We start from the raw sequence: 72,089 nt of genomic DNA, 5'->3' as shown, positions 1-72,089 counted from the left end.
TAATAGAAAGACATTTGGCTGCACCCACGGAGTTTTTGTAGAAGTTCCAATGTTTCTTAATTTCATTATATTATAAATGAACATTCACTGTACTTTGTGGGGGAAAAAAAGAGTATAGTAGCCGGTTGATATTTCAGTCCAACCTGGGAACTTTCCTCAAGACCAATAATTGCATTGTGAATAATATTGGTCCTGAGGAAAGTCCCCAGGTGGGACTGAAACGTAAACCGGCTACTATACTCTTTTTTTCCCCACACAGTACAGTGAATGTTCATTTCTAATATAATGAAATAAAGAAACGTTGGAACTTCTACAAAAAGTCCGTGGGTGCAGCCAAATGTCTTTCTATTTTCATATACATATATCTCAATTATGTGATTGTTGTCTGGTAAAAAGTTAAAAACACGACCTATGAAATTGTCTGCGTACCGCTAAGGAGCTATATTCCTTACAGTAGGTTAATACTGCACGCTGAATCAGACAGAGCAACAGCTGAGAAGAGAAGGAGGAGAACCATATAATTTAATCCCTGTTTCTCAAATGTGTATAATAAATCCTGTTTGTGCCGGTGCATTAGTTAATATCTTGACTACAATGTGCCAGTTACAATTGCGTGATTGTTTGTCTAGTACCTGGGCAGGCAACCTCTGGCACTCAACACCTGGACTACATCTCCCCTGATACATTGCCAGCATTATGCCTGAAAGTGCATTATGGGAGATGTAGTCCACATCTGGAGTGCCGAAGGTTTCGAAATTGATTTCAAAGTCAATTTCAAATTTAATGTCAAATTAGCTGAATTGGTAAAATTCTTGTAGTCAGGTATGCTTCCAGTGGCTATGGCTTTAAATTCTAAATACACTTTTAATTCTCACTTTAGTGCGTACCCCTGACATGGTTAGAATGTCTATCAATCCGAGGGAAATCTGTGGTTTATTCACTAGTGAGAATTCAATAAAGTGAGAATTGTCAGGAATTTAAAGTGAAATTAAAATAGCTGAATTGTTTTTTAAAAAAAGTCTCCAAGTCACCTTTCCTACTAGTACAGCTACTTTGGATAGTACGTATGTGATCACATATTATATATGTAAAGCAACCCATTTCCGATCCATGTCCATTATAATATGGAATTGGTCTCTCGTTAAATGCTATAACAAACTCCATACCTCTGAGAAGGCCTTTCACTAGATGTTGGAACACCGGATCCTTAGAACACTGCTGACAAAATATTTTCCAAAAGTGTTCTACAGGACAGACGTCAGCGCCGTGTGCCTTCAGTGACGTTCTTTCTCCCCAATGTTGGCAAGCTGTTTCTGGATATTTCACTTTGTTCAATGAGGGACTTTTATTTTGAAACATGTATTCCTCTATCCTAAATAATGTAGTACGTCATTACGTCACACACCCTGTAGCATTAACTAATGGATATAGCGTATGCCATTAAAATCCACCAAAACCATTATTCATTTCCCAAACTTTACATTTGGTGATAAACATTCAGGCTGCTAGTGGTCTCCTGGTGTCTCTGAACTCGTCACACTGTTAGTTATCTTCACATTGTTAGTTAGAAAGGTCTGATTCAGCACTCCACGAGATATAATTCTTCTCCTCTGGATTGTAACAATGGTGAGCATCACATAGGACGAAGCTTGGCTTTGGCCATAGACATGTGCTCAGCCGTTTGTCTCTGGAAACCCATGTCATGTAGTTACTAATGAACCATGTTTATGATATTTCATTTTAAAGCAGTTTTGGAAATTGTTACAACCAAGAAAGGGTGAGTTTTGCTATTGTATGAGCTTCTTAGTCTTGTTTTGTCAAAGCTGCATTGTTGTTGCTCTACACTTTTACACATTGAATGTTTGTTTTTGTAAAAACAGAATATTCAGGTACATAATTGATATGTATGCAAACAGGTTGTTGACCCAAGAAGAAATCAGATTGCCATTATGGAGTCAAGAAGGAATTTTTGCCCATTTTGTGGGATGATAGGAAATGACTAAAACATTTTTTTTGTGCCTTCTTTTTGATCAACGGCATAAAGTACAGACACTCCTCACTTAATGACCGGGTTTCATTCCTACGACCCAGTCCCCGAACGAATTGGTCATTAAGTGAGTAGTTAAGGGATTCCCTGCTCTGCTGCATTCTTCTATGTTCGGGGAAATGTCCCTGAACATAGACGAACACAACAGAGCAGTGAATCCCTCTAATCTATGTTCGGGAAAATTAAGAAAATTATTTAGATTAAGGGATTCCCCGCTCTGGTGCGCATGTCTGTGTTCAGGGACATTTCCCCGAACATAGATTAGAGGGATTCCCTGCTCTGTCGCGTTTGTCTATGTTCAGGGAAATATCCCTGAACATAGAAGAACGCAGCAGAGCAGGAAATCCCGCTAATTCCAACGACGGCTCGCACTTACCAACCTGCGAGAGAGCTGGTCGTAAGTGCGAGCCGTCGTAAAACAGGTAGGTCTCAAAACGAGGAACACCTGTAATGTACCTAGACCAGGGTTTCCCAACCCAGTCCTCAAGGCACACCTACCAGTCCAGGATTTAAGGATTACCCAGTTTTGTCTAAGGTGTTTTTAGAAAAAAAAGAAAAAACACCTTAGACACAACTGGGTAACCCCTAAATCCTGGACTGGTAGGTGTGCCTTGAGGACTGGGTTGGGAAACACTGACCTAGACAACTATAACTATGTAACTTCACCAGAGCAGTTCTTACAGGGTAGGTATTCGCCAAATTTATTGGGAAGGTAAATTCTTATAATTATGCTGAAAACCAAGTTTTGCAAAGAATCTGCCAATATTTGTTTACAGAGCTTTCATGATTGTGTGCTTGATTTACACACATAGCCAGCAATGAGTATTGTTTAAATAGATACATCCACGATTTAAACATGTTATCCACATACTTTGTACCATTTCCTATACGAGTGAATTAACCATGAGTATTATCTCTCAGTTCAGATTAAAAAAACAAAACAAAAAAACAGTGCTTCCAAACAAATGGAAATTTACTGGAGGTTGAGTATTATCTGGTACTGCCCTTAAAGTATTTTACTTTGTGCTTCAGAAATACTGACTGTGTATTTTTATTGCCTTGCAAGGTTTACCGCTGCATTAGGGGATTTAATTGAAATTATACTTTGACATCTGGTAAAACTTTTCTCATAGTAAATGTTACATGTGTTTTTCATAGTTTTGAAATATTTTATTAAATAGTACTGGCTTCTTTTCAGTAATTGAAATGATATATGTCTTTATTTCTTTATTTTTCTTTTCTTTTCTTTTTTTATGGCAAGTTAAAGGTAGAATGGCAGTGAACACAGGACCAGACCAAGTCAGATCCGGGGTCACATAGTATGGCAGCATTGAAACCCTGTCTCCCTATTAGTGACTGTAAAATAATATTAATTCTGTAAAATATAATTAATACATATAAAGAAAACTAAAAACAAAAATACTTAAAGGACGATTCCACAGTTAATATTTGAAGAGAAGAAATATTACTATATAGTAGATATACCCCCAATACCCATTGCATTTTCAAGCATTTCGTTATTTGGGTATATCTTATAGGGACAACTGATTTAATGCATCTCTATGAGATGTTGATTGGCCAGCAGGGAGTTTGGCTCTGCACTCACCCTGCATCCTTGGCTGAGATCATCGGTATTGACAATCTCAGCCAATCCAATGCTTTCCTGTTGGAAAGCATTGGATTGGCTGAGAAAATCAATTCTGATGTCAGACAAGGATGCGGATCGGGAGCAGGACCAACACCAGCAGACCGGCACGTTCTTAAAGGTAAGATTTATACCTTTTAAAGGGGGACAAGGGGGAGCTAACAGGGTTTTTTACACTATGGGGTCAGGAATACACGTTTGTGTTCTTGACCGTATAATGTGCCTTTTAAATAGATTGCAAAAGCTAGAGTTCTGCAGCCTTTGCAAGCCCTTCCCTTTTTCCCTGAAAGAGATTTCCAGGCTTTGCACAGGAAAATAACCAATCTGACGTGTCTTTTTAAGAACATCTGAACATATCCCCACATGCACACGCACTCCTGCTTGTGTGCATGCTCCCCTGCTTGTGCGCGCATGAACCCGTTGCACAGAGTTCAGGCAGAACGCTTATCTTATCTAATGTCTGAGAAAGAGGTATGCTGGGGGAGGTTGGGGGCTCAATTCTTTGCACACCTGCCACTTCCATCAGCTATGGGGAGCTAATGTAGGTAGGAAGAAACCTTTAATGGTGTTTGATTGTTTCATTATTTAATTATAAAAGTGCTGATGTCTCATAGAAATTGGCACTTTAATATCGAAACCAACACTTTTATAAAGGACCTGTTTAATGGGATACTCCTCGCCCATAAAGCACTTCAGCATATAGCAGTGCAGCCAGACATATATGAAAAAAGGCCATTTTCAGAATGTCTGATATCAGCCATTTGCTTTGCATGGGGCATCATGTTCTGGATGTCCTAAGACAGGCCTGCTCGTTGTCCTGTCTTTTAGGACTGTCATTGGGTAACAGCATCTGTAGGTGGAGTTGAACCAATTTAAAGCAGTTGTTGTTTCCTACATACATTTATCTATAGGTTTGCCGTTTTGAACAGGGCACAGTGCCATTGGATCAGTAGTCCTTTTAAAAAAAAAGTATTTCTTTAGATATGTCTTGACATGGTTTTTGCCAGTAACCGGTATTCCTCTTTTTAAATATTTGCCATCTTCTTCGATATTTATTAGCTGATACCCTCACCTCACAGAATAACTCTCTACTTTCATGAACTTCATACCTTCCTCATTTTATACAGCACCCATTTAAAAACACACACTATCCCACCTAAAGAAACATGCCACATTTACCTTTTTCAAAGTAGGGACTACTATGTGTCACGTGTATTTTTAAGACCTTTCATTGACCAAAGAAAGGAGGAGCTTAAAGGAGCACTATAGGGTCAGGAACACAAAAAGAGTTAAAAATAAGTTAATTAGAAACATAGAAGTTTTCTATGAGCTATTTAAATGATAGACCAACAGAAATTCAGAGAGATTGCAAGCAATAATTAAATTGAGAAGGATGATAGGAAGGGAAGAAACATAGAAGGGAATGGAGACAGAGAGATACACGGCTACAGATTCCCAATGCACCATGTACAAATCTAGGAATGATGTTCCCCCCTTTTGAAAAAAACTCCAATATTTGACAAAGTGTTTACAGGTAGCCCTGCAAAATATAATGCTCCCCTGATAGAATATCCATTGCTTCAGATCCCATGGGGGGTAATCAAATTCCGTCTTCAGACATATCCAGTTGAAGCATAGACCTGTATGTCTTTGAGATAATGTTACTCATAGATACATTGTGAAGTTCTGTCAGAGCCTCAGATATAACTGTGAGGAATGTTCCAGTAGATACATTTATAACACCACCTAGTATGACTTCACTGCTAAGGACCAGTGTATCTGAGGTGAAGGGGAGAAGATCATTGCACACAGGGCTGTCGTGAGGACTTTTAGGGACTCTTACAAAGCCATCAGCTCTCCTTTTCTCCCCTAGAAACACAGCTTCAAACTGTCAGACAATCACACACAACTACATACATTCAGACAAAAACAGATGCACAATGTCAGACACACATGCATGCACGCACGCACGCACACACACACGCACGCACACACACACTGTCAAACACATATACACCCAGATAACTGCACACTGTCAGACAAACACACATGGACAGTACAAGACATAGACACTCATCCAGAGATATCCCCAACACTTTTCTCCTTTCAATTCATAATCAGCCAGAGCCGCTTGTCCCATTACCTTTACCCTTTAAACATCATAATTTTACCCCTTTACCACAATGAGAAAAGAAACATACATATCCCCTCCAACCGAGCCCACTGATCCCACTAACGAATAATACTGATCTAGGCGGCGGCCTCCCGAGGAGCGCATGGCCGACAGCAGAGGGAGATGACTATTTACCCCTGAAGGAGGCGATAACCAACGCAGGACTGAAGAACATACGTGAATGGATCGGAACCGACACCCCCACACTCATGCACAGGTTCCGCTACGTGCAGCTACGACATTTTTACTACAATCTGCCAAACAGACTGGCGGTACAGAGAGACATCACGTGGTTCGAAAACCTGTGTGTGAATGAACCAGAAGCAGATGGGAGAGTATCCATATTATACCAACGGATTATAATAGGAGACCGGGTTCGGAACATAGCCTTCAAGAGGCGATGGGAGGACCTCACCGACAGAACATACACAGATGCCCAATGGGAGCAGATACTCATACTTCAGCACAAGAGCTCGATCAGTTCACGATACCAAGAAGTCAACTTCAAACTGATCTCACACTGGTACCACACACCCTCGCTACTACATAGAATATTCCCGGGGACACCAGACACCTGCTGGAGATGCGGAACCCAGTCAGGAACGGTGAGACACATATGGTGGGACTGTGCCATAATAAAACCATTCTGGGATGAGATCCAACAAGAACTGGTCAAGATCCTAGGGGATATGCCAGACCTCAGCATAGAAGCCGCACTGATTCACTACACAGAAAAACCACTCGCACACTACAAGAAATCTATCCTGAGACACCTCCTGAATGCAGCCAAGTCCCTGATTCCGACAATGTGGAAAAGCACCAAACCACCCACAATCGCGCAATGGCTACAAAGAGTAGAAGAAATCCACACAGCAGAAGCAAAATACGCCGATTTACTGGGAAGAAGCAACAAACATACGGAAATGTGGGGGTCCTGGTACATGTACCTAGCACATACATCGACACAGGGAGAAAGGAGACAAGACACATAGGGAATCGAGACACGCACGACATCCCAAAACTCAAGCAAAACACCCCCTTCCGACCCTCCTACACCCCTACCTTGTCTCAGAGCCCCTGCGGATGAGACCAGAGCCCGGGGGATCTATCTAGGACCCCCTGAGATGCAGAATCACACTAGTAACAAATTAAATAGGCACTGTCAGGGGGCAGATTTAACAAGAACCAGGGGTAGGAGGAACCACGCTGGAAGGCGATAACACTCAGCACCTACCTCAGCGACACTACAACATTACAACATTTATGCATATAGACGATGGAGGAGACTGAGAGGGGAACTCATAGAACGAACTAACAGACGCACTGACCCTAGAGATCAAACCCTACACTGGAACACACAAAAGTACAGGGTCGCCCTCCCGCAGCCCCAAACACATACCAATCGGCATCTTGAGAAGGGGCCACTGAATGTACAGATAGGAAGAGGGTCACTAACGGACACGATACGCTTACCGACCTCCCCCTCCCCCTCCCCATTCTAGACCTATTACTGACGAATGACATTACAGACTGAGAGACACTTACAACCTGAAAGACTAAGTGAACGATACGACCTGCGATCACAAATAATATCATAACGCAGAGTGAGCGATCCCAAACCGCTTGAACATAGCTAACGCACCTGACAGACTGTAATTAATTACTCTACAATATGCTTTATGAATACCGTAATTTGAAACCTATTGTGCTCAGAGACCTGCGAGTCTCAACTACTATTACTTCTTTAGAGATCTGCGCATCTCAAACTCTCAAACGAAACTCTGAAAGATTGAAACCTGCGTGTTTCGCACTGCTCATAACCTAACTGCGAACTGTTTACCCTGCAACCATTTTAATAAAACGATATTTAACATTTTTACCCCTTTATTTATCATTTTTTTTCCTTTTCTATTTCCTCAACTGCAAATTGTTACTGATTGCACATATAAAAAGCACTGTGATAAAAATTATCTTTGCAATCAGCATACCTTTTCTAACAATCCAAAAATAAACTTTGCAATCTCCATTACTTCTTCATTACTTCCTAATCTACTGTATGCAACTCTGTGCACCATTCATACATCTATAGTGATGCAGGGCTTTCTAGACAGCGTCATTATAACAACAGATACCATGCGTCTTCCTGGCATCAACAGTGATGAGAGACGTATACCATCTAACCCACGTCTCGATAATAAAGGCGTGCTTCTTTACAGCGTCACAACTCATGAGAAACACTGCTTCCATTACTGCTTATATAGCCAAAAATATGCAGATATGGTGACATTTTGGTGCCACAGTTCCAAGATGTTTTGGCGCCATGTAGCTGATTAAAGACGCTAGCTAGGCCTAAACATATTTGCACCTTGAATAGATCAGTGCCCTGTTGTGGTCTCTAGTAGCTCGAGAGTACATTCTCTGTGTTTTATTGTTCTTCTGGTGTTTAAATCTGGCTTGTACATTGACTGCTCTGATCTCTCCAACCCTGACCTTGGCTTGTTTTCTCGTCCTGTCGTTACACTTGACAGGTGCATAGTCGCCATATGGGAAGGCGGAATCAGGACAAACCCCCCACATACCTATAAAAACACGGACACTGAGGTATATGGGTCAAAATTGTCCACAGCTTTTATTAAATAGTAATAAATTACCATATAAAAGAGGTCATTGCCCCACACCCCACCATCACCTCCGTATCCTTCAGTTAGATATAAAAGACAATGACCCATATATAAATAACATGTAACAGTATTCTAACATGAACATAACCTAAAGTGCCAACATTTTCTATTAACCATGGTATATCCTGATACCTCTACTCCACCAGGGTCTGAGCCACTGACAGAGCTCGAAACCTACCAAACTTACCAAGAACCATATTCACCATTTCCATAACCATCCTAATGGGGAGCCTATTTCATATTCTTCAGCTCCCTATCCCAACGCTGTGACAGAACGGGACAACCCAACCATACAAAAACCCAGGAAGGGAGGGAGGGACAAACTCAGCCAGGCAGGCAAGTTAAAAGTGATTTTTCTAAGATGGCTGCCTATTTATATAGCCCAACCCCTAGCCCTCAACACCACCCTACATGCTTCCTTCTATGCCTGCCTCCTAGCCCTGTCAAGGCCAATTTCCACTAAGCTGCGCTTTTGCTACATGTACTCCTTTGACTCCAGCTTGTTATTTTGACGAATCTTATACGTTAAGACCGGCCATCTTTAAGAACTGCTAATATGTGCTTTTCCCTTCACTGTCTCAGATTTGCATGTTGGGGTCCCTGTAGGTCCCTGACACTCACCTTTTGTCACCTTCAGAGTTACCATATGGTTTTATTAAGCCGAGGCATTGACTGACAGCTGGGAGAAAACAATTTTTTTTTTATAGATTTTTCTCCTAATCTATACATTTGCAAGCAAAACCATTAACACAACGTATAGATAGACCCTTATGCTTCATATAATGAGCATGCATTGTTTGGTGTATGTCAGATGCCCTTTAAGCAAGATTGAGTTTAATTGTCATTGCTATTGTAACATGATGATTTGAGACAGCATATTGTCATATGCTATAACTACAAGCGTTTTATTACCTAATATTGCATGCCAAAGAAATGGGAACATCTGTGAATGAAATACTGTGAGATTTGAAATCTTTAGTCTGTGTAAGACTATGGGCAATATGATGAAGTGCTAGTTTACCCATTTCATTTATTTAGAATTTTAAAAGGAAAATGCACAACTGGATTGCTGGACATCCTCATGCAAAGCGTGAGGAAGTCCAGTGTCGTTTTTACGAACGTTTAACTCCAGGAAGTGCTTAAAGTTTCTCTGAAACTGCAATGTTTTACATTGAAGGCTGAGGGATCCCTGCACCCAGACCACTTAAATGAGATGAAGTGGTCTGGGTGCCCCATAGTGTCTGTTAAAAACCTTGTCCAGTATATCCTGAGTGGATTTCAGATGTTATATCAGCAAAAAAAAAAACGCATAATCTTTGCTTGTTTAAACTGCACGTGGATGGTTCTCTCTTCAATTTTATATAAAATCAATCTTTTAAATTATTAAAAAGCTGTGATTTATTAGAACTCCATTCTTTGAAGGGATTATGATCTGATCCGTTGATCCAATATCTTGCTTTAAAAATGATTTCACAAGAGTTTTACACATTAAAGCAAATGTAACTATCTCAGCATTCCTGGTTTCAGTTAACCGATCCAGAAAAATGCCTGTGACAACATATTAACAGGCTTTTATGGTACATTAAAACATCAATACCAGCTCATGTAAAAATCATTGTTATGATATCTCCTATAATCCCTCTCGAGTGCAGATAGAATAACAAAGTAATTTACGCTTCTAACACAGTGTTGGCCATTCTTTGTGATGCAGATGTTTGGGAATTATTTTTCCCGTGATGCCCAGCCAGCTTAGACGCTAGATGAGCGTCGTGGGTTTGAATCTGAAGAGCCGAAGTTAGCTGTCGCAGTTCTGGTTTACTCTTTTAGTAAATATGGCTTTTGGTATATTGTTTTCAATAGTTTTAGGTTTCTTGTCTGGTGTCTTGCTTTTCCCAATAAAACGCATCCGAGTGTCTCATTAAATACGCTTGCGCTGCCAAGTGCACTTGCCACACTCAGCCCATGCAAGAGCACTTCAACAACACTCTGCACATGGGCTACTTGTAGCGTTACTTACCTTGTCCGGGGGCCGGCCGAGGTCCTCTGTTCCTGGCGCGCTCAGAGCGCCGATGACGGCGGGTGCTGACCGCGGAGTGCGGTCACGTGTCCCGCCTAGCTCTGAGAGCGTGCCGCGCGTCACGAGCACGCTCTTAAAGGGGAAGTGGGAGCCGAAAATCAAAACGGTCTCCCATTGGCCCCTGTCACCCCACACTCCCCATACTCTCACATATTGGGGGTGTTGATATGACAGGAGCCAATCAAGAATAAGTTGAAGGTATTTAAACTTACCTCTCCCTTTGCTCCCTGCCCTATCGTGGTTTCTGTTTCAGTTCCCTTTAGCGCTTGTTGTGTTCAGTTGTGTTCCTTCGTATTGACCTTGGCTTTGTTTCTGACTACGTTATCTCTTTATCCTTATCTGTTCTGTTTGCCGGCTTGCTGTTTACTGTGTACCAGACCCCGGCTAGTCCTAGTTTACGCTGTCTCTCTGTGCCCTTGACCTCGGATCGTTCCTGACTCTGTCTCCTCTCATATACGTCGAGTCCAGCCATTCTAAGGTCCGGTAGACGTATCTCTCCTCTGTGTTGTCTTTTGTCGAGTTGAATCCTGCGAGTTAGGATATATTTTCATTACATTACGATAGGACCATGGACCCCGCAGATTTGGCTCAGCAAATGGCTTCTCATGAGGCAAGGTTTGTAGAGCAGGATTACTGTATGGATCAGATAGCTCAGGCTCTCCAGGCGCTCTTGTCTAGAACTATTCCTGCAACCGCACCTAACCCTCCCACACCTCTTCTTCCCGAAGTATCCAATTTGCCTAATACTTTGCCCCATTTAACACCCCCTCCCAGGTATGGAGGGGAAGCTAAGACATGGAGAGGTTTCATTAATCAAATAGAATTCCACTTTGAGATGTATCCACGTTCCTTTCCCACTGATAGGTCTAAAGTGGGGTTTTTGATGCATCAACTTACTGACAAAGAACTTGAGTGGGCAAATCCTATTTGGGAGGCCAATGGACCTATGGTGCATAATTTCAATAGTTTTCTTATGGCTTTTCGTAGGACTTTTGACACAACGAAAAGGTCAAAGAATGCCGCAAGAGCATTAATGAGAATTAAACAGGGTTTTATGTCTGTGGCTGACTATGCTATTCAGTTTCATACCCTTGCTTCACAGGTAGATTGGACCAATAATGGGTTAACTACTGCATTCATGGAAGGTTTATCTGACACTATATTGGATGAGGTAGCAGCAAGGGAGCTTCCTATTGCATTAGAGGACCTTATTGATTACCTCATTGATATAGATAATAGGATTCGTGACAGGCTCTATACTAAGAACAGGAATAGACGTTTTGTTACACCTATTAACCCCAGAATTGATAAACCTGAGAGTGTTAAAGTATCTGAGGAGGAACCCATGCAATTACGGGTTGCCAAACACTCTGATACGGAAAAATTACTTAGGAGAAGGGACGGACTCTGCCTATACTGTGGTAGGAGAGACCATATGGTAAAGGAATGTCCTTTGCTTCCGGAAAACTCACGCACCTAAGACCTTATAGAGGACTGGCCTTGGGTGTGATATCTAAGTCTCCTAAATTGCCTCCTAACCGTTTGCTTCTCCCTGTTTCTCTTCATATGGGAGAGAGTTGTATAGCTGAAAGCATACTAGCCTTTGTTGATTCTGGGGCTGCTGAGAACTTCATAGACTCCGGTTTTGTTACGAAAAACAACATTCCCATCAGAGAGAGGGAGATACCCTTGGCCATTGTGGCCATAAATTGTAGACCTTTAAGTACTCCAGTTGTTACCCATGAAACTGTACAATTATTCATGCATACAGGGGTTTTACACTTTGAGACTGTTCAGTTCCAGGTTATCACCTCTCCCTCTTCTCATATCGTGTTAGGGTACCCATGGCTACGTTCTCACAATCCCATTTTCGACTGGGGGTCGGGGCAATTAAATCATGGAGCAAAGCCTGCCACGAATCTTGTATGATTAAAGTCACCCCTCTACTTTCTATTAATGTTTCTACAACTCCTCCTTTGTCTACTGTTATACCTCCTCAGTACTTGTTTCTCAAGACTGTATTCGATAAAAGGGAGGCTGATAAATTGCCGCCTCACAGACCCTATGATTGTGCTATCGATATATTGCCTGGCAATATACCTCCAAAGGGCAGGGTGTACCCTTTATCTATTCAAGAAAACCGTATCATGGAGGAATATGTTAAGAAATCACTAGAAAAGGGGTTCATTAGGAGATCCTTTTCTCCAGCTGGAGCGGGTTTCTTCTTCGTATCTAAGAAAGAAGGTGATTTAAGACGGTGTATCGATTATAGAGGTCTAAACAAAATCACTATCAAAAATGCATACCCTATACCTTTAATCACAGAATTGTTTGACAGGCTGAAACATGCTACTGTATTCACTAAATTGGACCTTAGAGGTGCATACAATTTAATACGTATTAAGAAAGGCCACGAATGGAAAACTGCATTCAACACTAGATCCGGTCATTACGAGTATACTGTTATGCCATTTGGTCTTTGCAATGCCCCAGCAATATTTCAAGAATTCATTAATGACGTCTTAAGAGACTTTATTCACACACTTGTAATTGTATACTTGGACGACATACTAATATATTCTACAGATTTACACACTCATCACAGACATGTTACAACGGTCCTGAAGACCCTTCTTGCTAATGGTCTTTATTGTAAACTAGAAAAATGTTTATTTGACCAATCCGAAGTCCAGTTTTGGGGGTATTTGATTTCCGCCAAAGGTTTTCGTATGGATCCCCAGAAGCTTTCTGCTGTCATAGAGTGGCCTCTACCACAAGGTTTGAAAGCCATTCAGCGTTTTCTTGGTTTCTCTAACTATTATAGACGCTTTATTAAGGGTTTTTCTTCTATTGTAGCGCCTATCACCCGAGGCACTTCAGTCTTTCGACTTTCTTAAAACTACATTCGCCTCTGCACCTATTTTACAGCATCCTATCCCCTCACTGCCTTATATTCTTGAAGTTGATGCTTCTGATATCGGGGTAGGTGCTGTTTTGTCCCAAAGAGAATCGCCTGAAAAGCCATTGCATCCTAGTGGCTTCTTTTCTAGACAAATGTCCAAAGCTGAAAAGAATTATGATGTGGGTAATCGTGAACTCCTTGCTATTATCTTAGCTCTTAAAGAATGGAGACACTTGTTAGAAGGAACTAAGGATCCTATCCTCATTTTTACGGATCACAAGAACCTATCCTACCTTGGTGAAGCTAAAAGATTATCTTCTAGGCAGGCTAGGTGGTCATTGTTTTTGTCCCGTTTAATTATATTATCACCTATAGACCAGGTGATCGCAACATTAAAGCAAACGCTCTGTCCAGACAGTTCGAAACTGCTGACAAACAGGAGATTGATGTTATTCCTGTCATTCCCCCAGACAGAATAATAGCTACTACTATTTTGTCTATTTCTTCATCCCTCTTGCAGGCCATACAGGCGAAACAAAGCATGGCACCTAGCGAGAGGCCTATTGATAAATTGTTTGTTGATGTTCCCGAGAGACGGGATATTCTGTCGTTATATCATGATACTAAGACTGCTGGACATCCTGGTATTTCCAAAACAATGTCAGCTGTTTCTCTGTATTTTTGGTGGGATTCCTTACGCAAGGATGTCACTGACTATATATAGGTGCTTGTACTACTTGTGCCTGTATGAAATCTTCTTGAAGAGTTCCTTGTGGGCTTTTGCATCCGTTACCCGTTCCTGAGAGACCTTGGTCTAACCTATCCATGGATTTTATTGTTGAATTACCCCCTTCGAATGGTTACACAGTTATCCTGATGATAGTAGATCGGTTTTCCAAAATGGCTCACTTTGTGCCTCTTCACAAGTTGCCCACATCCAGGGAACTAGCTAGTATCTTTGCTAGAGAGGTATTCCGGTTGCATGGTATTCCCGTATCTATTGTGTCCGATAGGGGTAGCCAACTTATTTCCAGGTTCTGGAAAGCCTTTTGTTCAGAAATGGGTATTTCTCTCTCATTTTCTTCCGCTTACCATCCCCAGTCTAATGGAGCTGCAGAACGTGCCAACCAGTCTCTGGAGCAGTACCTTCGTTGTTTTGTGTCCCACCATCAGAACAATTGGTCTGACCTTCTTCCTTGGGCTGAGTTTGCTCGGAATAACGCCACTCATGATTCTTCCGGCAAAAGCCCTTTTTACGTTGTCTATGGCCAGCGTCCCGTTGTTCTTCCAGCTGCATTCTCCTCACAGGGCATGCAAGTTCTGGATGAGCATTTGGCTGGCTTGTGTAATACTTGGGAGCAGGTTCAGCGTTCTTTGGTGGATTCCGCTGCTCGCCAGAAGGCTCAGGCTGACAAGCATCGCAGAGCGGCTCCTTCTTATGTTGTGGGGGACAGGGTTTTGCTTTCCACGCGGAATATTCGCCTACGGGTGCCTTCTTTGAAATTGGCTCCCCGCTTCATTGGTCCTTATCGTATTCTACATAAGGTTAATCCTGTTTCGTATGCCTTGGGTCTGCCTAAGAATCTGCGTATTCCTAATGTCATTCACACCTCATTGTTGAAGCCTTACGTAAGCAACCGCTATACCCGACATACTCCTCCTCCCCCTCCTGTCTCTGTGGAGGGTCATGAGGATTTTGAAGTTTCTGCTGTTCTTGACTCTCGTTTCCTTAGGGGTCGACTTCAGTACTTGGTACATTGGAAGGGTTATGGGCCTGAGGAGCGCAGTTGGATTTCAGCTGATGCTGTTCATGCTCCCCGCCTTGTGCGTTCATTCCATTCTCGTTTTCCTGCCAGACCTGGCCCTACCAGCCCGTAGGGCGTGTCCTCGGGGGGGGGGAAGGGGGGTACTGTAGTGTTACTTACTTGCAAATCACATCTCTGAAAAGAAGTGCAAGTGATATAATGGCTAGGGTGGGAGAGACGTAGTGGGGAGGCATGGCAGTACATGTAAATGTGTAGTGAGGACGTAAACAAGTGCAGAGGGACAGGCTGTCCACTAGGTTTGGTGTTTAAGTCACCATTGGATGTAAAACCAGGGAGAACAAATCGCTATGACCTTGTCCTTAATTGCAGTCAGATAAATAGTATGAACACAACCCAGGGCTAGCACGCCACCAAAAAAGCATCGCATGATGACAATGCAACAAAGAATTATTGTATTCAAGTGAACAAAAGATTCTTTCCCAAAAAACAAAGTATCTTTGGATTTAACTGTAGCAGAGAGACCTATGCTGGAAATGTTTGTAACCGTTATGTCGTTATGTACTTTGTAAACTGAAAATCTCTTTACTTGTTTACATTTATACAAAAGACCTTTGTTACTTTGTTGTCATATGGCATGTTTTGGTGGGTTGCTGTCCCAAACATATTTGTATTCATTTATTTATTGAAACACAATTTAAAAAAAATAATTCTTAATTTTAGACATCAGGGGTAGGCAACCTTTTAGCAGCACTGTGCCGATACAGGATTGTGATGTCCCGTAGCGTGCCGGTCCTATTTTTTTTTTTTAATCGAGGGGTGTATGCTGCCGTATTCTGCTTGTGTTATTTTTACTGTAATTGCTTTGTATCGTTGTATTTGTGCGTATAAGCAGGGCCGTCTTTAATAGTGACTGGACCCTGGGCAAAGCATTTGCTTGGGCCCCCCTGGACCCTGTCTCCCCTCCTCAGGCATGCAATCACGTCCTCCATCTCAACACAGTGGCGGACCTAAAGTAGAGAGGTGCAAGAATTTTTGGGGGTCTCCCTGTTGCACGGGTGATTAAAAGGTAGATCCCCATCTGTCGTGCAACTCCAGAAATGCATTGACAGCTGGGGCTCTACCATTTACCCATGTTTGCAGGTCTGTATTTAGCACTAAGCAGTTTTTGTGTGTTTGAATGTAAACAGGTTTTTGTATGGAATATGTTTGTATGTGGTGTTGGCGTGATTGCAAGCATGTATTTGTGTAGTGTTGGTTTTTGAATGCAGGGGTGTATTTACATATAATTTTGGTGTGTAACACAGACATGTGTTTGTACGTAGTGATGAAATTTGAATGCAGGGGTGTATTTGTGTGTAGTGTTAGTGTGTGAATGCTGAGATGTATGCACATATACACACACACACATATCTATACACACTGAAATGCGCACACACACACAGATACACACACAGACATACTGACACACACACACAGACATGCTGACATACAAACATACTGATACACACACAGATATACTGACACACACAGACATACTGACACACACAAAGACATACTGAAACATACTGACACACAGACATGCTGACACACACACACACAGATATACTGACACACAAAGACATACTGACACACACAGATGACACACACACACACAGACATACTAACACACACACACTGACAGACATACTGACACAGACATACACTTTAAAACCCACCCTCCAGTATCCTACCTTTCCTGCTGGTGGCTGAAGGTGTTGGGAGTTGGAGTCTAGAGCTCTCGGCCAGCCCCCCTCCAATCAGCCTACTCTTCTTTCCCGCATGCTCCTCTCTTTGTGGGAGGAAATGATGCACGGTCGTCACTTCGTCCCAGCCTGCTGCCGAAAAGCAAGGGGCTCGCTCGCGCTGTTATAGCGCCTCAGCGTGCGACGGGTGGTCCTTTGCGCATGGGCAACGCGGTGGGCCTCCTAGTGTGCGGATTACCGGCCAGAGGGTAAGAAATAGTTGAGGCCAGCAGGGCTCACGGTGCAGCTGGCCAGTTTGCCCCGCGTTAAAGACGGCCCTGCGTATACGAGCTATTATATTGTATATGTTCATGAGTAGTTTATGGTATTGTGTATGATACATATGAATGTGGGCTGTGTATGGGGGCTGCTTGTGGAATTGTGTGTGTGGGGATGGATATGTCACAGTGTGTGTTTGGTAGTGTATGGGGGCTGTTTGGGGTATTGCATGTGGGGTTGTGTGCATGTATGTGGATTGTTAGTGGTGTTTTGTTTGTGCGGATTGTGTGCATGTTTGTGTGTGGGCTGTCCGTATTATGTGTATGAGGGGAGGGTTATTCTGCATTTCTGTGTAAATCTAGCAGTGTGGGTGGCTTCCAGTGGGGACTAGGCCGGCCAGGTACATGTCAAGGATAGGAGCTGCAACAGCAACTGCGAGCTGCTCTAGTACAGTGTGGATTCCTATTCACAAGTGATGGGAGGAAGTGATCTGAGATCACTTCCTCTACGTGCTGCAATGCATAAATTGAGGATTGTCCTTCACTACCTTTTCGGATTAGCAGATATCTGAAATTTTACTGGGACTCCTGATAGGTCAGAGCCTGTTTGGCTCTAGCAGCCTTGAATGCCATGCAAAGACACCTCGAGTGCCGTGCATGGCACTAGTGTCGTAGGTTGCCTACCCCTGGTCTAGATTAGTCATAATTATCGTATTCAAAGGGTCACTCTAACTGGCAACACAACATTGCTACCAATTCTATTAGGGTTACCCCCTGTTCTGTTTCCTTGGACTTCTTGGCCAACTATTCTTTATTTAACAACTTTGCACAACTCTCATGTTTGACTGGCTTAGAACAGCAGCAATTTGGAAACAAAATCACTGCAGTTCTAAGTTTATGTCTTAGACTTGACAATCAGGTAGTCCGGCATTCTCAGTTTCAGGTCGCCTGTGCTGATTTTGTCCAACTTGGACTGAACTCTCATAAAAGACCTGAACCAGGGCCATCTTTTAAGTGGGGCAAAAGGAGATGCTGCCCCGAGCCCAGTTATTCCTAGGGGGCCCATAGCAGCTGCACCTTGAGCCCAAAAATGCGGCCTGCCAAGCATATTGGTGTGGCGCCAGGAACTACTGGTACGGGGCTGTGTGGAATGTGGTGAGAGTGCCCATCGGGTGGCCCATGCACTTCAGGTCACTCGATGGCTATGTGCAGGGCCGGATTTTCCTATAGGCTAACTAGGCTTCAGCCTAGGGCCTCAAGATCAAGAGGGGCCTACATTCAAATTGTTAGCAAAATTAAAATTACACTATTCTAAAAACAGTGAACACTAAAACACTGAACCGAAAATAAGGAGAAATTCTACGCATATGATATGACCAGTGGCGTACTAAGGGAAGGGTGGGGGGGGGGGGCCGTACGCCCCGGGTGCCACTTACTAGGGGGGGGCCCGGGGCAGACTGCAATGCCCCTCCTGCCGCGATCGCCGAGACCGGCGGTCTGCAGCTCCGCAATGTGCAGAGCTGCAGACCATGGATCTCGTGTGCACTGCCCAATCAGAGCGTTGCCGCGGGTTACCACGGCAACGCTCTGATTGGGTCTCGCGAGATCCTTGGTCTGCAGCTCCCCCCCTCTCCTCATCACCCCCTTCCCTCTTACAATCACCCCCTCTCTCACAATCACCCCACTCTCCTCATAACCCCCCTCCCTCTCACAATCACACCCCCTCCTCATCACCCCATCCCTCTTAAAATCACCCCCCCTCTCCTCATCACCCCCCTCTCCTCATCACTCCCCTCCCTCTCACAATCACCCCCCTCTCACAATCACCCCCCTTCCTCTCACAATCACCCCCCCTCTCCTCATCACCCCCTCCCTCTCACAATCACCCCCTCTCCTCATCACCCCTCCCTCTAACAAACACCCTCTCTCTCACAATCACCCCCCTCTCCTCATCACCCCACTCCCTCTCACAATCACCCCCCCTCTCCTCATCTCGACTTTTTATTTATTTATTATCTGTGCCACATTTTTTATAAAGGTTAGTACCAATCACAACATGTTTCATTTAACATATTGATATATATCACAGTAATGATGTATTTTATTCTCTCTCATGTAATTTACAAACTTAAAAATGGGAGGTGAAAGGGCCTCATAAGTGGAATAGCCTAGGGCCTCTTTTCATCTAAATCCAGCCCTGGTTATGTGTATTCAGGGGCCCAGTCAGTGCTGTGGCCCTGTGATGATGTCACCGCTGGGAGGAAGTGACAGCCGGTCACTTCCTCCTAGCAAACACAGACTGTGCGGGAGGAGGAGGGGGCAGAGAGGGAGAGCTGGGAGCTCCGACTCCGAACAGCCTCAGACAGCCACTGGGAAGTCACCCCAGGGAAGTCACCCTCCAGCACCTAAAAGGTAGAAAATAGGATGGTGGCTAAAAATGTACATTTTGCATATGTGTCTTTTTGTGTGTATCTGTGTGTATGTGTATTTATCTGTTTGTATATATATCTGTGTGTATGTATGTGTATCTGTGTGTCTATCTGTTTGCATGTTTGTTTGTTTTTGTATCCATTTGTCTATGTGTGTATGTGTGTGTATCTGTATGTGTATTTGTGTGTCTGTAGGTGTATCTGTGTATTTATCTGTTTGTCTGTATGTGTATCAGTGTATTTATCTGTTTATAGGTGTATCAGTGTATTTATCTGTGTGCCTGTATGTCTGTGTATCTGTGTATGTATCTGCTTGTCTGAATATGTATCTGCTTGTATGTGTATTTTGTTTGTCTGTATGTGTGACTGTGTGTTTCTGTGTGTCTGTATGTGTATCTGTTTGTCTGTTTTCTGTTTATATGTGTATCTGTGTGCTTGTATATGTATCTGTTTGTCTGTATGTGTGTCTGTATATTTACCTGTTTGTCTGTATGCGTATATGTGTGCCTGTGTATTTTCTGTATGTTATCTGTTTTTGTGGAGTATGACTCCAACTGCTGCATATAGTCTGGTTAACAATAACGTAAACTGGGCTATGTGTAAACTGATGCCCTCCGCAGTATAAATATTATCAGTTTTCAAAGCAGTTAGGATTATGGGATACTAATCCCATAAACCTCTGCTGTGTCGAATTTTATGGGATAAGAAAAGACCCCCATACATAAACTAGATTTAAAGGCTCGATCTAAGCTCCTGACTCAACCATCTCAGCTGGTTTATGGTACTGAGAGACAGGGGGTCACACAGCTACTACTTTCCTATTCCTGCCAGTGTGAACATTCAATTGGAAGATGGGAACATTGCTACAAAAAAATGATTCATGCAGCACGACAGGCATGCACACTAATTCTTTGTCAAATGTGTACATATGTTGTGCTCCGTGCTATGCTGTTGTGTACATATAAAGAGTTTTAAAACTCTCATGCATTCTTCCCACGATGCATATCATATTCCTTTTTAACATGCTTCCCGTTATACTTGTCCTTGAGAAAACAGAACAACACGGTGGCCCAAAAATATACAGTACAGTTTATTTGCATTTGTCTATCATCAATGTTGCAACATTCCACTTCTTTTTAACTGCCACAATGATACACGAATGCCTGAAATTGAACAGCCACTTTGTTGTGTGTCAGTGTGTATGTGTACCCATATAATATGTTGTGATGAATTTCATTGATTCAACTGTATACCTACTTTTGGGCAACCCTGTATATATTTGTGTGAACAATTATCCAAAAGTTCAAGAATTAAAATGTTTTCAAGAAGTGCTGAAGAAGCCTAAATCCAAAGCTAAATTGAAAATTGGCAATTTTTAGGGAGATTGTTGCACTAGCTGAGCAGCAAATTTCTGACTGTTTTGTTTGTTTATTTTTTGTTTTTTAGAATATCAATAATGTTGCTATAAGCATAACCCTCTTTGAGCCCTTCTGTATACCGAATGCCCGGCCATTTCACCCACAGATGGTGCTGTAGCGGGTCAAGGAAAGAGACACAGATGTTTTACAATAAGTACCGTATATACTCGAGTATAAGCTGACCCGAATATAAGCCAAGGCACCTCATTTTACCACAAAAAAACTGTGAAAACTTATTGACTCGAGTATAAGCCTAGGGTGGGAAATGCAGCAGCTACTGGTAAATTTTTAAATAAAATTAGATCCCAATAAAATTACATTAATTTAATATTTATTTACAGTGTGTGTATATAATCGATGCAGTGTGTGTGTGTTTGTGTAGTGTGTGTATATAATGAATGCAGTATGTGTGTTTGTGTAGTGTGTATATAATGAATGCAGTGTGTGTGTGTGTTTGTATATAATGAATGCAGAATGTGTGTGTTTGTGTGAATGCAGTCTGTGTGTATATAATGAATGCAGTGTGTGTGTGTATATAATGAATGCAGAATGTGTGTGTATATAATGCAGAGTGTGTGTTTGTGTGAATGCAGTGTGTGTGTATATAATGCAGTGTCTGTGTGTGTGTGTTTGTTTGTGTAGTGTGTGTAAACTGGGTGGGGGGAGGGCATTTTTAATATTTTTATTTATATTATTATATTATATACTATTATTATTTATTTAACTTTTTCTCTTGGTCCCCCCTCCCTGCTTGTTACCTGGCCAGCGAAGGGGGCTATGGCATTCCCTGGTGGTCCAGTGGTATGTACTGAGCAGTGGGGGACCGGCAGCAAGCTGTTACTTACCTTCCCAGCAGCTCCCTTCATCTCCCTGTGTAAATCTCAAGGTCTGCGTGCTGACGTGCAACGCTCTGACGGCCGTCGGACTCGCGAGATTTACACAGGGAGATGAAGGGAGCTGCTGGGAAGGTAAGTAACAGCTTGCTGCCGGCCCTCCCCAGGACCGCCGGGCTTGTCATGAGCCCGGCGGTCCTGGTCTGAATTATGGCAATGTAAGTTGCCATAATACAGACCCTGACTCGAGTATAAGCCGAGAGGGCCTTTTTCAGCATAAAAAAGTTATAATTAACATTACAGCAGCCCGGGGGAGTCCTGTAACCTGTAACACACTCTTGTAATGCTCCAAAAAGCTGCAGAAACCATTGAGATTGACTAACTGTCGGCCCTGATCCACGACACGACACATAACTATCACAAAATCTGGGATCCCTGGATCCTAGACCGCCAGCTCAGTACATAAGAGGAGAGCCCGGGGACGGGCGACCACCCCCAAAGAGAAAAACCCCTACACCCCCACCCTTCCCTACGCAACAACCCTTCAGCTTCCCCCCATCCCACACCCTACAAACTCCTCTCCCACCCCAGACTACTGTGCTACTACCGTGCAGGCCTTACATTCTTATAAAAGGTGTTATACGGAGATCTGCGTGCACTAGTTAGAGCTAAAAAAAGCTGCAATAAACGGTTAATTATTTACCTTACAGTTACGGGATCTTTTTTTTTTTTTGGCTTGAAATGATCCTCAGCCAATCTTAATGCTTTCAGTATTTCCCACAGTAAACAACTGTGCATTTCAATGTGTTGGCTTGATGTTATATGGTATTCACACGATGTCATGGGATCAGAATATAAATGCTGTAATCCTTGAGAATTGCTGGTATCAGTGGGCTCTCATCTCATTGGGCAAAATTCACTCCCCCCAAAGAAATACTAAAAACTGAGCTCAAATGTCAAAATAAATATTGATTTGTGCACAATTTATAAGCATGCTATGTCATTGTTACTCTTGCAGCTCCTATTACTCAGTACAGGATATGTACTAGGTTGTAAGGGTTAAAGCACGGTGTTTCAGGAGTGGTTCACAAATGGCATTCGTGATTTCCTTGATTTCAGATTTTGATCGTTCAAGAAAAGAGAGAGCGAGAGAGAGAGAGAGGGAATTTAAGAGATACACTAACAATGACTCACTTGGGTAAAAAATGGGTCACAATTCCCACTACATGAAAAAAATATGAAATATATTCTTTGGGGAAACACATCTGAAACATAATATTTAGAATGAGCCGAGCTGTGGAACGCGCATGAGTGAGACCTTAACATAGCCTGCTTCAATAAACAGGGATATATTTAAACTGGTCACATTTGTGCTATGCTTGCTTTAGTTTTACAGAGCAGCTCCACTTATCCTGATTGGTAGAGCTGCTTTTGAGGATTACTACTCATCCCACAAACCGCTTAGTGTTTGGTGTCTATCTAATTGTTACATAACGATGGGTTAGAATAAAACAGTATTATTTTTATATCAACTACATTGCAAGCTCTAGAGTTTCTCATATATGTTAATGAAAAAAAATATCCTGAGGTTTAATTTGGAGTTGTGGCAAAAGAGTTTTTAAGGCAGACAAATGGTAGTAAATGGGGATGATTTATGGGGAAAAAAGTTTCTTATAATCATTTTTTTTGTGTGTGTGAATTAAAGGACCACTCCAGAACCCTAAAGCACTTTAGCTTGCTAAGGTGCTCATAGGCATGAAGTATGTCCTCTTTTGTTCATTTTTTTTTAAAAAGTGCAGATTTCAATAGCACTTTTATACATCAACCTTGCTACACCCCTAAGGCTGTAACTACTGTTACCTCCTGGTTTGTTTATCTCAGTGGAAATAAACTCAGTAATTGCCCAGAGCACCTGCCTTGCAAAGCATTTGGGATGTCTGTGATTGGACAGCCACTGAAAGTCTCAGTGGTGTTACGGGAGGGGTTGCAAAGGCTGCAGGCAAGAGATCTTCAACTTTTGCAAACTGTTTTTAGTTATTAGACCAATGGGGGGGGGGGTCTGTTTTCATTGGTGGTAAATCTACTAAACAGTGATTATTTTTTTGTTTTTATTTGGGCAGTGTAGTATCCCTTTAAGGCCTTTATGTGCACTGTGCAAAACCTAGGAGTGACATCCCCATCAGTGTTCACCTACTCATCATTACTAATTGTCATTTAATGTAGAGAGAGGTACAGGACACTTTTAACATAAAACAGTCATGTAAGATTGTCTTAGTGTGACTGTTATTGTCAGAGTAGCTTTTTAATATATAGATATATATTAGTGCATGTGAGAGATTTTGTGTGTGCAGTACGTGTGAATGTCTCTCTGTGTTAGATCTTAGTGTATTGTGTGAACAGTGTTAATCATTATCACAATGTATGTGTGTGCTCTGTCAGTGGATGAGTTACAGTATTATTGTATGTGCACAACTATGTATATGTCTATGTACTGTGTGTGTTGTTTTTGCAAGGTCTGTACGTGTGTAAGTTGGCATTACCTGATATGTTACCGTGTGTGTGATGTCGATATGTTACCGTGTGTGTGATGTCGATATGTTACCGTGTGTGTGATGTCGATATGTTACCGTGTGTGTGTATGTTGGTGTCCTGCGTTCCCATGTAAGGGTACAGTGACAGTATTCTTTGTTGGTGATCCTGGTGTATGCGCTAATTCAGTTTGCATATGTTTTTGATCCTGTGTGTGTATACAATGTCAGCATGCGTGTGTTCCAGTGTGCATGTGCAATATAACTATGTATGTATATCTGTGTTTGTGTGTGCAATCTAAAATTAGGTCTCCATGATGACTGAAGCAAAGTGAAGTGCAATTCACATGATATTCAGACAGTCTTAAGAACTAACTGAGCATTGTGAAAATTGTAAATCACACTTGTACAAATCCTCGTTTCCCTCTACCTCCCCATTAGCTTTCTCTTCTTTTTCCCTAGTTGTCTCTCCCTAGAACCCCCCCCCCCCGCTCCCCAGTAACCTCTGCTTTGCACACCACCCAGTTATCTATCCCCAGTTTCCCCTGTTATATCTTCCCAGACCACCCCTTGGTTATTTCTCCCTAGCCGCCATCACCCCTAGTTATCTCTCAGTTGCTGGCTTCCTCCGTTGTGGTTCTCTGCACTCCATAGCAGTTTATCCATGGCAGTTGGCAGTACCCCCTTTCTGTGTGCACCCCGTCACACACATTTGAGGCCAGTCCTGTGTAAATACCAGTGTTTTAGTCTCTTTTCACCATACACTACTTCTGAGCTTTTTTTTCTTACGTTTTCTTTTTCATTACACTTTGAATAACACATTCAATTAATTAATATTAAGTTGTTTTATTTTTGCAACAAAAGCGAGGCAGAAAACAAACCGAATATCCACACAGTGTTCTTGGTTAATGGGGCATAATTGTAAATACACAAAAAGTTGTTAAAACACTCAAAGAAGAAAATGTATACTTTTCAGACTACTTTAAAAACACATAAATAAACGGAAGCAGATTTTTTAAAACTCTCAAAAAAACCAAACCCCCCTCCCCAACAAAACACTTTTCTGAACACATTTACCCCCCCCCCTATATATATATATATATATATATATATATATATATATATATATATATATATATATATATATATATATATATATAAATTCTGTGGGGCAAGAGGAGCAATCACCATGGAAACCAGAGCACTGCTATTGATTGCATGGCTTCCCTGGTAACTGTTTCACTTTTAGAACTTTGCAACACCTTCCCCATCTCCCAGAATATGAGTGAAATGAGAACATGACTTGACTCTGTGGTGTTTTGAATAAAGCACAGTGACTACATCTCCACCAAGCTCAGAGGGACAGAGGCTGAGTCCCAGTAATGGAGGGGGCCAGGCTTGCAGAGGAAGGGGAGGAGGAGAAGGCAGGTCTCTCTCTGTCTGCCAGCTCTCTCTGTACGCCCTTTAAGCTGAGCTCCTGGATTATATTCACTCGTGTTTAGGCAGAGCCAGTACCTCCTGGACAGACTGGGACCAAGCTTCTCCCCCTGCTGCTAGAACCCCCTGGACATGCCCAGATACGAGCTGTCTCTGATCCTGAAGGCCATGCAGAGGGTGAGTGCCATTGTCACACCGCTTCCTTCTCTTCTCTTACAGAAAACGTGCTTCCTCCTGCTTGGAACATGTAAGGTCACTTACCTAGCACAGGCACAGGGTGACCAGACCCACAGGGTGTCTGTTAAAGGTCCCTGAAGGTAAGTGGGATGCCAGCTGCCAGTGGGTGGTTGTTAACCCCCTGCCAGTGGTGAGGCTAGCATTTCGGCTATATTGCGCAGTCCCAATTCCCAGCTTCCAATGCATGCTTCATTTCTGTGTTGTCTGTCTTTGTCTATAGTGTGTTTCTTTTTTTATTCTTAACGTGTTAGCTGTGTGTTTGTATGTTTGTATTTTTGGATGTGTGGATGCAATGAGTGCCTTTGTACGCACATCACATCACAACATGGGGGAGTACACAAAAACATAAATACATACCCATTAGCTGTGTTTTGTTAGTGGAGTAGTCGTTTTTTGGCATCTATCAATTCCTGTAATAGTATATTAGTATTTTTTTTTTTTTAGCACAATTTTTTTTTTGAGATTCCCTATTACCGCGTAATAAATTAAAATATATATCTAATTATAAACCATTTACTTTGTATCCTAATGTCAAGCTATACCTGTGTGACAGCTACAACAGGTTGTTGTGTTTCTGTACTCTGCACGTTCTGTCTTAGAATGTCAGAGGATCACACAGAATGGATACACCTCTCAGATGACCTTTAGTGAGTGTGCAGCTGTCATCAGATCTGTCTGGATGGCAAATACACACAAACATATGTTTAGATGTTTCTGCTTCTATGTAAATGCTTTCTGTTATGTTTATTAATGTTTGTGGTGTTTGAGAATGAATGGAGCCTGCAAGTGCCAAGTTTTTGAGTCATTTCATCTTAAAGGCTTTTAACATGAGAGGTTTTAACCCTTAGTTTACCAGAGAGAGAAAAAAAAAAAACCCCAATCCTTCTTCTGTGTAACTCTTTTTGGTTACAGTGTGTTCCATTACTGTGCTTGCTTCCTGTTGTGATTGTATGCATGAAAGAAACACAACGTGTGGTGGAAAATGAAGACAGTGCATGTAAATGACTGGAACCAAACAGTCTGTACCTTCCCCTCTCTGTCTGTACCAGTCCACCTTTGGAGCTGTTTGTTTCTCATAAAACTTTGCTATCCCAGAGTAGTTTAAAAATATTCTAACCACTTGATTACTGATGATCACATGGTCTGAATTATTGATTTTTGCGGAGGAGTCTAAGAATGTCTCAGATTAGACGTTTGCCTGCAATAATCATTGCTGAGCAAGTCACCCTGTATCTACAGCGATCATTTATAGATTTTATTAACTGACTGGCAACATTTTGGCTAAAACAGAGCGACTCTTTAGTATATTTACTACACTAATTATTATTCCCCCGCCCCTCCCCTGAACACTGTGTATTAGTGAATAGATGACCAAACTGCTAAATGCAGGCCTAGATTAGCATAAACCTTTTTTTTTTTTTATAATTCCCTATGGCATTTTGTCTTCGATGTTGGTGTCTGAGGAATAAACTTGTAGAGACTGAAGAATAAAAATACAGGCAACCACAGAGACAAGATAATGCCATTTTATTTATGGTGAAAGGCTGGCTGAGAGTGGTATGATTGGAAATCTAATAGCTCCTGGAGATCTGTACGATTACTCACTCCTGGCCTACACAAAGTATCACTTGATCATAACACATGGGGACTTTTTTTGAGTTATTACATGTTTGTTTGTTCTTTTTGAGAGGGCAATATACCTAATGCTTTGTCCTTTTTAATTTACTTTTTATTATTCTATATTTCATTAACCTCTTAAAGGACCCAGGGCCGCCACCAGAAATTTTGGGGCCCCTAACTCAGCTCAGGGTCTGGGCCCCCTGGGGCCCACCTCCAAATACCGCTCACTGGGTCCACACACAGACACAAACGCACACACTGATACATACTAACAGACACACATACTGAAACAGACATACAGGCATACATACTGACACACACATACTGAGACATACACACAGGCATACATAGTGACAGACAGACACACATACATACACACACACACACACACACACACACACACACACATTCATACATACAGACACTGACATCCATACACACATACATTCATAATGGCATACAGACATACAGACTGACATACATGCATATATACAGACATACATGCATACAGACATCCATACACACATACACACAGACCTACGTTCATAATAATATGCAGACATACATTCATACAGACATACATATATAATGACATACAGACATACATATACACATACATACAGACATACATGCATACAGACATACATGTATGCATACAGACATACACAAACATACATAGACAGACATACATACGTAGACATGCATGCAGTCAGACAGACATAGACATACACACAGACATGCATCCAGACATACATACATACATGCATCCAGACATACATACATACATACATACAGACATATACATACATACAGACAGACATACATACATACATACATACATACACACATAGACATACGGACAGACATAAATGCATGCAGACAGACATACATACACATACAGATATACATACACATACATGCATCCAGACACACAGACATACATGCATACAGACAGACATACATGCATACAGACAGACATACATGCATACAGACAGACATACATGCATACAGACAGACATACATGCAGACAGACAGACATACACGCAGACAGACATACATACATAGACATACATGCAGACAGACATACATACATAGACATACATGCAGACAGACATACATACATAGACATACATGCAGACAGACATACATACATACATAGACATACATGCATACAGACATACATACATACATAGACATACATGCATACAGACAGACATACATGCATACAGACAGACATACATGCATACAGACAGACATACATGCAGACAGACAGACATACACGCAGACAGACATACATACATAGACATACATGCAGACAGACATACATACATACATAGACATACATGCAGACAGACATACATACATACATAGACATACATGCATACAGACATGCAGACAGACATACATACACATACATGCATACAGACACACAGACATACACGCATACAGACAGACATAGACATACAGACAGACATGCATGCATCCAGACAGACATACATACATGCATACAGACATAGACAGACAGACATACATGCATACAGACAGACATACACAAACATGCATACAGACATACATACAGACAGACAGACACACATACACATACATGCATACAGACACACAGACCTACAGACATACACATACATGCATACAGACACAGACATACATACATACATACATACATACATGCACACACACAGCTCATTTTCCAGCCACCCTCCTGTCTCTTACTTTTTCTTTGCAGGAGGGTGGCTGGGGATGATGGGAGTCGGCGCTGCTCCCTCTTCATTGCTGGGCTCTCCCTCTTTACGGCTGGGCGGGCGCGCTCCTCCCGCGCGGAGTGAGCTGGGAGGAAGTGAGCACTTCCTCCCAGCAGCACTTGCGGCTGCTTTTTTTTTTTTTTTTTTTTTTTTTTTTTTAAGGGGCCCGGTCGCGCTATACAACGGCCATAGCGCTGACCGGGCCCCTGAAGGAGGGGGCTCATCGGGTGGCCTTAAGTGTGTGGGCCACCCGATGGGCCCCACACGTGGGGCCCGGGCGGCCGGGCCCCCCAGGGCCGCCGGGCCCATGACAACTGTTATGGTTGTCATGCCCTGATGGCGGCCCTGAAAGGACCACTCTAGTGCCAGGAAAACACTCGTTTTCCTGGCACTAGAGTACCCTGAGGGTGCCCCCACCCTCAGGGACCCCCTCCCGCCGGGCTCTGGAGAGAGGAAGGGGTTAAACTTACCTCTTTTTCCAGCGCCGGGCAGGGAGCTTTCCTCCTCCTCTCCTTCTTCCTTGCGACGTCATCGGCTGAATGCGCATGCGCGGCAGGAGCCGCGCTCGCATTCAGCCGGTCGCATAGGAAAGCATTCATAATGCTTTCCTATGGACGCTTGCGTGCTCTCACTGTGATTTTCACAGTGAGAATCACGCAAGCGCCTCTAGCGGCTGTCAGTGAGACAGCCACTAGAGGATTTGGAGGCTGGATTAACCCTCATTATAAACATAGCAGTTTCTCTGAAACTGCTATGTTTATAAAAAAAAAGGGTTAATCCTAGAGGTACCTGGCACCCAGACCACTTCATTAAGCTGAACTCGTCTGGGTGCCTAGAGTGGTCCTTTAAGGATCGAGGCTTTTTTTTAATTTATTTTTTTAGATGCAACGCATTTATAATCAAGGCCTTATTGGCACTTTTTGCCATGTGTTTATTTTACCACAATTTCACCCTTTCTGTTTAAGAGCAGCCACACATATTCTATATAATTTTTAAAGGAGTTAAAATGCTTTATTTTGATAGCCTGTCATGATTCCCTTTTTATTCCAGAAGTTGTGTCCTTAAGGGGTTAAATAGGAGTAACATAAAAAAATAAAAACACATTATTCCCAGTTTTCCATTTAATCATTTCTACACACCAAGTGCAACTCCACAAAACTACTCCGAATATTTTCATTAATTAGCCCTGATTGTCGTTATGCCCCATATGTCTAGGATTTTTGTTAATTTATAGAAGTTGTAAAACAAATCTTGCAAGGAGTGAATTACCGTTTTAAAGCTAAAACTTTGCAGAACTTGGCATGCTGAGAAATACGCTTTATAGTAGTCGCGGGATCCAAAACCTCTACATAAAAGTTTACATTTGTAGAAAGTGACAAAACTAGGTCAAAATATAATTAAAAACAAAAAGCATACGTCCCACTACACCCCATATTTGTATTCTGCTACTGTTCACAGTTTACATGATATCCTTTAGATTGTAAGCTCACGGGCCATCTAGCCAAGCACTTTGTATAAAAGAGCTCCAATGGCTAGATATCAGCTTACGGGCAGGGCTCTCTTACCTCTTGTATTTGTATGTGTATATTGTACGTTTCTCCACTAATTGTACAGCGCTGCGGAATCTGTGTGCGCTTTATAAATAGCAATAATAAATAAATAATAATAGCCCACGTATATACATTTTCCCTAATACTACCTGTAATTCTTCCTCTAAAAGATCTCCTTATTACACCCCAGATAGATACCCTCTACTGACATCAGCAGAGGGATTTCCCAGCTCAAACAGTACAGAGCTCACTGTGTGACTGCAACGTGTAAGGAAGAGCTCTCTCTCATACTGCAGCTCCTCTACACAGGGATTGGTGCTGGGCAGCTGGCAAAGCCCATTACCAATCCAGGAGCAGGGACAAGCAGGAAGATCTTTCCAGGGCTTTTTCAGACCCTTGGGTTGTCCCTGACAATAGGGAGTGACAATGGCATGTTTAAAATCACCGTGACTGACAGCGGTTGCTCAGCCAGGTATTTAAAGGTACACTCCAGTGCCCAAAAAATACATAAATTAAAAATCATTGATCAGTAGATTTATCCCCAATGAAAACATGTATACATTTAAATATGCATTTTATCATTGGGGGTATTTCTAAAACCAGCTTGCAAAACATGCAGATCTCTTGTCTGCAGCCTTTGCAAGCCCTCCCCTTCTAACCCCGCCCACACTTTCTATGGCTGTCCAATTACAGACTTCCCAATACAGCTCAGTGAGAAGTCTTTGCAAGGCAGATACTCTTGGCATTTGCTGCCTCTTGAGTTTAGTTCCACTGAGCTGACCAAACCAGAAAGTAACAGGGCATGTTGTCTGCTTGAAAACCATGGGGGTTAATTTATAAAAGTGTAAATTTCTATAGAAATATGCACGATTTGCAAAATGAAAAAAAAGAGGACATAGTCTTTACAAATAAAGTTTTTTAGTCAAGCTAAAGTGATTTATGGGTCTGGAGTGTCTGTTTAAATGAATTTAAAGAGACACATGCAGCACTCATTTTTGAGCTCTTCAGTCAGTCTGTGGCCAATAAATGTGGGCCCAACCGACAGAGGGGATCCCCAGGTATCTTTTGGTCCCCTTTTCTAATGCAGCAGGCTGGGGTCAGACTCAGAGACAAATACTGCTATCAGCTTTGCAAAAAAGGTTCCACTCATCATGTGGGACTGAGGAATAAAATATTAATTCCCCGAAAAACCTCAGCAGTTTGAGATCAGCTTCCTAGTCTAGAGTGAATGGCTCCATATTGGTGGAGCCTTTTCCTGGTGAGGGAGAAGGCTGCCGACGTGGAGTTTAGCCCTGGATGTGTGGATTTATCACACCATTTTTATAAAACTTGGGAAAGTTGCATTGTAAAAGTATTTCATAAAGATTTTATCTTTATCAAATACTCACATTGGCTGGGTTAAAATTTCACTGAAATTCCAACACAGTTAAAAGATATCATAAGACAAAATAGGGACTACTAGTATACTCTCTATGCATGACGAAAGGCGGCACTACCACAGTCAATTTTTGTAATTTTCCCCAGATAAAGGCTTTATTCGTAGAGACATTGCAGGCAAATTGTGAATTTATGGAAAAAAGGTAACTTTATTATTTAAAAAGGCAAAAACCCACAGCATATCTTCCTATACCCGAACCACACGTGTGTATGTGTATAAAATCAACTTGTGAACTTCCGCTATTTGTTGTCAATGCCTGTATTGGGCTTTGCCTAAATTCAAACATCTGAGACGTACCCGCCAATACTGTGATATGTAATTGGGTACTCAGCAGTTTCATCTGAAGCTGTCAATTGGTCTACTGTTTAGAATTAGATAGAAAGTATCTCACTATTGGCTTAGCCATGTTCCACAGTATTAACCTCTTCACAACAAGTTATGCTGGGTCTCCAGGTGAGGGCAATGCACATAATGCGGACTCGGTCGTTTGCATGGAAAATGCCATAGATGTGCATGTACATTCAGTCCCTCCTTCCATAGGACCATGCACATGCGTGTGCTGTTAGGGTGCCTGTGTGCCCAGGACTACAGAGGTTAAAGTAATATAACAACAGCCCTAACAGCTGTTCTTTGTTTGTTTGTTTGTTGCCCACAATTTCTGCCATTTCCACCACTGTACAAACTTCGTGATTGTTCTTAAAAAGCCATGTCCTCAATCTGGCAGGACGCCCCCATTTACTTGCTGGGAGGTAAAATCTATTAAAATATTGGCTCCTGTTTTCCAATAATTTACCTCTGCAGGAGTAACACTTAATCCTTTCTTTGTGTACGTTTTATTTTTCATTTGCTTTCTTAATAAAATGTTGAAAAGAGGACTTACTTAGTAAGTAGAGATTACAGGGCTTTAAAAAAAATAAAAATAAAAAGTTCATTTTGCAGATTTTCGAGCATTCCTTACGACTGAACGAGAACTTTTTATCAGTGAATGCTTTCACTTGGCTAGTCTGTAGATCTTTCTTACATTGTGAGAAACAAGCTCCTTACGAGTTATATAAAATCCAAATGTTATACAACATGAAATTAGGCTAATGGGAGTCTGGATAATACACTGATCCAGTGAGTCCAATAAGCTATATCTGGGTCCAGACACGTGCACCCCACATAAGCCTATTTAAGGGCAGCTAGTTCTTTTAAAATGATTTAAAGGAAAAACTTGCTATTCTGGGCAAATTGTGCAATGGAGACATTCTATTGAGTTCCATGGTAATTGCTTCTGAATTAGCACCCTCAGAATAGGAAATGTTTGCATATTTATTTAAAGGCACAGTCAAAGCACCAGAACATCTTTAACTTAAAGCAGCACTTTCACCCCCCTTCTGGAAAATGAGTATTTCATAAAGATAGAGATCTTAAATACTCATTATGACTGTGTCGAAATTTCACTGAAATTCCAACCCAGGCAAGAGAAATACAGAGACTAAGTAGGGACTGCTTTTGTCTTTTGTGTTTTTCCTCCACCTGACTTTCTTAGACTCGGTGCAGAGCTGCAGTCCTGACAGTAGCACCAGTGACGGCTGCAGGGAATTGGCTTTGTCCGTGGTTGGATTCTCTTTATAGACCTTAATGTAATAGAGCAGCAGGCAATGCTAGCAGAATGCTTGGTTGTAAAGGGAGAGGTATTAGCAGTAGAACGAGGGAAGTGCTCATGCCATTGTACAGAACACTGGTGAGACCTCACTTGGAGTACTGTACGCAGTACTGGAGACTGTATCTCCAGAAGGATATTGATACCTTAGAGAGAGTTCAGAGAAGGGCTACTAAACTGGTTCATGGATTGCAGGATAAAACTTACCAGGAAAGGTTAAAGGAACTTAACATGTATAGCTTGGAGGAAAGACGAGACAAGGGTGATATGATAGAACCATTTAGATACATAAAGGAAATCAACACAGTAAAGGAGGAGACTATATTTAAAAGAAGAAAAACTACCACAACAAGAGGACAGTCTTAAATTAGAGGGACAAAGGTTTAAAAATAATATCAGGAAGTATTACTTTACTGTAGAGGGTAGTGGATGCATGGAATAGGCTTCCAGCTGAAGTGGTGGAGGTTAACACAGTGAGGGAGTTTAAGCATGCGTGGAATAGGCATAAGGCTAACCTAGCTATAAGATAAGGCCAGGAACTAATTAAAAGTATTTCAAATATTGGGCAGACTTGATGGGCCAATGGTTCTTATCTGCCTTCACATTATTGGTTTCTATGCTGTACTCTTACGCAGGGCCGGACTGGTCCACTGGGATACCGGGATTTCCCGGTGGGCAGTCGGCACCTGGGGCCGGGCAGACAGCTGGGTGTGCTGGCGGCCGCAGGGGGAGCTGTGCTGGCGGCCGCAGGGGGAGCTGTGCTGTCTCTGTCTCTCCCTGTGGCCTCCAGCACACTCAGCTGTAGCAATAATGTGTGTGTGTGTGTGTGTGTCTGTCATGATATATATGTGTGTGTGTGTGTCTCTGTGTCTTTAATCGCCTTTTTTTTTTTAAACGCCGTGCTGGTCTCCCCTCGACTGGCCTTGCCTCTATGGCCGAGATCATCAAGCTTTGCCATAGGATTGGCTGCAAAACGCTACACCAATCAGCATCTCCTCATAGAGATGCATTGAATCAATTTATCTCTATGGGGAGCGTGGAGGCCCTAAATGTGCAGCACTGACACAGGAAGCACCTCTAGTGACTCTCTGAGTGACTGTCACCAGCAGTGTCACTAGGAAGCAATGTAAACACTGCCTTTTCTCTGATAGGTCAGTGTTTACATTGAAAAGCCTGCAAGGACAGGCTATAGACACCAGAACCACTGTGTGTGTGTGTGTGTGCGCGCCTGCTAGTGAGTGAGCTTTTGTTTTTATGTCAATGAGCTTATGTATATCTGTGAGATTGCTTGTGTGTGTGTGTGTTTCAGTGAGATTGTCTGTCTGTGTCTGCATGTGAGTATGCTTACTGTATAATTAAACGTTTTTACTCTGAAAGGACCAATATTTTATATCAGAAAAAGCAACATATATAGCCTTACATATTACATGCGACAATATATGGCACAATGACTTATGTGGCTGGCATAGATTTTTTTTTTTTTGCCATAGGTTCAATGCCACAATCAAAAACATGATCTGTAAAATGTGTCTTGAAAACCCCCAGGTACACATGCACCCATTTCACATACTCCTTTTTTTCTTTCTTTGTTGCTGTGATACTGGTGACATATTTGACAAATAACTGGAATTACAAAGTCTGATAGAATTACATAAAGCTCTGTTAATTATGCGATGCATTTCACCCCCAAATATAACAGTCTACAATGGTGGAATATGCACTCCAGGGCTGCCATCCCAGTCTTAAAGGCACCAATGGTCTATAGCTTGTCAGTATCTTCATTGGAAATAGATCCTCAACTATTGGTGTGTATGAAGACTGGTTTGGGAACCACAATAGAGCTTGGCTCTAACGTAAGAAGTGGTGCGATCACAAATGGGAACCTTTGGTAAATAATGTATCTGTTATATCCATACTATGTTGAACATTGTGTATAACATGATTATGTCCATACTATCGCAGTTTAACCTATCATTATCAAGTTATTTGCAAATGACCACCAGCGTTTTTATTTTTCTTTATTTATATTCTATAAAAGTAACATGTACACTTATTTTTTAAGTCAGTATGCATAAATAACCTATTATTTCATGACAAAAGAGTGGAGAGAACTGTCCCTCTCTTCAGGTGACAGTGAGGAGGGAGCCGATGTGATCGGGATCAAGCTGCTCTCCCCTTTTACATGGATAACCGCGTGGCTGTTGGGAATGCACTGTGAAACTTTCTCCTTCAATCTGAGTGACTCATCATCTGGTAATCATTTGATTGGAGGAGACCACAGCTGATATCAGATTGGATGCTGACATCACTGGAGGAGTGTCAGGAGGCTGCAGTTTTTATTGAACTTAATTGTATTGAGCAAATTGAGGGTGGACAGAAGGCAACTTATAGTCCCGAAAAAAATATTATTTTCGGGACTATATGGTCCCTTTAAGGCTGGTTGGTGACTTGGGATGCTGCATTGATGGAAGGGTCAACTTAAAGGCCAAAGTCCCAGGTGATATTTGAAATTGTTCCTGGGAAAAATCCTCAGACAAGTCACAGAATAATAGAGTTATGAACCAGAACACCAAATCAATTTATTTCAAGTTTTTAAGATGGTGAGAAATGGTGCGTGGGTGTATCTATTCTGTATATATGCAATAAGGTTAAATATAATATAACTAATTTGCACATGGTGTTTGAGAAAGGTATGTATGCATTGAAGGAGCTAATGTTCTTTTTCATATGATGTCCACATACCTTTATGTTCCTGTTCTGTTCTGTTTTAATGTCTCGGCTGATCTGTTTGTATTGTGCTGCTTTGCATACCCCTCCTTACGCTATTGCATTTAAAAAGTCCGGCTGTGCTGTGGCATTTGGTTTTTACTCCTGTTATCCCAATCATCCTAAAGATCACTGCCATCTTCTGAAAGCTGATTTAGGACAGTAGGACGATGTATCACACGTAGTGAATTAATGTAGGATTGTTATGATGGAAATGTAAAACTGTATTTAGATTAATGCCTGCCAGCATTGTTGCCCGACAGATTACGTACTTGTTCAAGTTACCAATCTGCTTTAAAGGGACACTCAAGGCTGCACTTCTGTTTTTATGCATTATAGAAGTATTGCAAACCATTAATAATAAAAAAGTAACTCCCTTATTGAAGGTTTGTTATTGAAGACCAGGAAGCTGCTGTTGTGCGTCAGCCAATCCTGGTCCTCTCATTGTTTTTAATTGTCTGTTGAGAGTTTTTCAGTGTGGTGAATCTGTCCCTGGGGTATCATTCATTTAAAAAAAACATTGATGAAATTACTGTACTTGTCTAGTTATGCAAAGACACTGGGGTTCTTTCAGATCAGTGAAAATCATTGCACTTTGTCATTCAGGGGAAAACATTTTGCATTCTGTAATATAATCTGTTACTACAATGTCATAACGTTTTATGATTTAAAGTGATATATAGCTTATGAAAAAAAGATTTTTTTTTTTTTCATTGGATAATGTCTACAATTGTGTATATTTTTGTTGTAATATTATTTATTAAGCGGGGTCCATGTATATCGCGATAAACTTACCAGGTTATTGTTAAATGATAACAAGCCCTGCGTATGATTGCCACCCACGTTGTTGCGTTTTCCAGTGTCATTCTCCTCGCCATGGATGCCTTATCTAATTGTATCTTTTTGTCTTTTGTTTTTTGCTCCCTTGCAGGGTCCCTTACTATAGACCGCACTACATGGTTAAAAAAAAATAAAATATTAATAAATAAAAGCCGAATGCCTTGGAGTGTGTCGATGTAAAATATTACATTTTTAAAGTGCATGCTAAGCACCGGGATATAGCTGGGACTGACATCAAGCGAGCAAACCAAAGGAAAAAACCAAAAACCCTTTAAGCCTCTTTACACTGTTGTATACTAAGACGTGAGGTTTTATAAGGATTATAAAAACGTGAGCTCCCTACATCCCCTAATCATGAGAGCTTCATTGGAAGCCGCGGATATTGCCATCGTCGCATTGTATTTTGTGCTGGTTTTATGCTTTGGATTCTTTGCCATGTGGAAATCAAACAGGAGTACCGTGAGTGGATACTTTCTGGCAGGTCGCTCCATGACCTGGGCTGCTGTTGGTGCCTCACTATTTGTAAGCAATATTGGTAGCGAACATTTTATTGGACTGTCCGGATCGGGAGCAGCAAGTGGATTTGCAGTGGGTGCATGGGAGTTAAATGCCTTGTTGCTCTTACAACTCCTTGGATGGGTCTTCATTCCAGTATATATACGCTCTGGAGTATATACTATGCCCGAGTATTTGTCAAGACGTTTTGGAGGACATAGAATCCAAGTCTACTTTGCAGTATTATCTTTGATTTTGTACATTTTTACCAAACTCTCAGTGGACTTATATTCTGGGGCCTTGTTTATTCAAGAATCTCTTGGATGGAATCTTTACTTGTCTGTGATTTTGCTTATTGGAATGACCGCTCTCCTCACTGTCACAGGTGGACTTGTGGCTGTTATTTATACAGATACTCTCCAAGCTTTTCTCATGATTATCGGAGCCCTTACTCTTACCATCATCAGCTTTGTACAAATTGGTGGATTTGAGGAAGTCAAAAGGAGATACATGTTGGCAACCCCAAACATTACATCCATATTACTGACCCATAACTTTACCAGTACAAACTCATGCCATGTTTCACCAAAGCCAGATTCCCTCAGGATGCTGCGTGAAGCGAACGACGAAGACGTTCCTTGGCCCGGGTTTATCCTGGGCCAGACTCCTGCCTCAGTGTGGTATTGGTGTGCCGACCAAGTCATTGTGCAAAGGGTGTTGGCTGCAAAGAACATATCACATGCCAAAGGAGCAACTCTCATGGCCGGTTTCCTGAAGATCTTGCCATTGTTCATTATAGTAATTCCTGGGATGATTTCGAGAATACTGTTTGTCGATGATATTGCTTGTATAAATCCAGAGCACTGTATGGAAGTTTGTGGGAGCAGAGCAGGTTGCTCAAACATTGCTTATCCACGTTTGGTGATGAAAGTCTTGCCTGTTGGTTTGCGAGGCCTGATGATGGCCGTAATGATTGCAGCACTGATGAGTGATTTAGACTCCATATTCAACAGCGCAAGCACCATCTTTACACTTGATATATACAAGTTTATGCGAAAGACTGCCACTTCTCGAGAACTCATGCTGGTTGGGAGGGTGTTTGTGGCTTTTATGGTAGTTATCAGCATTGCTTGGGTGCCAATCATTATAGAAATGCAAGGAGGGCAAATGTACCTGTACATTCAAGAGGTGGCCGACTATCTGACTCCTCCAGTGGCTGCTTTGTTTCTTTTGGGTGTATTTTGGAAACGATGTAATGAGCAAGGAGCATTCTATGGTGGAGTGGTGGGTTTTGTTCTGGGAGTTTCACGTTTAATTTTGGCATTTGTTTATCGCGTTCCTGAGTGTGATCAACCTGACAACAGACCAAGCTTTATTAAAAATATTCACTACATGTACATTGCCACTGCCTTGTTCTGGATTACTGGAATAATTGCTGTCGTTGTTAGCCTCCTGACATCCCCTCCAAATAAAGAGCAAATTAGGACCACTACATTTTGGGCACTTAAAAACAAAACGGTCAAAGAAATAACCCACAAAGAGGAATCCTACAAGGAACAAGAGAAAACAATTGTACATTGCACTGATAATGATATAAAACAAGTAATTCCCAACGGGAAGTCAGATGACCACATTAAAAATATCCAAACGGAGGACATTACTCTTCTGATGACTTACAAAGATGACAATAACCCTCTGAGCCCATTAAGTGTCTCTGAAGCAGAGACACCGGTGGATTGCTATTCCAATGGACAAGCAGCTCTCATGGGTCAAACTCCAAAAGAGGGGATTGCCAAGGGCAAGAGCAAATGCTCCACATTTTTTGACTGGTTCTGTGGCTATAAAAGCGAGACTGGTGACAAAAAAACTTTCAAAGAAGAGGTGGAGGATGAAGCAGTTTGTTTAAAAATGTTGGAAGAGACTCCCCTTGTTAAAATAATTCTCAACACTGGATTGGTCTGTGTATGTTCTGTGGGAATTTTCATGTTTGTTTATTTTTCATTATAAATGTAAAATCTGCCTTCTACAGGAGTAGACAATATCTTGACTATTACAAAAGCAAGGCCTTTAAGACTATGATAATTTTCTTTGACTTCTCAATCTTTCAAGGCATTGTTTACTTGTTTTATTTTTATTTGTCTTTGTTTTTAACCAACGTAAATAGAAAGCACTTAGAAGGGGGAGAAGGGTTTCTCCCAAAAAAATTGTCCTAGTATTTCTACCAAATATGTAATTTATTATTGAGAATGGAGTGTTTACTGGGAGGCATTGAAATGTGTCGAAGTAGGGTTTTCCTTATTTGGTCTAAATGGAAAGTGCTGTGGCACAATAAATTATTAAACCTAATTTCTTTTATTTCTTTTTCTTTTTAAAGTTTTGATGTTGCCTTAATCCCCAATCTTCACTTTCCTAGTAATATCCGTAAGACCAAAATCAAGCTTGCTTAGAATCATCGAAATTTCACATGGTGGAACTTTTTTGTATATAATGCTTTTTTTTTTTCTAATGTTTTTCTGGATTTAAAACACAATTCAGAAATTAATTTGTTAAACTAAAGGAAAACAAAACTACCAGCACATGGCAATGAATACTGCAATTGAAATGAAAATAGAATATCCTTTCATCTAAAGTATAGAAATCACTGTTCTAACAATATACTGTGCCTGTAAATGTGTCCGCTCCAATGAACTTGCAATCTAATTTGCGCTGAGATGAGGTGACTTTTTATACATGACTAGGGAATGTTCGTCCTTTAAAATAGGTTTAACTCTAAGCCGTAGCTACCCCTTCAGGCTCATGCTTCAAATTGAGAACAAATGCACACAGGGGATTTTGAAAGTGGACCTGTCACCCACCCAACTAGTAGTGGAATTTAAACATACTTAATCTTGGCACTACAGAGCTTTGTGAACTGTATTTCAATTTTCGGTCATCATGGGAAGTTAAGCTCATAAACCTGCAGGATCGAGAATATTTATTTATCACTGGTTTCATCATTGTAGTTTGATAGTATGCAAAGTTTAATGACAGGTGGCAAAACCTGTCTAATGACGTTCCCAACCTATAGTGTTTGCTTCTAGAGCTGTGAGACTCAAAACGCAATGACCTTCAATAAAGTCAATTTTAAAATTGCCCAAATAGATGAACGGAGAGCATCCGTAAAGCAACACTATAGTATTAAGAATACACATTTTTTTATTCCTAACACTATAGTGCTCCTGTCACTAGCTGTATTAGGTTCCCTGTTTGTCAATTTTTAAAAATAAAATAAATGATTTAGGTACCTGAGCACTTCAAATGTATGTAACGGTTACGGGACCTTTTTATTGCTCAAGAAAATCGGCACTTTTAGAAAACTTGCCATTTTGTTTATTCTTATCTCAATTTTCTGATTCTTCTCCATGATCATAATGTGTGCTGCCTTTTCAGCCAATCCGCAAAAAGCTTTGCTTGTCATTGGGCTGTGAGTTAATTTATTCACAAGTCAGCCACTTGTACGTTGGCAGTACAAACTTGCAAAACGTAACTTGATTGTTTTTTCAACTGATTGGGGTTTTAGTCCCAAAGCTGTAAAATGTGGAGTACTGACATGGGACTTGTAGGTTTTCGTTAAAAATGATTGAGCTAGAAAATAGCGGTTTTTGGTAATTATAGTTTAGCTATTTTATTCTAACTTTTGCGATTTTTTTTTTTTTTTTTAATTTTCTAATTTTTTTTTATTTAACCTTTTTTTTTTTTTGCCCATCCATCCCTTCTTGTAATGATTTTAAAAAAATAAAATAAAAAAAAATCATTAGAATAACACATTAATGTAATTGGCTTTATCTATGGATGATCCCATGAGATTTCATAGACCTCACTGCTGTACTCTCGCACCAGGAGCTTAAGCGCGTCTGCCGGAATAAGATGGCGGCACGTGTGAGGGACAGGTTCAGGTTAGTATAACTCGCCTACCCCAGGCCACCGGATCCCCAGCGGTGATGCCACTGTTGGGGGTCTTTGCAAGATCCCCAGACAGTGACCATGCCGCTTTAAGTAGACCAATTGTGGAGAATAGACAAGGTAGCCAAAATATTTAGACCAGCTTAGCTATTTAATCCAGTTGATTTTCCAGCTCAGCTTTGCATAAACTGTACAATTCCATTATCAACAATTCTTAGTTGAATAAATATGTATTGCTGTAAGTGTAGAAATGTTAGCCATATTATTTCACAAACATTTACAATAAAAAAAATCCACTAAAAAAAACAACCCCCCCCCCCCCCACAAAAGTAGCAGTTCTGAATAGTAATGATATCCATAGTCTGAATTCTGGAGATTGAAGGAATACTGAAAAGATCATATCCACTTCAGTGTGCTGTGCACCCCCATTGTAAGTAATCAACATGTTTCAAACTGCTCATTGAGACCGCTCTCTTCCGTGAGCTAAACCAAAAAGTTGAAATGTCCTGAATTACTTGATCAGGTCTCCACAAGTCCTACTTTAGTGATTATATCCCAACTGGAGGAAAATTGTAGCGCAATAAAATGTGGAAGTCTTCGTTGTTCACATGGGTTGTCAAGAAAAGAGAATTTCACATTTTTAGAAATGATCACTGCTTGCCGATAAGGTGAATTTATTGGCCATTTCATTCTGTGTGGACAGTAATGTGGGGTTATTAAAGGAAACCACCATCTGGCTCCTCTAAATCTAGTAAAATCTTACTTGTATTCAAGTCTGCTGCTTCTGCCCCTAATCTGCTTGCTTGGCTGACATAATCAGAAGTAATTCTGAGGCTGTCAACGGGGCAGAGTCCAGCGCAAACCAAACACAGCACTGGCCAATCAGCATCTCCTCATAGAGGTGAATTGAATCAATGTATCCCTATGAGAAAAGTTCAGTGTCTCCATGCAGAATGTGGAGACACTGAATGTCAGTACTGTACACTGTGTGCAGCACTGCCCCAGGAAGCACCTCTAGTAGCCATCTGAGGAGTGGCCAGTGAAGTTATCACTAGGCTGTAATGTAAATACTACATTTTCTCTGAAAAGACTGTTAACTGCAAAAAGCCTGAAGGTAATGATTCTACTCACCCCCCAAAAAAATACAATAAGCTGTAGTTGTTCTGGTGACTATAGTGTCCCTTTAAGTACACAGAGCTGTACACTATAGGATTTAGAATGTAACATTGTTATTTTGAAAGCGTTGAAGGTGGTGATGTGGGACTGGTGGTAACTTTAAACTGCTGACACAAGTTTCTATATGAATAAAACTACTGCTACCAGAACATTTTAGAAATATTTATCAATTTGTAGGTTCTATTTGGAGTAAAATCTATACTACTTGCATTCATCTAGTCTACTTTATAAAAAGTACCACATTTTCATGTTTCATTCTTTACTAGAACACTTACACAGAAACTGTGGCTTCTGAGAAATTGACTTGCAGAACTGTGTGATTCTTAAATGAGATCTCCAGACATTACCCGAGAAATAACACAAACCGATTAGGGTAGGGAGTAACAGACCACAAAATATTTTACATTATTCTAAACTTAAATCATTGGGCACTGGGGATTTTCTGTGTCTGTTCTAAAAAATGTGACCAGAAAAACAAATTAAACCAAAGTCAAAGATGAATACAAGCCTGAATTTTAATCATTTGGAAGTAGAATGTTAACCTCTACCACTTCAGCTGGAAGGCTAACACGGTGAAGGAGTTTAAGCATGCGTGGGACAGGCATAAGGCTATCCTAGCTATAAGATAAGGCCAAGGACTAATGAAAGTATCTAGAAAATTGGGCAGACTAGATGGGCCGAATGGTTCTTATCTGCCGTCACATTTTATGTTTCGAAGTTGTCGTTAAAGATAAACTCTGTTCTCCATATGCCTTACCACTGTATGCGGTGGTTATGGTGCAATACATTTTAGTGATCAGGCTCTGTAGTTTTTGCCCAGAACTTTTATTTCTGCTGATATTATTTGGATGTTTCATTTTTCGATTATCTGAAAAAAAATTAAGTTTGAATGGTCTGCCATGGAAAACGAATAGATAATTTATCGTATAAATGACTGATATAGTCATGGTAATTCTGAACTACAATAACTACTTACCTTGATCCAGGACATGTGGCTGTTACCCCTCGCTCCCATCTATCTCCTTCCTCCCCTGGAGCGTTTGATCTTTATATCGACAAGTGAGGGGAGGGTCATATTGCTAAAGAATTATTATTTTTTTTTTTTATAGGGAAAACTATACATTTTCCAGAATAGTTTGCAATGTATAGAATAATTGTTATGCTCTTTCAAAAGAGCATATTTATGTGTACTCATGATGGCACTCTCTAAAGTAGACTTGTCATTGTCACAAGTTTTACTTCAATGTTTGTGCTTTTTTTTTTTCTCTGCAAAATAAATTTGCACTGTACTAAAGTAAATACAATTAAAATCTTAGCGTTTTTAAAGATATAGTTGCTTTAGGAATACAAATGTATTAAAGCTAGAATGTTACACTAATTATTTAGATTATCAGTCCCCCCTTAATAAAGTTGGATAAGGCATTTTCTCACCTTATTTCACTCACTGTGCTGATCTTCATTGATGAGCTCAGCCAATCCAATGCTTTGCCATATGGAAGCATTGGGATGCTAGTTAGCTTGCGCAGCAATAGCCGTGCTGCGCCAACCAGCATTTAGTGTGGTGGGAATGTCCATCCACAAAATCTCTATGGCCAGATGACCTTAAAGTGTTTATTAAAGTAGAAAGAAGAGGGTCAGAGCACTTCAAATAGGAGTAACCGCAGACTTTAATAGCTATTCAGTTCCAAAGCCGTGTGACATCTCAAAATTTAAAGTGCCTGTCCCTTTTAGAATCTTTACATATTGTTCTAAGACTCCGAATTTAACATGCCTGTTTGCAACAGATTCGGAAGCGAATTGGAGTTATAATTAAACGGACACTATAGTCACCAGAACCACTACAGCTTAATGTAGCGGTTCTGGTGTCTCTAGCATGGCTGCAAGCTGATCACTGTAAACACTGCCTTTACAGAGAAAGGGTAGTGTTTACGTTGCTGCCTAGTAACACCTCTAGTGACAGTTACTGCATGGATGCGCTGAACATTCCCTATAGAGATGCATCTCTATGAGGAGATGCTGATTGGTGCAGTGTTTTTCCACGCATGCGCAATAGCCTCCCAATGTTTTCCTATGTGAAAGCATTGGATTTGTTGAGATCCTAAATAGTTAGTTTATCGCTATAGTGTGAGGAATACTTGTTGGTTTGTATTCCTGATACTTTAGCGTTCTTTTACCAAAGCTCTTCCTTGTACTTCATCCATTAATCAAGAGCTTTCATCACGGTCGCACTCTTGCTTATGCATTTGAGTAAAATACAGTGGTTTGAGTGAGGCCACGGAATCTTCTGTAACTACTTGTGTGATGGACAAGAAGGCAACTACTTAAAAACTTCATAGTGTTTATTTCCTCGTGAAATACTGAAAATTTGCAGCTGCTTTAAAAGTATATCTGTGAAGTTATTGGAACTTAGTCATTACAAAACTGGAAAACGTGTTCGATGGCTTTTTTTGTGGTCTACTTAATCAGTTTAGTACCAGTGTCATGAATTATGTGTCTGGTACTAATATATATATATATATATATATATATATATATATATATATATATATATATATATATATATATATATCAGAGCTTCCTGTTTAAATCTGTGTGCCTTTTGAAAATAGTGCTCCGCTATTTAAATGCCCCCAGAACATTGATGAGCTGCAGGTGTTCCACTTGATGTCCCTTTAAGTCATCTAGTTGGAAGTGGGATAGTCAACATACTAGGCCGAAGGACCCATGAAGACAGTGGGACATCCAGAAACCTTAATATTAGAGCATTGTGTTACTGAACTAAAAAGCACCAGTCTTGGCTACACCCACCAGAGGATTAACCAGGCTAAGTGCTAAAGAGTTACCGCTGCCCATTATCAGAGGTTTCTTTCGGTGAGACCAGGATTAGCGTGCCCATTACTGCAATCATTTATCAAACAAAGTCTACGTACATACTTGTGCTAATGAAGAAAAACTTGGGCAGGAATTTATTTTGTGAGGCGTAGGCAGTAAACCACCAAAAATGGGTAGGAGCAGTTTGCTTGTTCTTCGGCGGTTGATGACACCCCCTCTTTATTTAGCAGTGAATTCTTGACTCTGGAGCTCAACCTGCAAAGTTTGCCGTTTTGACTGTCTTGCTGTACCCCCAATTAATATAAATCTTCACTAGCACCCTTCATTCAAAAGGGATCCCGAGTGAGAAGTTCCTGATGGTCTTTGCTTATTTAGGTCACCTGAATAGCACAACCTGAACCTGTAAAATTTGTACATACAGAGGGTTGTATTTTTAAACAGCACAAAACTGAAATAAAATACAAATTGTATGTGGTTTTTTTTGTGTGTATGTGTGTGTAAATTAATACTCTATGAAATTAACAGTGTTTTTATTTTTTTTGTCTTAAAACTTTCTGAACTTGTATAAGTCTGAAAAGGCTGATAACCTAAACAATGAACAATTTGTAATGTTGTAATGATGTTGCGTAAGATCTCTGTTTTCCGAAGTGCCAAATTAAAGTGAATTTTTTTTTTTTAATTATTGGCGGTCATTATTTTAATGTTCTTTGTAAAGATTGTTTTGGGTTGTATTTTCTTCTTTTTTTTTTTTTTTGCACAAGGTGTATAAATAACATGGGGATTTTTATTAAAAGGCTACTTTTGAATATTTACTGACCGATAATTAGTTAACTGTAATTGTACATTTTTGTAAATTTAATGCATAAAGTATGAATGGAGGCTTTCTTTTTAGATCCCCATTATCTGCCATTAGGTGACAGAGTAAATATCTTTAGTTCTGTATTTAAATAAAAAAAGGGGGGGGGGGGGGGGAATGTATCACAGCTGTCCATGAGTTGGCTATGGGCTGTGTTAATTCTTTTTATTTTATTTATTTTTAAATCTAGCACTTTTTTCCCCTAGTTACATGGCATGAAAGAATATAAAGACAAATGTCCATGTTGGCACATGGCTTTGTTAGAGGGGAGTATTTTTGGAAGAGGATGTTGGTGTCCATAGCATGAAGGGAAGTGTTTGTTTAATACTTTTTGTGTTGGGATTTAGCAAATATCCAACATGCAGAGCTTCAGTTAAGAAATAAATATGACTATTAAAGTATGTTACTGGACCTTAGACTACATGGATGTAATGCAAATAAATAGAATAGTACAGAATAGGCGCAGGTCAGGTAGATGGAGAGTATGTAAACGCCAAGTCTAGCCAGATATTAAAGAATACAGAAGAAAATAGTCAATGGCACAAGCCAGGGTCAAAATACAATAGAATCAATAATATAACTGTTACGGTTACCCTTAGGCTTGCTGAGAGCTGGACCGCTTAGTCGTCTGGATTCCTAGTTGCTGAAGAGGAGAGAGAGGCTTTCCTTAATATTCCATAAGAGTCCTGTAAGTGTAGAACAATCCCACTAGCTATAGCATAGCTAGGATACCTTTCTACCCAACAAAACGAGTCGAGGCTGCGATTTGAGGGTCAAGTAAGAACTGAGGACTGGGCTGACCAGCCTGCTTTTTATTGTCGTTACATACAAAAAGGATACTCCCCGGGGGAGGCATAAAATCACCAATCACATATTGGATACCTCCCACACATCTCCTCCCCTCAGATAAACAGTTAACATAATTATGTAGTACATATTTTTAACCAAGTTCTGGATGTACCCCAAAACCAGGGGGTACCCCTTTAAATCCTACACCGCTGTACAGATCTTGTTCAGGGGAGCAACATATCCGAAAACCAACCCGTTCGGATGACTGGTTCGAGAGTTATGGGTTTTCAAAGTTTTGACCGACCGCACCGACTTCCTGGCCGAAAATGGTTCCACACGTTTAGGCCTTGCGGTCGGTCTCCGTTCGTATGGTGAAACTCCACGAACCCATTGCCATCCATAGGTATCCTGGGGGTCGCTGTACTCCCCCTACGAAGGGTAATCGTCCTACCGAACGGTGAGCCGTTCGGTAGGTCCAGCACGAAGTTATACTATCCTGGAGGTCTCAGCGGTGTTCGCCTGGGTGCGTCTCCGTTTTTAGTTCCAGACGATTGCTGGCCAACACCGCTGGTCGTACGTAAGATGGCCGCGAACACGTGCAAAGTCCTGAAATGGCGGCCATCTATACGTTAACACAAAGGATTCGTGCTGAACCATACCAACGACTGCAAATAAGTCAGACAAGTGAAAATAACATTTAAAGGCACATAGTTCAATAAGGTTTTTGTAACAATAACGTCCTGTCGGATAACCACCAGAGAAACCACAACAGGATACAAATAACCAAAATAAGCTTATCTAGCCCAAGGAGGGCAGTTATTGGTCTGTGGCTGTCATGTGACACTAGAATGTGCGCGACGCCTGTGTGATGAAGCGCACAGATTGGCGTCACTTAACTGAACCGTGCAGGTGGTGCCATGTAAGGACCTTGATTCGTAGCATCCGGTGTCAAACTAAATGCGGGGGGACACCGCAGACACATGGGACGGAGGTGAGAATGCTCTGTTCTGGAGCACACTCAGCGGGCCTTTAATTTAGTAAACACTTTGCTAGTTTTTATTAGGATCATTAAAACCTATACTTTTATAGTTGTAAGCGATTAATTTTAAAATATCATTTTAAACTACACTTTTAGCAGGTCTAAGCTAACCGTTCTTTTTAATCACCGGGGATAAATGGGTGCCAATTCATACATGGACTTCATTAGAAGATATCAACTGGTCTAGGCATATCTGTATTTCTATGTAACTTATCATAAAAATTTTCCCCAGCAGGACAAATCTCTTATCACACACCCCACTTATTTAACTGATTTTGGCAGTTGATACATCGGTTACCAAAATCCAACTCGATGTTACTCCTAGTAAAATAACTAGTCACGACAAGTCTCTAACTTTTTTAGAACAGTTTCCACATGAATATTTAAACTAGGACAGAAGGGCAGTCCTGTGCAAAAATGTTCAGAAAATTACCTCCGTACGAGAAACACAGCAATCTCTGACATAGTTGTGATGATACCAACTGGGCATTAGGTCAATGCTGTCAAACTATCTGTGCTTAGCCTTGCCTGATGCTTATTGTAGTCACCCATCAGGTACTGCTGTCAGGGCTAGCCAAGGTTTTATTACCTTTCACATTGTATCATTCTGGTGCCCACTATCTGCCCTTCTAATAAAAAAAAAAAAAATAATAAAAACCATACAAACAAAAAACAGTGACAATACTGATCAAGACAGAATTGGAATTCCAAAGATACCAAAGGACATAGTAGTGATTACTTTGTCTTACGGAAAAAGCTTGACAAAATGCAGAGCTCTACCATTAACTGTGTCCATTGCCTGCTAACGTCATTAGTGACGGCTGGGGGATTCAGTGATGGTTGTGCGGTTTTCCCGGGTCATCCAAAGACCTCTGTGTTGTACTTTTGCAGCTCCTGGCCTCCAGAAGTGACAAATATGCTTTAACGTTCCAAGTTTCATAAAGTTATGCAGATAATATCTAAAATTCAGCTTAACCCCTTAAGGACACATGACATGTGTGACATGTCATGATTCCCTTTTATTGCAGAAGTTTGGTCCTTAAGGGGTTAAAGGGACACTATATAGTCACCAGAACTACAGCTTATTGAATTTGTTCTGGTGATTAGAATCATTACCTTCAGGCTTTTTGCTGTAAACACTGTCTTTTCAGAGAAAATGCAGTGTTTACATTACAGCTTAATGATAACTTCAGTGGCCACTCCTCAGATGGCTGTAAGAGATCCTTCCTGGGTCATGGCTGCCTATAATGCATACATGTTTGTGTTCCTGACCCTATAGTGCTCCTTTAATTACCAGTCTTCAAGCAGCAAACTGCAGCCTACTTTTGAAATGGTTTTAAAGCTGTGCTCAGATGATGCAACTAAACCCCAAAAATACAACAAAAATTAATCTGTTCAGCTCCCGAGGTGACCGGCTGCCTGAGAGCAGAGGCGGGTAGGCGGCTGAGTGAGGGAGAGAGGTGGCCTGCTCATTAAGAGCTAAGGTAGGGAGGTGGGCAGCTGACCTAGGGATGAAGGGGGCAACCAGGTGGCTAACGGAGAGCTGAGGGAGGCGGGCAGACGGATGACTTAATGCCGTGGCGCGGGGGGAGATGTAATCTCCCTGCTCTGCCCCCTGGCGCACCTTGTAGTGGAGCCAGGGTATGACATCCCTCTGGCCCCCGACTCACTAAATAGTGCGCAAGCTGAGTAGGGAGATGACAGCAGCCTATCCACTCCAGCCTTCCAAAGATAGGGAGATTGGGTGGATTTACAGTAAAATAAAATAAAAAAATTATTTGTGCGTGTGTCTGTGTGTGTGTCGATCAGTGAGTGTGTGTGTGTGTGTTCCCTCCAATCACATGGGAAAGGTGTCTTTACTTACCAATTTTCCTACGCAGTGCTGGTGACGCAGCGGCTGGCCCCACCTCTGTGGTTGAGATCATCAATCTTGACGATATCAGCCAATCCAATGCTTTGCCATAGGAAAGCATTGGGAAACTATTTCGCATGCACAGGTGCGCCAATTTAACTTTTCATAAAGATGCATATCCCTATAGGGAACATTAACGTAGATACTGCACAGTGTGACGCACTGACCCAGGAAGAACCTCTAGAGGCTGTCTCAGTGACTGTTGCTAGAGGTGTCACTAGGCAGCATTACATTGTTTACAAACACTGCCTTTTGTTTGATAAGTCAGTGTTTACATTGAAAAGCATTCAGGGATGGGATATAGACTTCAGAACAACTACATTAAGCTGTAGTGGTTCTGGTGACTATAGTGTCCCTTTAAGAATTGTATTTGTGGCGTTGATTTCTCTGGCTCCTAGATTCTATGCAAACTTTTAACATTTTGCTATCAATTTACCAATATATAGAAATATTTCAGTGAACACCACACTCCTCCCACTTCGCAAAGTAGATAACATAAAAATACACATGCAAAATACCTGAAATGTATGTTTTTTTATTTTTTTTTCTACCCATGAAAAACTCCGCAATATCCATATGAAATTTAGTTGGACAATAACACAACTGGTTCCTGTTATTTATTAATGTAGTTGCCCACCTGTAACCTTCTACTTGTGAGGTAATGAAAAAGCTCATAAAAATACCCCCAATTTGAGGCGGGGCCTGACACCCAAGATGGCCAGACGTGCTTTCCACTAGCTCCCGACACATGAGATATAAAACAGCGATTAACGTCGACATACTGGCAACAGAGACCCCGAAAGACATGCAAACAGCTACTTAACAAAGCGCAAATTGATAAATCGAGCCTGAAAAATCCTGCTTGCCAGCAATCTCGTCCGTTATTCTAGAGGCCTACTGGACTGGCGCATGGCAGAGGCGAGAGGTGGCCGATCTCCCGACGCAGTGTGCAGGCCTGGTGGCTATTCTCTAACAGGATGTCCTGTTAGTCCCGTTACCCTCCCCCCCCCCCCTTTGGACCGGCAGGGGATATCCCGGTCCCCACTGGGCACACTTTCTCCTACCGCGCAAGATAACCCTGCAGCCTTGGAAGCCGGGTGGTGCGACCAAGATAGCCGCCATGCACAAGCATCAACCAAGCCAAGCGGGCCCGGAGGACCTGGGGTGGAGAACACACTTCAACGCAAGACTCGACAAAATATGCCAGAGGTTCTGGGAACGCATAACACACAGATTGGATACACTCACCTCCTCTGCTATGCAGCAGTGCACCATGGCCACACTGCCGGGGTCGTCACGTGCGGAACCGCTACATATGGCTTCCGACCGCACCTGTGAAAGGGCGCCTACCACTGCTCCTGCTGACCGATTTGCGTGTGCCCAGGGCCCTCCTGCTGCCCGACACAGGCATAAGCATCTCCCACGTGTTTCCCGAGAGGGGCCGCACAGAAGACGGCGCAGGAAGCCACAGCGACGGACGGCCCCACTTCATCCAACTCCGTGTTTCCACTGCCACTCACCTCACGATTTAAAACACTCAGCTGCAGCAACAGCTTACTATTCCTGCCCAGTGAAATCTCATGCATACAGTTATTTGCTATATGGCATGTTACAATATGTTTGTTTTCCTGTGTTCCCTTATGTTTGCCTCTGTCTGCTCTACTCCTACCAACAGTGTCCCAGTCAGAGACAGGGTCCGTGTTTTATAAACTCATCTAACTATTGTCCTGCCTGACAGAATAGACCATGGGGGAATCATAGATTAAAGCCTAACACTCAGATGCAGTTATATAGCACGTTTAGCCCGCTTAGCACTTCTATGTCTACAATGTTATGCATGCCATTACTCATGATTTGTAAAACTACTTAACTCTATCGTCACCTTATTGTTTATTACGCTTACAAAAAAAAGTGCTGTTAACGATTACCGCGACAATGTATAATATGTATTATTACACTGGCATGTACCTGCTGTCGTGAAAAACAAGCATGTTTGTGAAATTTAAGCACTGCAAAAATAAAGAATATAAAAAAATACCCCCAATTCATTTTTTTCGGGGGTGAGAACACTGTTATACTTGTAATATTGAGAAAACTCTCTCTCTCTCGACATTTATGCAATAATTTGTGAGCTACATTTTAAGCAGACAAAAGCTAAAATGTAGGCTTTTGTTAAAGTAAATAAGTTTAAGTAGGAACTGTCAATTTGACAAATATGTGTTTGTGGTGTGAAAATAAAAATTACATGTAGAAATCCCCAACTCTTTATCTTCCACTGGGCACCTCCATCTTGGCGGTCTATCGTTCATTTGTATAAGCTCTGACCTTCGCCCCTGGCAGTCAGCATACAGAGAGGAGAAGAAATGAAACGTTATTTCCCATCTGCATTTGGAATTGGTGCCTTGGCTGTGCCTGGGCTGGATTGTGATGTATTAAAGACTTGGCAAATGACAAGTTCAAAAGAAAATACATTACGTGACAAATATTAACACACGTTATGTGTATAGATGTAGCTCAATTGTGTAATTTCCAGAGAAGTGATAGTTCCTCTTAAAGGTAACACTTAAATCTAAAGGTTTGCATACAGCCGGTTTGAATTTTTATTTTTTTGTAAACAATGTTTCATTTACATAGGCCTCAATTTAATAATGTTGGATAAGTCCAAAATCAAACTTGACATCTGCATGATGCCTCTTGACACACTCACAATTCAGATAAACACCGATACGGACAGGTATACATACCCCTCCCTAAAAGAAATACTGGTTCCCTTCTCAATCCCTTGGAGGTTGTCTTCATGTAGGGGTTGGGTTTAGACAGAAGGCTTTGTCAGGGCTGACAGCCACAAGCCTCGCCCAATTAAGTATACATAGTGAGGGCGGGTAGGCTACATGCTGCTGGTCCCACACTTAATTTCCCTGTTGCTCTGCTGGTATGCTAGTCTCCCTGCCACTATCCTCACGGATTCTCCGCCGGGAGTGGACATAACCCAGTGATAAAGACATACATACATACATACATACATACATACATACATACATACATACATAGTCCCTGTGTCTCGAACTCTTGGCAGCTTGCTGTTCTTGGCCAGATCATACACTTACTACGGAGAGCATTTAGCATCAAAAGCCTCAGAGCATGCAAGAATATGTTTGGGTTGGAGCCACCTAGCTCCCTGTCAAATGAGAATGCAGTGTATACAGAAGGGGGGGGGGGGGGAATATGAGTTTTGTGGGTGGCTGATGGGGTTATTATGGGACTAAAACTGGGGGCAGAGGGGTGGAAAGAGGGAAATTAATTGTGTTCCTTGTAAACATTTAAAAAGGGGGTGATTAAAATGAGAAGACAAATGAAAATTACACACGTAACTGTTGCACACTTTCCGAAGAACATTGGCTCTCATAGGTCACATCCTATCCAACATCATGAGCTATATCAATGTTAAGCACCTAATTAATGTTGAACTCCTTCCAGCCTTTTCACATATTGTCACATCTTCCAAAAGTTTTGTACGGAGAATCAGGCTGTGGTGGGCAGGGCACTGAATGGACATTGCCTGTGATGTGAGCTGCATCACTAGTGATGCCCATAATGGACAGGTTCGTCCAGAAAAGGGGTGGACCCATCAACTAATAAGCTATCTAGCCAGTCCCCAGCCTTCAGGACCATGCAGGTTGCACCGATGAAGCACTCCCTGGATGGTCTTTGTGCACATCGCACAAATGAGGCCCTCACACTGTTCTATCCAAGGACAGTTCCCTGGTGTTCCCAGATGTGGGACAATAGGAAACTAAAGGGGGTCGGTAAGACAGGATCCACAAAGCAGGACTGTTGGGAGGCATGCATTTTGTTTGTTTACTGCAGTTCTCTTGTTCTCTTGTCCTCTTCCCTGCTTCATCTACTTCACCATTTGTTCCTTTTATAGTTCACCTCGTCCTCCTTCTACAACCGACATCCAATCAGCCACCTCTTTCACAAAGTTATGAAAAGACAGTTCACTAACGGCATTGACTCTCCATAGCTCAGTCCTTACATATGTTTATCTTCAACCCAGCTCTTCCGACCTCCCTATCTTCATGATTATGTTAAACCCCCCATTCCCATAACCTGTCTATAGTGATGTCCCGAACAGTTCGCTGGCGAACATAGCGTGTTCGGTCCGCCCCCTATTCGTCATGGAGGTGGGAGGGCCTGGGAGGGAGGGTCTGCTGCTGATTGGCTGGAATGTGTCTGCTGACTGTGAAGTACAGGGTCAAAGTTTACTCAATGATGACGAATAGGGGGCGGACCGAACATTGCGCGTGTTCGCGACGGCGAACGGTTCCCGGCGAACTGTTCGGGACATCACTACCTGTCTACTCTTCACCCGTGTGTAATTTTCTGATGCCTCTCGATTCTAACGCTCATTATGGCGCATGTATGACATTATTATTGCTATACTATGTAACACTCCATGGATAAGGGCACCATATGAAAATGTTCAAGATCAGGCACATTAAAGAATTTTCCATTACTCGAAAGGGCCTAAAAATGGTAAACAAGTTGACAGGATGCCTGTTAGTGTGGGGTTTGAGGATACAGTGATGAGAAAGCAGCACCTGACACGGCGTAGGGGAGTTATTACTAATATAATTCATATTTATATATCACAGTAAGATAAATACTGAGTCATTAACCAAACAGTCAAGATCTGAATGTTTCTGGCACTGTTCCCTGCTCTAACTAGCATCTTCTAACCAAAGCGGCTATCTGATGGCGTCCTTATCTCAGCCTTCGCCCCATGCACACATTTCCTTGACACTCCTACTCATCTGCCTGTTTCCCTTTTTATGACTCTGCTCTCTTCGTTCTTCCGTTACAAAAGTATAGCCGTTGCAACAGTAATTAATTTGTGCACATGTGTAAAATTAAACCATAGAAAACTACCAAGGTAATTGCTGCTCCAACTTTAAAATCTGATGGAGGAATTCTAAGAATAGTCTCACATTTTCAATGGTGTGTTGCATTTTTGGTTGTTGCAACATACTTGCGTGCTACACTGTGTATGTCTTTATATGCATTGCACAAAAAGCGAGATTAACAAGACGTTGGCAATGATCTCCATTTTAACCTAACGTATAAAGCCAAAGCCAAACCAGATGGCTCTAAGGATCAGAAATATCATGGGTATCTACACTTTTCTTGCATTGACCTTTTCCTTGTCCACCTTTTATTTTATGTAATTGTTTTTTCTTGCTATGCCATTGTTTTTGTGGTAACTAGCCGTTTAAAACGATTGGCTCTTCCAGAAATTTTTTTATAGGGGAAGGAGATCACAAGCAAGTTCCTTTCTGCTCCTGATACAACTAAGCATGCTTGAACACTAAAATAAAAGATAATTAATGAAAATGTTTCCATACACTAGAACTAGGCTATACAAATTTACTAATGTATAGCAACAAAGTTAGTTCCATTTTTATTTATTTTACCACATGGCCATACTTACAAAAACATATTTTAAATAACTTGTGACTCCTAAACTCCACCCATGTGCTGCACAATTAATTTGCAGAAGGGGGTCACATGAAAATGTAGGTGACTCTGTGGAATCTCACAACACCAAACATACAATAATAATTCTTCATCTATAAAAAATAAAATTCTGTTGAGTCTGTATGTGTGGGTGCTCTTGTTTTATGGGATTTCAAGTCACAAAACTATTTGTGGCAGGCTGATTTATCCTGACTGTGCACACATTTTTAAATTAGATTTTCTCAGTCCGAGACAAAGTGACAGCAGTTTACCATTTTATTACATGAATCTTAAGAAATAAAATAAAAAATGCAATCTGCAGTTGCAAACCTGCATTGTGTCCCTCCTCGCCCTGTTACCTGAACACAGTGAAAGAGATTAATAATGTTAGATGTTTTGAATACCTTGGTTAGCAAATAGCTTTGATTTGGCCCATCCCTGCCCAGCATAAACCTGACTAGTTTACACCACCTGCAATCAAACTAAAGTAACGCCAATGTTAAAAAAGATAGATTTGTATTAATGCTTGAGCGTTCCTTTAAAGGCACACTATAGGCCCCCAGACCAGTTCATCTCAAGGCACCTCGAAGGGAAAAGGGTAAACTTTTTATTTTTTATTTTTATATTAAATACTCTGGCAGGCCTAGCCCAGTCACCTAAACCGGGACTAAGGCACTATAGTGTTAGAAATGCATATTTGTATTCCAAACAATATAGTGTTCTCTTAGTCCAGATTACTGGAGGCGCCACAGATACAGTAGGCTCCTCAAGGGGTGGGATATATTGGGAAATCAGTGAACAGGCAGATCTTGAATTTTATGTGTTGGAACCAGGAAAAATTGGCAAGCGAAAAGATCTGCATGACTTTGACAAAGGCCAAATCGTGATGGCTAGATGGCTGGGTCAGAGCAATTCCAAAAACGGCAAGTATGCAGTGTTTAGTACCTACCAAAAGTGATGCAAAGAAGAACCAGTGAACCGGTATCCGTGTCATCGGCACCCAGGGTCTATTGATGCACGTGGGGAGCGAAGGCTAGCCCGTCTGGTTCATTTACACAGAAGAGCTACTGTAGCTCAAATTGCTGAAAATCTTAAAGCAACACTGACACATTGACACATCACTGCTGGGGGTACAGTAGCCTGGGGGAGGCAGGTAAAGATCGGTTCTACTTACCTGAACCTGTGCCTCTCGGGTGCCGCCATACTTTTCCGGCCAGGAACCCGCATCCCTGCTGCACTCTTGAGCTTTCGTGAGAGTACAACAGTGAGTTCTATGGAGTATCCTGCAAGACTGCAGGATCCTTCATCAATAGGGCCAATTTCCCTGCAGCTGTCACTGGAGACGGCTGAGAGATTGATACTTCTTGATGGCGGTAGCTCCACCCAGTGCCAAGAAGTGTCTCAGGAAAAATACTGAGAAAAAGTACACACTATAAGCCCCCAGACACATACTACTTTCTCAGTATGTCTTTTTGACTGGGTTTGAATTTCAGTGAAGTTGGCCATGATTGAAAGGTGTTAGAACACATAGTGCATCACTGTTTTCTGATCCCTGTCCCCCGCCAAAAGCACCTTCAATTGGGACGTGAGTGTCAGACCTGGACAAATAAGCAATGGAAGAAGGTTGTCTGATCTGATGAATCATCACATTTTCTTTTAGATCAGGTGGATAAGCCGGCATGTGCAACAATTACCTGGGGTAGAGATGGCAGCAGGGTGCACTATGGGAAGAAGGCAGGCAGGCGGAGGCAGTGTTATGTTCTGCTGTGAAACCTGGTCCTGGCATTCCTGTGGATGTTACTTCAAAACTTACCACCTACCTAGAGATTGTTGCAGACCACGTACACCCCTTCATGGCAATGGTGTTCCCAGATGGCAATGGCCTCTTTCAGCTGGATAATACACCATGCCTGGAGTGTTCCTTTAAATTGTAGGGAAGGTGTCCAGCTTCTTATAATTGATATTCACAAGTTTTCATTGTTAGTATGTAAATAGGTAGGGAAAACACGTTGAAAGACTCATATTGCTACTTTGCGAACATCTTGTATGGGCAAAAAATTATGGAGCACAGTATGCATTTAAAGTGAAACCGCAAAATAAATAGTTTATATAATGGTTGAATTGTATAATTTTCTGCGCCTTCAGGCTCCTGCACCCCACGCACGACACCAAGACAATGTCATCACAGCCACCTTTGTTGTTTTGGGTTTTTGGGGAGGAAGGGTATACATGCTATTTTTCAGTTAAACAAGCATGGGAAATTGTTTGCATTTTGTTTTAACCATCCTAATATATATCTTCTTTGGTCTATATCCTTGGATGACACCCGCAGTTTATCCATTTTGTCATGGTCCCGAGTTTGTGGTCTCTAAGTAATATCTATTCATTCATTATTGCTGGATGAAGTCTACTGTGGTCTGTCATTCTTCTGAAGTCATGATTAATCCCTAAAGGACGAATGGCATGTCAGTGGTGTGACAATAAAGTAAATAAAAAAAAAATTAAAAAAAGCATTTGCCTACGTCTGGTCCTGAAGTGGCTCAAAATGTACTTGTGGTTAAGTCATTAGCACTAGTTGGCTCATATGACCGCTTGTGTGCCTTAGGATATTCACACATGGAGTTTGTATGACCTCAAGAAAGAGGTTCTTTTCCAGCAGTATGTTCCAGCTTTGTAATCTGCTTGGCCAGATACCATTCTGAAATTTGAGTTTTGGGACCGGGATTAGCAGATCAATAAAGCAATTCAATGAAACCTACAAGATTTTTTTCTGAAAGAAAATTGATGTATAATATCTCTCCAATAATCGCCAAATCATTTTTGTTCATTTTAGGGGTTTGATCATTTAAAAAAAAAAAAATGGTATAGTGAGGGGGGAGTGTTCAAATTTTTGTCTTTTGTAAAACTTATGCAACTGAAACGGAGAAATCACTATTGCTAAAGTGTATCACAACCGGGGTTTTGTAAGCACAATTGAAATATGACTTGTATGTAGGTATAGAGACCACGCTTGACCATTTCATGAGTACAGTATATGGGAATTTACAAATGCATATTTGATACTAATTGATAAGGTGTAAACAATGTTTAACTTATCACAAATCAAGTTTCATATGGTTAAATTCGGCTGAAGAAAAGTTACCATAAAAACTGTGCAAATTCAACATTTAGAAAGACTTGAAGAGAACATGAATGGTTTTCTAACAATTAAGCTGTACCCAAAATATAAGTGTTTGCACATGAGCAGAATAAACACCACAAATACTCTGGTTTGTTTAATGAATCTATTAGTAAGGGCCTTCGTAAAGGTTAATACAAAAAGAAAGCTCTTTGCCTGTGATGTAAGTGAGACAATGTGACTGCCTGATCGCCTATTCTAATTGGCTGGAACATGCGCTAGCTCTACATGTGTCTCCAGCCTGATAAGGCAGGGCTCGTCAAACCATAGGAATTTTGCCTTGGCGCCTGGGTTGAGCGAGCCCCTTACCTTCGAGGCTGGCGAGCGGCCGGCAGCACGCTGGGGAGTCATGGAGATGGGCGGCTGGCTGCGCAAATAGGAGACCAGCGAGGGAGCTGTGATGTCCCTGCTCTGCTCCCCCGGGCGCCTCTTAATGAGACCGGAGCCAGGATATAATGTCATATTCTAGCCCCGGTCTTACTAACCGGTGCATGGGGAGCAGAGCAGGGACACCACAGTTGCCCTGCCGCCATCCTTCTATTCACGCAGTCAGCCGCCCGCCCTCCATGACCATCCAGCATGCCGCCCCCTTCATAATCCCCCATCTTGCTGCCCACTGGACCCCAGGTATTAAATCAAGCAATAATGTGTGAGTGTATGTCTGTCATAGCGTGAGTGTATGGGTCTGTCATGGTGTGTGTGTGTGTGTGTATCATGGTGTGTGTGTTAAGGTGACCAGACTCCTTCCTTTCGCAAGGGAATGGTGTTTTTACTCTCCTTTTTCCCCCCCCCACGCCGTGCTGGTCTCTCCTCGACTGGCTCTGCCTCTATGACTGAGATTATCAAGTTTGACGATCTCAGCCAATCCAATGTTTTGCCATAGGATTGGCTGCAAAACGTTGCACCAATAAGCATCTCCTAATAGAGATGCATTGAATCCATGCATCTCTATGGGAAACATTCAGTGCCTCCATGCAGAGTGTAAAGACTCTGAATGTAGGTGCTGCACACTATGCAGCACTGACACAGGAAGCACCTCTAGTGCCCGTCTGAGTGACGGTCACTAGGAAGCAATGTAAACACTACCTTTTCTATGAAAAGGCAGTGTTTACATTGGAAAGTCTGCAGGTACAGGCTTTAGACACCAGAACCACTACATTAAAGGACCACTATGGGCACCCAGACCATTTCAGCTCAATTAAGTGGTCTGGGTGCCAGGTCCCGCTAGTTTTAACCCTGCAGCTGAAAACATAGCAGTTTCAGAAAAAATGCTATGATTCACTGAGGGTTAATCCAGCCTCTAGTGGCTGTCTCACTGACAGCCGCTAGAGGCACTTCTGCGATTCTCACTGTGAAAATCACAGTGAGAATACGCTGGATGTCCATAGTGTCCCTGTCCCTTAGTGCCCCTCTCTCCACTCCTTGCTCCCTGCTCCCCAGTGTGTCTTCTTGTAGCGTGGCTGAGCGGAGCAGTGTGCACCGGGGTACAGGAGATTCAGTCTCCTGTATCCTGCCGGACTGACAGGAAGTGCTCTCTCAGTGAGCACTTCCTTTCAGTCTGGCCGGGTACAGGAAACACTACAGGTGCGCACTGCTTTGCTCGACCATGCTACACAAAGTGCCTGGCAGGAGGGAGCGCTGTGGCCCCACCTCCTGCCAGTCATTCCGATCTAGCACCCCCTGGGCTGGTGCGCCCTAAGGCGGACGCTTGTGTCGCCTTATGGACGCACCGGCCCACTCATTCATTATCGTATTGCCGGTGATTATCATCCGATACCAATAATTACAAAAAAATCTGAATATCGGCTGATCATATCGGCAAAACCGATAATCGGTCAATCCCAATAGGAAAGCATTAAATCAATGCTTTCCTACGGGGGATATAAAGACGTTGGAAGTCTTCATGCAAAGCGTGAGGACATCCAGTGTTGTTTCATTGAGTCAAACTCAATGATACTGCGGAAGTGCCTATGGAGGCTGTCTGGTAGACAGCCATTAGAAGCAGTCTTAGCAGTGCAATGCAAACATTCTCTGTATGTGTAACGTTTCACAAAGCGACTTCACGCACCATCACTGAAGTGGTTATGGTGCTTGGAGTAACCCTTTTTTAATAACGCTTTTTGAAAAACATTTTTTTAGAGATCATTGATATTGCTTTTATTTTTTAAATACTTCTGTGAACATTCATGAGTCCAGTGAATCTTGATTTTATATCTAAAATGAGGTGAATGCATGTAACACTCAAGGGATGTCCGTTCTCGTCTGCTGAAAAGAACACAATTATCTAGACGTTCAGCACTGAATGGGTTATGGAGTAGAGTTCTTTCTAATGTATTTGAGTGGCCTGTTAAATGACTGTGCATATAAGAATCGCTTGTGTTTTCCAACGATGGCTTTTTGTTTCCCCTGGATTTCCTGTCCATTCTTTGGTCCAGCTAATATTTCTTATTCTGTTTGCCTTTCTGCAGCCTGAGACAGTTGCTACGTTGAAACGCACAATAGAAGCTCTCATGGAGCGAGGAGCAATTGTACGTAACCTGGAAAGCTTGGGAGAAAAGGCCCTTCCGTACAAGATATCAAAGCACAACCAGGCTCACAGACAAGGAGGGTATGTTTTTAATGAAAATGACTTTAGTGGTTGGTCATACGCACGTTGGTGGTTGTACGCATCCCCTAGCAACACGTCTATCACAATCAATAGATCAAGGGCTTGGTGTTTTATGTAGAGAGAAAGATTGGGGCGAAGTGCTAAATATGGAGCAATTACCCTGGAATTTGGCTAAATGGTTGAACTGTTTGCTCAGATATTTCAGAAAATTGCCCTACAAATTTCAATTTTTTCATGTCTCTAATTTTTCATACTTGTTATGCAAATGATGTGAATAATGCCAAAATTGCTATTTAAAAGGAGTTGATGCTCTCAACCATGCAATACAGGGCTTAGCTCAAAACCATGAACATACGTTCTCTCTGGCATTAGTGGAGCTCGGCTTCAGTGCCTAGTGGACCCCAGGTGAGAAGGCAAATAATGGTCTGATATCTTGTGTGGGGTGGGGAAAAAGCACCAAGGCACGTCTGGCACCATAAACACTACTGTGAGCTGTTGTGTGTATGGTGCCTAGATATTTTATTTTAAGGAACACTATAGTCACCAGAACAACTATAGTTTAAAGTAGTTGTTCTGGTGTGTAAGCATGTCCATAAAGGCCTTTTTTAATATCAACACTGCGTCTCCAGAGAAAATGCAGTGTTTACATTGCTACCAAGGGGCACCTTCAGTGACAGTCACTCCAGTTTACAGTACTGCCATTCAGTGCCTCTATGCTCTGCAAGGAGGCGATCAAACACTATCCATATCCATATTCACTATCCATATTCAGCATTGATTCAGTGCGTCTGTATGAGAAGATGCTGATTGGCTTAGAGCTGCGTTTTGCCGCGCTTGCACAATAGCCTCCCAATGCTTTCCTATAGGAAAAGTATTGAATTGGCTGAGATTGCCAAATTTGGTGATCTCAGTCAAGGAGGTGGAGCAGGGCAAAGAAACCGGCTTGAATAAAAGTACACCTCTTTAAAGTAAGGAGAGTGATGCCGGAGGCCTAAACAGCGCTATTAAAACTATATTGTCAAAAAAACATGTTTGTATTCCAGACACTATTGTGTTCTTTTAAGTATCTCTATGATAGAAAATGCTCTTATGTATTGCAGAAAATACTGTTTATTTTGTAGAATTAAGTAAATGAACTGAAATAGTTAACATTTTATTATTTATAAACAAACAAACAAACAAGCCTCCCTCTGTTAATCATCACATTGCCCATGTGCAAAAGTAAAGCTTTAGTACCAATCTTTCCCAAATCTGGAGAAGTAGATTTAGTAGCATTACGTTGTTTTTATTCAAGTAAAAAGGGTTGAAGCAACCAGTAACACATTTTACAACCCAGGGCTCCATTCCTCCTGTGCCTTGTCGGTTATGAAAGATCATTTCATTATGGATTGAGCAAAGTGTATATAAAGGGGCACTATAGTCACCAGAACAACTACAGCTTATTGTATTTGTTCTGCTGAGTATAATCAGTCCCTTCAGGCTTTTTGCTGTAAACTGTTTTCAGAGAAAATTCAGTGTTTATATTACAGCCTAGGGAGGCTACTAGAGGTGCTTCCTGGGGCAGTGCTGCCATTAAGTGTCTCAAACCCTCTGCATTGAGACACTGAACTTTCCTCATTGAGATGCATTGATTCAATACATCTCTATAAAGGAGATGCTATTTGGCCAGGGATGTGTGTGTCCTCCGCCAATCCAATGCTTACCTATGTGAAAGCATTGTGATTGACTGAAAGTATCATTTCTGATGATTTCAGCCAAACCGGCAGATCAGGGACAGAGCCAGCAGCAGCAGCAGACTGGAATAAAGGTTTTACTATATTTAGGGAAGGCAAGGGCCCGGGGGGAGGGGGTTAATATTATAGGGTCAGGAATTTCTGACCCTATAGTGTTTCTTTAAGTATAGGTGAAATGTTCTCACAAGTATGCAATTCATAATTTTGTCTGATTCTGCTGCTCTGGACTTTTTCTTATCATGGAAACTGTCAGCCAGATGATGGCGTGATATTGATAAGTAAAGCATAACGTTCCCTCAAAACTGTGAAATGACCTCAGCACTATGAAGACAACTAGAAGTTAATTCGGATCTCTGTTGGTCAAATAATTGAACACTTGACAATTACCTTAGCTCATCTCTGTAGCTACCAATTGAATGTTGATGAGACTGTGTGTGCTCAGCGTGTTTGTGGAGTGTTACAAAGTCACCCCAGTATTTATATGTCGGTAGAGCAAGCAATGTCACTGGGCACACTGCTGTATTCAAGGAACAGCCTTGCCTTGTACGTAGCTGCTTGCTGATCTATACGTGAGCTGAGTTTCAGCCATCTCACATCTGACTCACTGAATGGAATTTTACAGCTCTGCATAAAATAGGTCACGCTTAGCTTATGCACTTCAAGTGGTCAGTACAAGTATATATATTAATCTTCGGCATGCAGCCTGGCACACAACCAAAACAATACCGAATTAGGGCATTGCACAATAAAATGTCAATCTTTAGGGCATTTTAATAAACATCATAAAGGGCATGACTGTTCCATACATAGCCATGTTCCGTGCAGGTCCTACTGATCGCTCTTGTATACAAGCTGCTCACCACTCGCATGGCCAAGAGTCCTGCAGCAGAATATACTAGAACTATAGTACCGAAAAGATGCAACTTGTGGTAGACAATCTTTGGTTCTGTAAGAGGTGGACTGATTCCCCGATAAACTTCATCCCAATAGGGGACGATGGCTGTGTGGTAGGCAGACAATGTAATAGAGCAGCAGGAAATGCTAGCAGAATGCTTGGTTGTATAGGGAGAGGTATTAGCAGTAGAAAGAGGGAAGTGCTCATGCCATTGTACAGAACACTGGTGAGACCTCACTTGCAGTATTATACACAGTACTGGAGACCGTATCTCCAGAAGGATATTGAGAGAGAGAGTTCAGAGAAGGGCTGCTAAACTGGTTCATGGATTGCAGGATAAAACTTACCAGGAAAGGTTAAAGGATCTTAACATGTATAGCTTGGAGGAAAGACGAGACGGGGGTATATGATAAAAACATTTAAATATAAAAAGTAAAGGCGGAGACTATATTTAAGAGAAGAAAAACTACCACAACAAGAGGACATAGTCTTAAATTAGAGGGGCAAAGGTTTAAAAATAATATCAGGAAGTATTACTTTACTGAGAGGGTAGTGGATGCATGGAATAGCCTTCCAGCTGAAGTGGTAGACGTTAACTCAGTGAAGGAGTTCAAGCATGCGTGGGATAGGCATAAGGCTATCCTAACTATAAGATAAGGCCAGGGACTAATGAAAGTATTTAGAAAATTGGGCAGACTAGATGGGCCGAATGGTTCTTATCTGCCGTCACATTCTATGTTTCTATGTGTTCGATTAATCCAATGCTCTTAAGTGCGCTAGTAGGACGGTAAAAGATTAGTGGTAGCAGCTCAAACGTTTTGGGTTTACCAAGGCAAATATATATTTTATATATATATATATATATATATATATATATATATATGTTGTTTTTTGTTTTTTCAAGTGACAATATATTCTGCAATGCTGTACAGTGAGTGAATTACCAGATTTAGTAACGGGTTGAGTTTGCAACAACCCCTAATTTATTTTAACATTGATCTCCTTCAGTGTATTGCCTTTGAAGGGTTAACAATGACTGCAAAGTAACATTGCATTGTGCTCCAGCATGGAAGCAAATTAGTGAACCCCCCTTCCTCCTCTTTTTGCACCATTATAATTGACTGCAGGGGGTGAGGGCAGTTAATAAGTGTGGTCCTGTCTTGCAGTTTTATCCCAAAAGGAGCCCACCGTGGGTGGAGGCCCTGTGCCAGAAATTGGTTACCTCTTGGTTCACCCTCCTTTGTTTACAAGCCCTTCCATATGTTCTACGTTTTTATATCATTGGTAGAATCTGCAGTATATTTAAATGGACATCTTTTCCTTTTATTTTGTTCAGTTTTTAAACATCTTGTCTGAATAGAGTCATTCAAAGTGAATATTGTTTAATTGCACACCTACACCAGGGGCTTTGTGAAATTGTAAAATCCTTTTTTTTTTTTTCTTCATTCTGTGTCGACACAGAGAATGCATTGTTACAATAGCTATAAAATAAACCGAGAAAGGAGAACGTGTGGTTACATACGAACCGTGCTCAAGCTCTTATTTCTCACCCCTCCTTTTGCTATCCGCAAAGTGGAATTTTCCACTGCCTCTCTGAGCTCCGAGCAGCCAGCATGGGTTTCAGGCAGACTAAGGTATTACAGCTGGCTAGTAATGCTGCAGCCCCTTGAACGTGATGACTCTGCCTTAGAGTGTGAGCGTTCTGCAAATTGGGAATGTCTCGAGCATATCAGAATTTTATTGGTGATGGATATAAACAAACAAAATAAGGACGTAACACACTAATATTATAAAACATTCCATATAATGCATCCTTTACCCCACTGATGCCCCCACTGCCGTGCTATAGTGGGATTTGCCTAATAACCTGTCATGAAAGAGTTAAAAACGACCTCAAGCGTTGGAAAGCTGCAGTGTTTCAAATGGGGGCCCTACCAAAACTATCAGCAGCCTCTGTGGTAGGTTGGTAAATATGCAGGGATTGCTATAACTAATCCGATTCACTACCGTACTTACAAAAAAAAAAAAAATTTTGCCCCAGTTTGCAGCTTTTCGTTGCCAGACAAAATAATCTGCGATTGCTATTTTCTAACTGACAAATTAATGTTACCACCTCATATAATATATCTCTGTCAGTCTACCTATGTAATATATGTATATAACTTAATGTTTTGTGCCCTGTCATTTTTTAATTATGTCCATTATGTTAATTATGTTTTTGACTGCACCAGAGCAGAGTTTTATCAATATTTGTTTGCACTTTTCCTGTCATAAATGCAGTCTTTTAGCTTTTTTAAACATTTTTTTTTTTTTTTTTTTTTTAACGTCAATTTAGTGCTTTTATTTATTTATTTATTTATTTATAAAATATTTTACCAGGAAAGATACATTGAGATTTCTCTCGTTTTCAAGTATGTCCTGGGTCCACAAAACATTGCACTGTTACATTAGGGTACAATAAAATACAAAAACGATATTAATACAGAATATATACAAAATTTAACAGGTAGGAAATACATAATCAACCAAAACACGTGCATTCTGCTTTGAGGTATGTAGAGAGGGATCTCTTAAAGGACTTTAGGCTTGGGGAAGATTTGAAAGTGTGCGGGAGGTCGTTCCATAATTGCGGTGCTCTGTAGCAGAAGGAGGATCAGGCTGCTTTCTTTTTGTATTGAGGTAGACTAAATAAAGTACTGGATCGGAGGTTATAGGAGGTGGGAACAGCCGAGGAGAGCATTCTGCTCAGGTAGGGTGGGAGCTCCCCAGAAAAGCTCTTAAAGGACCACTCTAGGCACCCAGACCACTTCAGCTTAATGAAGTGGTCTGGGTGCCAGGTCCAGCTAGGGTTAACCCATTTTTTTTATAAACATAGCAGTTTCAGAGAAACTGCTATGTTTATAAATGGGTTAAGCCTTCCCCCAAATCCTCTAGTGGCTGTCTCGTTGACAGCCGCTAGAGGCGCTTGCGTGATTCTCACTGTGAAAATCACAGTGAGAGCACGCAATCGTCCATAGGAAAGCATTGTAAATGCTTTCCTATGCGACCGGCTGAATGCGCGCGCAGCTCTTGCCCCGCGTGCGCATTCAGCCGACGGGGCGGAACGGAGGAGGATCGGAGGCAGAGAGCTCCCCGGCCAGCGCTGGAAAAGGTAAGTTTTACCCCTTTTCCCCTTTCCAGAGCCGGGCGGGAGGGGGACCCTGAGGGTGGGGGGCACCCTTAGGGCACTATAGTGCCAGGAAAACGAGTATGTTTTCCTGGCACTATAGTGGTCCTTTAAACACAAGGCTGGAAAGATGAAGGGTGCGTCTGGATTCCAGTAACAACCAGTTTAGTTCTTTTAGCATTTCACAATGGTGGGTAATTACATTGTAGCACAAATCGGCAAAACCAGTTATAGAAACATAGAAACATAGAAAAGAATGTGACGGCAGATAAGAACCATTCGGCCCATCTAGTCTGCCCAATTTTCTAAATACTTTCATTATTTTCTGGCCTTATCTTATAGTTAGGATAGCCTTATGCCTATCCCACGCATGCTTAAACTCCTTTACTGTGTTAACCTCTCCCACTTCAGCTGGAAGGCTATTCCATGCATCCACTACCCTCTCAGTAAAGTAATACTTCCTGATATTATTTTTAAACCTTTGCCCCTCTAATTTAAGACTATGTCCTCTTGTTGTGAAGTTATATAATGTCTTGAGTTTATTAAGGTGGGTTTGTGGTACAGGTGCATATACTACATCCCTATAATCAACGATTGGCATCAGCATTTGCTGTACAATCTTTTCCTTTACTGTAGGGCTTAGGAAGGATTTCTTTCTGAACACCTACGTATTATAACGGCACCTATTTGTAAATAGCAGAATTCACTGATTACTTACACTATTCAAATAGCTTATTAGAAAATAAATCAAATTTTTTTTTTTTTTAAACTAATAGAAAATATTGAGAGGACCGCCTCAAAGTAGCTTGTTGCCCACACAAAGCGGTAAAATACAAAAACTTGGAATAAACGCAGGAAAATCGCAAATGGCAGAATAATGGGGCACAGCAAATGTGCAATTTAAAGGACCACTCTAGGCACCCAGACCACTTCAGCTTAATGAGGTGGTCTGGGTGCCAGGTCCCTCTAGGATTAACCCTTTTTCTTTATAAACTTAGCAGTTTCAGAGAAACTGCTATGTTTATAATAGGGTTAATCCAGCCTCCAAATCCTCTAGTGGCTGTCTCACTGACAGCCGCTAGAGGCGCTTGCGTGATTCTCACTGTGAGAGCACGCAAGCGTCCATAGGAAAGCATTGTAAATGCTTTCCTATGAGACCTGCTGAATGCGCGCGCAGCTCTTGCTGCGCATGCGCATTCAGCCGAAAGGGAGGATCGGACGCGGAGAGCTCACCGCCCAGCGCTGGAATAAAGGTAAGTTTTAACCCTTTCCTCACCATCCAGCCCGGCGGGAGGGGGTCCCTGAGGGTGGGGGGCACACGAGTATATTTTCCTGGCACTATAGTGGTCCTTTAAAATAACAACAGACGTCAGTTGTGGACCATTTTTAAAACTCTTTAATAAATGCAAACAAATTATAGATTGAAAACAAGACCTTTTTCAGATCACTTTGATAAATCTCTATTTTCTTCAGTGTTTGTGCATTGAGTGCCACTGCTAAAAGGACACTATAGTTACCAGAACCACTAAAACTTAATTTAGTGGTTCTGGGGCATAAAGCATGTCCTTGCAGCCTGGGCATTGTAAACACTGCCTAAGTCCACCTCTAGGCTATCCAAACTTTGGCATCCTATCAGTTCGTTGGGATTGGGAGTCCAAAGATTGAGCAATTAGTGGAAGTCCTTAAGCCTTTAATGGATGTCTAAGAGAACTCGAGGCGGAACCTGCCAGTTTAGGTCAGTTTATCCCCTTGTTCACACACATCTTAAGCAAAATTTGATGCCCTCATAGAGCACCACAAAATAGTTCCTGGTAGCACAACTACTTGATGATGTAGCCACACTTGAGGCTTAAGCAGAAGCAAAAAAGTCATGAGTGACCATATCGATAAATACCTGTACTGATAGTGGTCTTATTCAAATATTTTTAGTGAAGATTTTTAAAATAACAATGTAAACCTTTACACAATAAGATGCAATAACAATAATTAATACAGAAAATAATAATAAAACGGGGGATAAACTATAAACTGATGGTGGTCTTCATGTGTGACTCCACCATTTAAGTCTAACTAGGATTTGTAATTAGTAAATAATTTTAACATAATTTGGATGCACATACTCAAATAATCGGAAAATTCAATATGTACCACATTTTTCCAGCGCACAAATGTCTAATAAAACATACTTAATGACAAAAAAAATCGCTGTAAGATCATAGCGAGAAAGCTGAATGCAGTCATTTTTTAAATACTTTATCACTAGCCTTACCATTTTGTCTTAATTTAAATTGTCTTCTGCAATTGATGGCATTTTCTCCCAGATATTAATCCCATTGAGGCATTCTATTACCGAGAGATAACTGAAGGTTCCATTTGTCTTCTATGATCTTGAGTGGTAGCTGAAATCAAATGGCAGAAAAATTTATGTATGGAGTTCAAAATATAATTGAGAACCATGCGTACTGGATCCAATTTCGTCCGACAATTGGAGTAACATGGATGTGAATTGTTATGCCAAAAAAGAAAAACACTTGTACCCAGTAAATAATTTCAAACCAATATAATTACTATTGGCTCAACTAAAAGCCATTACAATTCAATGGCTTCCTTACTACATCTTTTTGGCAGAACACATCTCTTCTAAAGTTGTATTTTTGTACAGTTCTTAAATATACAATTTTCTTTTCCAGATACTTTTTGGTTGATTTCTATTCCCCTCCTGATATCATCCCAAGTATGTTGGATCATTTATCTCGGGACATTGATGTTATCAGACCTACTGTTTTGAAACAAGAGCCAAAAACAGAAGAGGTAGAGTGTCCGGGAATTCTTCCAGTTGACATCGAAGCTAAATTCAAGCGCAGGAGGAAATGATAGTATATCGTACAATGTGAATAATGTAGCCAAATAAAAAATGTTATTTTGTTTAATAAATGTACATTTATAAAGGTGCTCACGTTTCAGAATGATGTCTTTCTATTTATTTAATTATACAACAAAAATTAACTGTTCTTTTTCCCTGTATCGAAAAAAAAAATATGAAAATGTTTTGACAAAGCTCCCAGCACTGCATTACTTGTAAGTTTTAAAACACTTTTATTTTATATTTTAAGGTGAATGGGGTAACGGGCTACTGGCAATGCCCTATAAGCACTGAGACACCAAAATCATTGTGCTGACCTAGAGAGTTGGGGGGTAGAGAAGCTACAGCAACTTTTTTTTTTTTCCAATAAGCTGCTGGTCACACTGTCACATGTTTAAATGTCCTGACATTCTGTTTTTAGATACATACAAAATATACCTCCTTGAGACGTAGAGTTGAGCAAAGAGAAAAGACACAAAGAGTTGAGTGAAGGGGACATATCTTCTGTAACCTATATCCTGTGAAATATCTTCTGTGTGGCTGATCGAAGTAGGGCTTATGAGTTGCACCTGATATCCCTGAATGAGATCAGGGATATGAGTTTGAAGAGCCATTGAGCTATATGGAGCTTTGAAAAGGCAGTGTTTACATTGAAAAGTCTGCAGGGACCGACTATAGACACCAGAACCACTAAATTAAGCTTTAAGAATTGTATTTTAAAATCTGGCTCATAACTTTTTTTTTTTAGCTGGCTCCTCAATCAATCAAATTTGTCAAGCCCCGCATTAGACATAATCACAGCTCAATAAAGAGTGAGGGAAATATACTTTGAGTTGAGGGGGAATTCACTTATTCATGCAAGCCTGGGACACCACATAACATTCAGATGTATTGCTCATCTACACTGGTGAAATCAAATTTAAGCAAACAGCAAAGTTCTAGTCCTGAACTGTGTATAGTAGTATCCGTAACAATGACAAACCAATAAAATATATTGCTGAGACCAGGCCCAGAAATTCAGGAGTCCATGGAGGCTGTTCTGTATGTGTATGTAGGAAGACATGACTTCAATTTATACTAGTATTTTTTACTGTATTCATTACTACACAAAAGATCATGGATAATACGTGTACTTTAATCTAGAGATGTTGTGGCCCCTGTGGTCGACCTGAACAGGTAAGTGGTTGTGAACAATCAAACTGGCACCTGATAATATCCAGCTTTTCTACTGCTTCACTAATAAGGCATCAGCCGTGTTCCCTAAGTGGATTTTGCGCACACTTTACCAGCTTATCTCTGTGAA

The 72,089-nt window shown here is 41.4% G+C and overlaps 2 protein-coding genes across 2 annotated transcripts; both read left to right on the top strand.

The window, feature by feature from the left end:
• Positions 1-25,888: 25,888 nt before the first annotated feature.
• MRPS6 (mitochondrial ribosomal protein S6) lies at positions 25,889-70,875 on the top strand. The gene is made up of 3 exons (XM_063442628.1): positions 25,889-26,112; positions 61,990-62,129; positions 70,614-70,875. Exons 1-3 carry the CDS (start codon positions 26,068-26,070, stop codon positions 70,795-70,797), a joined length of 369 nt encoding a protein of 122 aa, XP_063298698.1. The 5' UTR covers positions 25,889-26,067; the 3' UTR covers positions 70,798-70,875.
• Positions 37,886-41,560, top strand: SLC5A3 (solute carrier family 5 member 3). Its single transcript, XM_063447515.1, has one exon. The coding sequence runs from the start codon at positions 38,143-38,145 to the stop codon at positions 40,288-40,290; it is 2,148 nt and encodes a 715-aa protein (XP_063303585.1). The 5' UTR covers positions 37,886-38,142; the 3' UTR covers positions 40,291-41,560.
• Positions 70,876-72,089: the final 1,214 nt, after the last annotated feature.

The sequence above is a fragment of the Pelobates fuscus genome, chromosome 1, assembly GCF_036172605.1.
Source record: "Pelobates fuscus isolate aPelFus1 chromosome 1, aPelFus1.pri, whole genome shotgun sequence".
Taxonomy (NCBI): domain Eukaryota; kingdom Metazoa; phylum Chordata; class Amphibia; order Anura; family Pelobatidae; genus Pelobates; species Pelobates fuscus.
Note: the sequence above shows the minus strand (reverse complement) of the source record. Positions and strands in the feature narration are given on the sequence as shown.

What these genes read in the sequence shown, in the direction of transcription:
- MRPS6 (XM_063442628.1), top strand. Translation starts at nt 26,068, where the DNA reads ATGCCCAGATACGAGCTGTCTCTGATCCTGAAGGCCATGCAGAGG. An exon ending in TCCTGAAGGCCATGCAGAGG is followed by an intron (nt 26,113 to 61,989) that starts GTGAGTGCCATT and finishes GCCTTTCTGCAG; the next exon opens with CCTGAGACAGTTGCTACGTT. An exon ending in CAGGCTCACAGACAAGGAGG is followed by an intron (nt 62,130 to 70,613) that starts GTATGTTTTTAA and finishes TTTCTTTTCCAG; the next exon opens with ATACTTTTTGGTTGATTTCT.
- SLC5A3 (XM_063447515.1), top strand. Translation starts at nt 38,143, where the DNA reads ATGAGAGCTTCATTGGAAGCCGCGGATATTGCCATCGTCGCATTGTAT.